Below are 72,089 nucleotides of genomic sequence, written 5' to 3'. Positions count from 1 at the left end.
TATTTCTAATCTGTACAAAATCACTTAGGATGATCATCCACTTTAAGTAAAAATTCACACGCACCCCATCATTGGCTTTGAACTCCACACCCTTTGCAACTTTTTATAGGAGTTATCTCGCTTGCTGAGACAGTAATGGCGAACTCCCCTTCCCACATTTGTTCTTTATGCTGATATAACACCATATCTGATACCATTAACATTTTCACATTGACACGGCTTCCACTTGATTGTCACCCGGTTGAGCAAGCAGGGAAGTTACCACCACCTCCAGGTTAAATACGAGGAAACTGAGGCTCAGAAGGGTCACGAGATCCAGGCTTCCCAAGGCAAGGGGAAGAGCTGGATAAGCTTACATGCATTGCCAGTGCCTTCAGGACAGGGACATCAGGGGTATTGGCTTTTACTCTTTCCCTCACTCTGCCACCTGCTCAACTGCAGGTGGAGAGGGGCAGGACAGACACAGCAAATTCTAGGAAGGATCCTGACATTTAGGGTCCTGGGCTCAAGTCCCGTCTCCCCCCCATTCAGCTGCATGAACGTGGGTGAGACAGTCCACCCACGTGAGCCCGACTTTCCTCCTCTGTAAAAACAGGCAGTGATGATCAAGTCTAAGTCATGAGGCTGTTGGCGAGGCTCTGAAGGCAATTGAGCCAGCATACTCCAAATGCTTGAAACAACGAACTCCACATTTTTAAAGCTGAATGCGCATTACAAAGTACGCCGTGTAAGCAATTCATAAAAGATGAACTACAACGGGGGGTAAGATTAATTTTAAGTTCACCAGTAATTGACGAAATGGAAATCAGTGCAATCATTTGATATCAAATCATTCCCTTTGGGATGACAGAGTTGAGTCTACATCACATTCTCTTTGCTTTCTCTCCATCAGCTGTTTACAGAGGAGGATGAAGCCCAACAAGAAACCAAGCTTTACTGATTTAATGCAATGAGATAACACAGCCCTCAACAGCGAAGGATATTATGCGGTTTCATTGTCCAAATTGGTTGTTTTTTTTTAAGAATCACATTAGTGTCAAAGATGTCCTGAAAGAAATTTTACGATCTCTCAAAAGCAGTTGGACCGCAAAGGTGGTCTCTGTATTTCATGATTTTTAAAAGTTATTCTATTTTATTTTATTTTTAAATTTTATGTGTTCATTTTTGAGAAAGAGAGGGACAGAGAGAGAGAGAGAGCGAGCAGGGGAGGGACAGAAAGACAGGGAGAGAGAATCCCAAGCAGGCTCCACACTGGCAGTTCAGAGCCTGACTTGGGACTTGATCTCACAAACCGTGAGGTCATGATCTGAGCCAAAATCAGAGTCAGACGCTTAACCAACTGAGCCACTCAGGCGCCCCTATTTTATATTTTTTAATTGAAACACGGTTAGCATGCAATATTATATTAGTTAAAGGTCTTCTCTTCAGTGGGCACAATGAAACATTTTGAATTCGTTGCAAAAATTTAAAAATCCAGAAATTCCATACAAAATATGGATATCTAGTATTCTGTGGAAATGCTGGCATTATTGGGCCCATCTGTGACTAGGTGTGAATGACAAGTGCCCTGAATACATGAACTTTCTCATTCACCCCCCTGAGGTCACCCTCACTCGTCTATGCTAACTTCTCTTTCCTTCCACTCTGTGACACCTGCCATAGACCAGCCCTGAATATCTGGCACTCCAGGATTTTCCACACTGGAAATCTGAGAATTATTCCTAGGATATCAAAAATGTTAGGTCACCTTTGGAAAGGAGCCTAAATGTTTCTCAAGTTTGGGAAATAGGAATTCCTTCAGCCTTTTCCCACATCCATATTCCCGAACATCGGCTCATTTGGAATCAATTGTTTGATTTTTCTAAAAGAAAAAAGATTTCCTTCTTTTTCTTTTGTGTGGCAGAAAAAAAAAATCCAGGGTCAATGTCTAATGTGGAGGTCATTTGTTTTAAGGCTATAAATACCCACCCTCCCAGATGTGATATGAATCCACCATTAAGGGTTCTCCTGAAGCATGAAATCTAATTCATTACTGTTTTTAGAAATGATTCCTCTAGGGTATCAGCCCAGAAAAGCTACCGAGCTCTGTATCATTCATAATCCAATTAAAACTCCTTTTCTAATACCAATGGGACTTCAACGGTGGCATTTCAGTTTCAGACACATCAGTGTAGCTGACAGTGTATTTTATTTAATGGGTGGTGTCCTTTGGGGCAGAAATATAAGGTTTCCATGGAGATTCTCAGGCCGCCCAGTGAAATCTCCCTGGTTCTGGGATTTCAGCTAAAACCTAAATTTTATCCTTGCTTTCATCCCCGACAATCGTGTCCTTTCTCCTTCCTTTCCTTCTTTCCTTTCTTCTCCAAACCTTTCTTCAAGGTCTTTTCCTCCTTTCTAAGAGCCATAGTATCCCATGATTAATAACCGTAGATCCTGACTCTATGGGATAAATATATATATATCTTTTGCAAGTAAAAAAAAAATGCACCGGGTCTAGACAGAAGAAGCGAATTTACTGACTCACAAAGCAAGCATCCAGGGAAGTTTGAGCTACAGGTATGGCTGTATCCAGGGCCTCAGAAGGATGTGGTTTCCCTTTTATCATCCTTGGCTTTTTTCTTCTGTTGCGGCCATTCCAAAAAGACACTTTTTTAGTGAAGGCAATACGCATGGTTGCCTCCAGTTCCGGGACCACATCCCTGCAGCTGTATGTCCCGTGGAAACGAAAGTTTGTTTCTTCTCTGGGTTTTTATACATCTTGGGTGAGGAAAGCGTTAGCATAGCAATCCTGAGCCTGCTGGATTGAAAGGCCAGTTTCCAAGGTTGGCTCTCGGATGGCCTCTTGGAACTGGATTTCGGGAGGGTTCCAACTATCCCCTGATCAGAAAGGCTCGCCGTGTCAGAATTATTTAGGCAAAACAATACGGTTTCTGCTGACAACCTGCCTGCCTTCTGAGGGTCTGGGATTTGGGCAGTGCCCAGAAGAAGGTGCCTACGTGAGCAGCACCATTTAAAAACCCTGGGCAGTGAGTCCCTTGTGAGTTTCCCTGGTAGATGACATTTTAGACATGTTGTCACATGTTGCTGGAGGAAGCAGGTGCTTCTGTTGTGACTGGACTGGGCACAGATTCTGGAAGTTTGCACCTGGCTTCCTGCGGACTTCCCCTCCTGCACATTTTCCATTTGTTAATTTTGTTTTGCGGTGTTTGTTTGTTTGTTTTTGCCATAGCAATGAGTTGACTGTATGCTGAGTCCTGTGAGTCGTCCTGGCCAGTTATTGAGGCCAGGGTGGCCTTGGGGACCCTGACGCTGAGCTTCACGCTAACTGCCAACTTGGCCGGTAGGATAGATCCTGGCAGGTCTAACAGGCTCAGCTCGATTTCGGCCTTCACCTTGGCACTTGGCAATCAGTTGAATGCTTTCAACGCCAGAATCTGTATCGTCAAGAAAAAAATGAGAAAGAAACACTGGGCCGATTCATTGTACTTTTTTGAAAATTGAAATCATCCATGCATATATCTAGAAGATTCAAGGTAGCCCAAACAGGCTTACTGTTGAAAAAAAAAGTTGATTTATTTATTTTGAGAGAGAGACCGTGTGTACAAGCGGGTAAGAGGCTGAGAACGAGGGAATCCCAAGCGGGCTCCAGACCGCCACTGCAGGGCCCACATAGACCACCATCTGACCAACTGGGAGGTCACGACCGGAGCTGAAATCGAGAGTCCCAGGCTTAACCAACTGAGCCACCCAGACGCCCCCAGGCTTATATAATGTACATATTTTAAGTATCCCTTATCGTTTATCCATTTCCCTCAACCCAGAGGCAATCACTTTTTACCACTGCTGTATTTTAAGGATTCCTCTCTACAGCTGTCAATTTCATGCTTGTATTTCTACGTCTTGATTCTTTGCTCTTTTGGGACGCCGTCTTCTTTCCTGGTCTCCCTTTCTTCCAAGTCGTGCTATTCCAGGTTTAATTTTTTTTTGCGAGAGCGCCATTCATGTTGTAGGATTTCCTCATTTGTGTGGTGATCCTCGACCACTCCCGACAGAGGGCGGGTAACAGCACAGCAGAGGCCCGGCAGGCATCACGACAGGGTGATCGGCTGGCGGTTTTATCACCGAAACCCTGATGTGGGCCACTTTAGGTGTTCCCTCTTGGGCTGGGCGCGGCTTCGGGGCAGGAACTTCCAGGCTCTTGCCGGGAGGGTCTGGGACAGGCCGCCTGGCTTTTGGCAAAAAGCAGGGAGAGGCCAGGGGATGCCAGCACGTGGTGCACCCTGGACGGTGTGCAGGGAGGGAAGCACACAGGGCGCGAAGCTCTGCTGAACTCAGAGACCCCCCCCCGTCCCTCCCCATGACTGTAGAGTTAGCTCTCCCACTGTCAGCCCCTTCTGTGTGCCTCCTATGTACCTTCTGTGTATCCTTCTATGTATCCTTCTACTACCTTCTTTTCGTTTTGCCCCTTGGGTGTTAATGCCTTAAAAATAAAATCAATATTCTTATCGTGGTGATGTTTGGGAAGGGGGGGGGCGGAATGTTAACTTTCACATTTTACTGAAAGCCAATTCACTGAGTATTAAACATTTTTATCTGAATAATTTAATATTTGTGTAGACAACTTTCTAATGGGTTGCAAACTGCAATCTTTTAATTTATTTTCTACCCCGTATGATTACTACCAGTTTCTTGATTATTCCATTATGATGCATTCTGAGCTTTTAGTGCCTCCTAATTGCCCATAAAATACATAAAAATGCAACATTGAGGGCTCGTGATGACAAATCAATTTTTTCCCTAGCAGGTATAGTGTGTTTATAAAACCACCTTTTGTGGAGAGGGAGGGAAACAAGAACAGGAATGTAAAAGCATGTTAACTTATTTTTTTCCTACCTAGACTTGCCTGATGCATAATTCCTGTGCCCTTCAATGAATGCCCTGACCTCCCCCCAGCCCCGCCCCAAATCCATTTCAGTCAAGGCTCCCTGAAGTCCGTGGAGCAGAGACAAAAGGTCTGAGCACATACATGATGTATTCAGAATGTGCCTTTTTATTCTAAAGACGTATTTCCTGAATGGATTTTATGCCAAGAAATGCTAACTAGACCTAATCTCTAGGTCTTAACATGTTAGCGCTGCGCCATGATTAATGAGCTTGTTAAAACTAAGCAATATTTTCATTTTCTAGATGCCATCAACCCAGCAGGGAAATGAGAGAGGATTTTTGATATTTAGCTCACCCAGTAAGTGAAAGGATTATTGTAGCTTGTAAATTAAAATAATTACTATATACCTCGACTCTCTTCACAGTGTTCTGTTCTGAAGTGTTCCTCCCTTCCTCTCTCCCTCCCTTCCTTCCTCCCTTCCTTCCTTCCTTCTTCCCTCCCTTCTTTCTTTCCTTCCTTCCTTCTTTCCTCCCTCTTCCTTCCTTCCTTCCTTCCTTCCTTCCTTCCTTCCTTCATTTCCTTGCTTCCTTCCTCCCTCCCTCTTCCTTCCTTCCTTCCTTCCTTCCTTCCTTCCTTCCTTATTTCCTTCCTTCCTCCCTTCCTTATTTCCTTCCTTCCTTCCTCCCTTCCTTACTTCTTCCCTTCCTTCCTTCCTCCCTTTGTTCCTTCCTCCCTTCCTTCCTCCCTTCCTTCCTTCCTCCCTCCTTCCTTCCTCCCTTTGTTCCTTCCTCCCTTCCTTACTTCTTCCCTTCCTTCCTTCCTCCCTTCCTTCCTCCCTCCTTCCTTCCTCCCTTCCTTATTTCCTTCCTTCCTCCCTTCCTCCCTTCCTTATTTCCTTCCTTCCTCCCTTCCTCCCTTCCTTATTTCCTTCCTCCCTTCCTCCCTTCCTTATTTCCTTCCTTCCTTCTTCCCTTCCTTATTTCCTTCCTTCCTCCCTTCCTTCCTCCCTTCCTTCCTTCCTCCCTTCTCTCCTTCCTCCCTTCCTTATTTCCTTCCTCCCTTCTTTCCTCCTTTCCTTCCTTCCTCCCTTCCTTTCTTCCTTATTTCCTTCCTTCCTTCCTCCCTTCCTCCCTCCCTTCCTTCCTTAGTCCCTTCCTTCCTTCCTTATTTCCTTCCTTCCTTCCTCCCTTCCTTCCTCCCTTCCTTCCTTCCTTCCTCCCTTTGTTCCTTCCTCCCTTCCTTATTTCCTTCCTTCCTTCCTCCCTTCTTTCCTCCCTTCCTTCCTTCCTCCCTTCCTTTCTTCCTTCTTTCCTTCCTTCCTCCCTTCCTCCCTTCCTCCCTTCCTTATTTCCTTCCTTCCTTCCTCCCTTCCTCCCTTCCTCCCTCCCTTCCTTCCTTAGTCCCTTCCTTCCTTCCTTCCTTCCTTATTTCCTTCCTTCCTTCCTCCCTTCCTTCCTTCCTTCCTTCCTCCCTTCCTTCCTCCCTTCGTTCCTTCCTCCCTTCCTTATTTCCTTCCTCCCTTCCTCCCTTCCTTCCTCCCTTCGTTCCTTCCTCCCTTCCTTATTTCCTTCCTCCCTTCCTCCCTTCCTCCCTTCCTTCCTCCCTTCCTCCCTTCCTTCCTCCCTTCCTTCCTTCCTTCCTCCCTTCCTTCCTCCCTTATTTCCTTCCTTCCTCCCTTCATTCCTTCCTCCCTTCCTTATTTCCTTCCTTCCTTCCTCCCTTCCTTCCTCCCTTCCTTATTTCCTTCCTCCCTTCCTCCCTTCCTTCCTTCCTCCCTTCCTTTCTTCCTTCTTTCCTTCCTTCCTTCCTTCCTCCCTTTGTTCCTTCCTCCCTCCCTTATTTCCTTCCTTCCTCCCTTCCTTCCTTCCTTCTTTCCTTCCTTCCTCCCTTCCTTCCTCCCTTCCTTCCTTCCTTCCTCCCTTCCTTCCTCCCTCCCTTCCTCCCTTATTTCCTTCCTTCCTCCCTTCGTTCCTTCCTCCCTTCCTTATTTCCTTCCTCCCTTCCTCCCTTCCTTCCTCCCTTCGTTCCTTCCTCCCTTCCTTATTTCCTTCCTCCCTTCCTCCCTTCCTCCCTTCCTTTCTCCCTTCCTCCCTTCCTTCCTCCCTTCCTTCCTTCCTTCCTCCCTTCCTTCCTCCCTTATTTCCTTCCTTCCTCCCTTCATTCCTTCCTCCCTTCCTTATTTCCTTCCTTCCTTCCTCCCTTCCTTCCTTCCTTCCTTCCTTCCTCCCTTCCTTATTTCCTTCCTCCCTTCCTCCCTTCCTTCCTTCCTCCCTTCCTTTCTTCCTTCTTTCCTTCCTTCCTTCCTCCCTTTGTTCCTTCCTCCCTCCCTTATTTCCTTCCTTCCTCCCTTCCTTCCTTCCTTCTTTCCTTCCTTCCACCCTTCCTTCCTCCCTTCCTTCCTTCCTCCCTTCCTTCCTCCCTCCCTTCCTCCCTTATTTCCTTCCTTCCTCCCTTCGTTCCTTCCTCCCTTCCTTATTTCCTTCCTTCCTTCCTCCCTTCCTTCCTTCCTCCCTTCCTTCCTCCCTTATTTCCTTCCTTCCTCCCTTCCTTTCTTCCTTCTTTCCTTCCTCCCTTCCTTCCTTCCTTCCCTCTCCCTGGCTCTTTCTCCACATGCATCTCTGCATCTTTTAATGAATAAAGAGGGAGAAGAAACACATGATCAAAGAAAAAAAATATCCAGTTAGCTGCAGTTCATTCAGTCTTGCCCATTATAAACCAGCCACTATTTGAATTTTGTATCCAGTATTTGAAATTCTGAGTCTCACTTTGTTTTACTCTGTGTACTTCATTTTTTCCCCTAAAGTTTCCTGTCCTTTACTGTCTTAAGAGTCACCTGTTAGAATTTACGGGGAAGCCAAACCTTCACATTAAGTTTACAATGATTGCCGTATACCCCCCCTAATGAAAGAGGAGTTAGGAGAAGCTAGAGAAACCCCAAGCACAGGAAACGAGGCTCACCTCCACCAAGGTGCTGGGACAGAAACGCCAGGGTCAGGATGCAGAAGCCACAGCAATGCAGCATCTGGGCCGTCAACAGCTGGCCCGTGTACACGTCCTCAAGCACAGGGACGGGCAGACGTGCTGCCCCTGTGAGTTCACGAGGGTCTCATGAAGGCAGTTGTCAGCTCTGTTCACTCTTCCGGATTTTAGGGACAGCGAGAAATGGTACAAAAGATTAGTATTTTGTAATTTGCAGTGGTGGGGGGGAGAGGAGCCCTTTCTAGTAACTTCAGATTCCAAGTGGCATCTCTCTGGCTCAGGCTTTTTTTGTTTTTTGTGTTTTTTTTGTTGGTTTGTTTTTGAGAGAGAGGGAGGGAGAGAGGGCGAGCGGGCAAGGGACAGGGGGAGAGACAGAATCTTAAACAAGCTCTGGGCTCAGCGCAGAGCCCAACGCAGGGCTCGATCCCCCAACCCTCAGATCATGACCTGAACCGAAATCAAGAGTCGGACCCTCAACTGACTGGGCCACCCAGGAGCGCCTCTGGCTCAGACTCTTAGCGTAATTTCCAACGCACTCCCCGTTGAAAGTCCATCTCTGTAAATGAGTCCTTCAGCTACCGGAATTCTTTTTCATCTGAAACTGTGTTCCGTGAAGACATGAGCCCCTTCATGCCGTCCTTCCAATTGTACTTCCTCTGGTGTCAGCGGAGCTGGGGGAACATCCAGGCACTCACTGGGTGGTGGAGTTGAGACCCGACGCCTGGCTTGGTGTCCTGGCCAAGAGACTGTGGTTTTGTTTCCCTAAGTCAAAATGAAGTTGAGTCCATGGGTCAATTTCCCACCCCTTCTGGATCTTGCTTCCACTTGCTGAGCAACCTGCACTGAATGCGTATGTCCTGCTTGGTGTCTTTATACACTTGACTCACTGGCTGAGTCCCCGGGGGGGAAGGTGGGCGTCCCTGTTGAAATACAGCGCCTTTTATGTCGACTACTGTAGCAGCAAAACCGACTAAATCCACGAAAACCCTTGCACCCATTGTTGTTAAAAACTCCTACTCCAACTCTTTATATGCTCTTTAAGGAGCCAAACGTTATTCCAACCATTTTTGTGGAGGTCCTCCCAAACTGTGCCCCGCTTTCGTGTTCTTTCAGGAGAATATGATGTATACGATGTGTGTGTGCAGGCAGGTGGGGGACTGTGCGTGAGTGTGTTTGTGTGTATGCGTGTGTCACTGAGGACCATCCCTATAAACACTGGCTGTCTGGTTGGGTACACGTGTTGGATGCCTTGATGTCTCGGGAGCAAACGCTCCAATCTGCTGGTTCCTTTATTACATGACCTTGGACAAGCACGCTTTTTGGATCGTTCCCTTCGGTTTTGATGAAGTTGTACCTCCTAATCTCGCTTCCCAGGTGCTGTCACTTTCCATTGCTCTCAAGGTGTTTCCTTGAAACAAAGTTCCTTATGTGCAAATTTGCTTCTTGCAAATGACACGTTTGCCCCGGAACGTTTATTTCCTCTGAGTTCCATGGGGGAAGGACCTCTTTTCCCTCGTTTGTCTGGCACCTGGCAGGTAGCTGGGCTGTGCTGAGGGCCCATTAACATTCCCTGCGCAAGTAACCAATTCCACTGCAATTTTGTGTAAAGTAAGAATAAATGGGCCTGAGAATCCAAATGGCTTTATTTTGCTTACAGTTCATGAGCTTAAACACAAACCTGGTGGGTCGATGTTGGCTCCTAAGAGGCTTTTTTAAAAGGCTCTACAGGGGCGCCTGGGTGGCTCAGTCGATTAAGTGCCTGACTCTTGGTTTCGGCTCAGGTCGTGATCTCATGGTTTGTGGGATCAAGCCCTGCCTCAGGCTCTGTGCTGACAGCGTGGAGCCTGCTTAGGACTCACTCTCCCTCTCTCTCTGTCCCTCCCTGGCTCACTCTTTCTCTCTTTCTCTCTCAAAATAAATAAATAAACATTTTTTTTTATCTAAAAAAAGCTCTTCATTCTGTTGGGGCATGTTTTTTCTCCTCCCAATTTCTACTATTATTGCTATTTTTTTTTTTTTTACCCAGACACCCTCGCTCACATTCACTTCTTCTGGAGAATTCTCAGTTCTCCTTCCTCTTCTCCATCTATGTGGTCCTAGGAACGTTTTTCTTCGTTTGCCTTTGAGAGATTCCTGTTGAGGGATTTCACTTGAATTTTGCTGTGTAGCCAGATTGGGGAGAGAGTCTTCGGGAAATATGACCACTCACTGCCTTCGGTATATTTTTCCTCTCCACTTGACTTTAACTACCTTGCCCTTCTTTAAATTCTTTGAGTGCCTTCCTGTCTTATTTGCAGCTCTTTATGCCCGTTTAAATCTCTCCACATCAACAAAGCCACTTATTTTGTCCTGGTTATTTACAGGCCCAGATGTTCCTTACTGCCTGCAGATTTTTCTACAAGGTAATCCAAGGTCTGGCATTTCCACTGCTCCCCCCTCCCCGGCTCCCCTGTGCATGGTTTCTTCTACAGGAAGCATGAGAAACTCACATTGTGGGGGGACAGTTGACAGGTGGTTTGACCAACCCTTCTCGTTTTATTGGAGACCCTTTCTTTCATGTAGCTCTGTCCTCAAGGAGAATTTACACCCCGGATGCAGTGATGTGCCGTGATGAAAATTCCCATTATTAAAAGGAAGCTTATCTTTCAAGGGTTTTTGTTCAGTCCAAATCTAATGATTTGTTTTGTTCAATGTAATTTTTTTCAGTTTCAGAAATCTCCTAAAAGATTGTAAAGATTGCAAATCCCATGCCCTGTGTAGCTATTTGTCTCTTTTCAAATCTACACTAAGCATCTCACCATATTTTATTTGACAATGAGCTTTACTAGCAACGGAAATGCCTAATGTAGTTCCTCAAAATACACCACTGTTTGTCTTACCCTTTGAGAAATTCACTTCAAAAAACGGGAAACCCAAGGGTTATCATTTTTAAATATTATCCCCTCCTAAATTTTAGTTTTCTAAACCATTTCTTGTTAAAGGAAATGGATTTGCATTGGGTTATGAATTACATGTTTGCTTTCTGCTTGCTTTGGTTTTTTAAATTCTTCGAGAATAAAGGTGACAGAGGTCAGATATGGAAGGAGGTTACTTAAAATATCTTTCCTGGGCATCTCATTCTCTGTTGGCTGACATCCCTAAGACCCGAGGAAGGCGTAAACTAAGATGAGAATAATTATGCAGGACCCGAAAACGTATTTGCTAGAAAAAGTGTCAGGAGGAGGCATGTGTGTCACGGGTGGTGGGCGACGGGGAGGGCTACAGGAGGAGGAAATATTTTACAACTCGGGAGACTATCAATTAGCTCCGAGAGAGGTTAGGGAAAGGAATGACGGGTCTATTCAAGTCAGGTGAAAAGAGAACGCACGTCTAAATTCGCTGCTTGCATTTTTACGTGCGCATCAGTGTCTCTTTAATTGGCTCTTTCTGTTATAGTTCTGCTCCGATTTTGAGATCTGACATCACGTCCACATATTTAGCATCCGTCCTGGATGAGATAAATGTTGGGAAGAGAAAGAGATTTGGACTCTGAAAATTGGGGGGGTTTGCCTTGGTATAGACACGTTAGGTAAGCTACCTACAGGACCTCACTTTTCACACCAAGGAAGTGGTTTATGATCTCCTCCTTGCATAGTCACAGGAATACGGGAATATCGTAGGCATCAAATTATTGGATACGGCAAAATGTGTACGGACAGCACATGCACCCGACCCTAAAACAACACGGATTTGAACTGTGTGGATCCACTGATGCGAAGACTTTGTGGCTGTTAAATACAGTACGGTACATGTATTGCCTCTTTCTTATGATTTTCTTCGTAACATTTTCTTTTCTCTGGCTTACGTCATTGTAAGAACGGGGCAGAGAATACATCCAACACACAAAATCTGTGCTAATTGACAGTGTATGTTATCAGCAAGGCTTCCTGTCAGTAGGCTGTTCACAGCTAAGTTTTGCTGAAGTCAAAAGTTACACGTGGACTTTCGACTGTGCAGGGGAGGGGGGTTGGGGCCCAACTCCTGTGCCTCACAAAGGCCAAGGTCGACTCTAAACGGAAGGCTGCATTTTCACTTACTCACTACCCCTCAGCTGTACATTTTGAAACAGCGCTTCTCCATACGGGACTGTGGAAACCCTTGAGGGTCTCAGGAAACCACAGTAGGGAGACTGAGATCAGAAAAAATTTACGATAAGACGCGAGTTTTCTAGAGGCTCCAGGCTGTGTGGCGACATCACCTGGGATGATTCAGGGGGTGTATCCTAAGGTGTTCGAGAGCAGACAACGTACAGAAAAATTATGCACGTTTTCAGAACTTAACTGTCTATTTTCTTTTTTTTTTTTTAATTTTTTTCAACGTTTTTTATTTATTTTTGGGACAGAGAGAGACAGAGCATGAACGGGGGAGGGGCAGAGAGAGAGGGAGACACAGAATCGGAAGCAGGCTCCAGGCTCCGAGCCGTCAGCCCAGAGCCCGACGCGGGGCTCGAACTCACGGACCGCGAGATCGTGACCTGGCTGAAGTCGGACGCTTAACCGACTGCGCCACCCAGGCGCCCCGGTCTATTTTCGATGCTTCCGCTGGGCTTTGACGACATCACCTCAGCTCCCACTGGCTACAACTTTACAGCCTTGTTTTTATTCAATAAAACGTTACCTCGAGAACACCAAGTTTTCCTAGAGCCTGTGAGGAAACACAACCAGAAGTACGCTGTGGTCTTGCTTGGAAGTGATGTTTTCATTCTTTTCCCAAAAAATTTTATGTGTAAAACTCCCCCCCAAAGTTAGGATTTTGCAATTCCGTATCTTATTCTAAAATATCAGAATAGTCTTCACACAGTAGCTTTGTATATTAAAGGTGAATATGTACACTCCAAAAATGGATATTGGAAACTTGCTGTCTCAACCTAAAGCTGTCATATCTGCCTAAAAATGCTGGAAAGCGTTAAAACTGACTTACGAGAAAGTTCTCTGTGTCATGAAAGGGAATAATCTGCTTAAATCAAGGGGCACCTGGGTGGCTCAGTCGGTTAAGCGTCCGGCTCTTGATTTCAGCTCAGGTCATGATCTTGTGGTTGGTGGGTTTGAGCCCCAAGTCAGCCTCTGAGTCCGCACGGAGCCCAGAGCCTGCTTCAGATTCTGTGTCTCCCTCTCTCTCTGCCCCTCCCCCGCTCATGCTCACGTGTTTTCTCTCTCTCTCAAAAATAAATAAAATCTTTTTAAAAAATTAAAAAAAAAAAACTGCTCAAGACAAACAAACAAAAAAGAAACCTAGCTTGGTCTTTAAATTAGAAATAAAAGTCTGACAAAATGCAGTTGATTCTCGAACCGTTTGGGGGTTGGGGTACCACTCCCCGCACAGTCGAAAATCCATGGATAACTTTTGATTCCCCCCGGAACGTAACTACTTAAAGCCTCCTGTTGAAGCCTTACTGATAATATAGAGTTGATGAACATGTATTTTGTGTTCTATGTATCACATACTGTACTCCTACGATAATGTAAGCTAGAAATATAGAAAATGTTATCTTTAAAAATCTCAAGAAAGAGAACATACATTTACAGTCCTGTCCTGTACGTATCGGGAAAAAATCTGCACGTAAGTGAATCCACACATTTCAAACTCGTGTTGTTCAAGGGTCAGCTGTACGACCCTCCCTTGGCTTCCTAAGTGTTAATTTGTTGTCTTACTCACTAGAATAATAATATGATGTCAGTTAGATTTTGTGATCAACGCCTCAGAGTTCAAAGAAGGAACTGAGCCTTTTTTAACATCGATGTTACATGCTTATTAAAAGCCAAAACTTAATTGGTAGTGTTTTTCAAGTTTGACGAGAGGAAGGACACTGATGTGTCTTAAGGATAAGTCAGTGTATTGCATTTGCTGAACAGGTGCACCCAACAGGTGAAAGGTTATTAACACTTAGCACCCTTGATGTGACCCAATTTCGAGTGCGAAAAAAAAGCGAGTAAAATAAATGACAGAGCTTCAGCTTTCTGTGACTCTGATTGACATTTCAGTTGTTCCTCTAAACTTGCTTTTTTCCCTCTCCATAGAGTATTTTTCATGAAAAATATTCTTAGCAATATCCTGGCCCGGGGCTAGCATATACTGAAATTAGCATCCCCAAAACCTATAATTACAGGGAACTTGTCTTTTGCATCCAAGCAAAACGTGTCATTTGACGGAATCACCTGCCTGTCACATTTTTAATCAAGGTTAATTGTGAATCATGGGTTGTTTTCAAGAAGACAGCCCAAAAGTAACTACTGGGACTCTTTCCAAAGTTGCAATGAATTTATGACACATTTGATATGGACCGACTATTTATTAAAGTCTATGAAATTTGTCAGGACCGCTGGTGAGAAAGGATTTATTGGAACAACTAATATAAAATGTAATGAAATAGATTACGCCTCCTTATGAAACATTAATATCCATTCAATCTGGTTATTACAACTCTGTATTTGGAATCTCCCCTTTGTGGACGCTGTGAATTCACGTTGTTGATGGTGTTTCAAGTCTTTATGTGCAGCCGAACTGCTCACTAAAAAAGCTTCCGAGAACGAGGGATATATCAAGTTCTGGGTAGTGATTGTCTCACAGCGAAAGGTCGCCTTTGGGGAAAAGAGATCAATAGATTTCAACTCTACTTTATGTCTCTGTATATTGATACTTCTTCATCTCCCTCCCTCTCTCTCTCTCTACTCTTGTAGAAGAATAAGAATAAAATAGAAACCTAATGTCTCTCGAGAGAGAGAGAGAGAGAGAGAGAGAGAGAGAGAGGGAGAGAGTGCAAATGAGCACATGCACGAGAGGGGCCAATTTGGGGAGCCCGAGTGTTTCCACCGTATTCTTACTCATCCAGCAGGATTATATAAGGTACTCTTTTTGGCTTAACCAGACAATGGGTACTAAGGACCCCCATTTTCCCCAGGAAGGTGGTGGACGATCACTTGTAAAGATTGTTAATACAAACCACGAGTGTATAGAAGTTTGAAGAGGTAAGAGCTCGATTGTTCCGGAATCAGGGAGATGACTTCTTAGATGGTTATGTGTGTATTTTCAATTTCTATGTCCCCCTAACTTGGGTTAGTAAGGAATGCTCCGTTCTCATAACTAGCCAAGCGATGGGTATGATTTGTCTTAGGTTTCCATCTTCTAGAAGCAGACTCTGAAATGAAGGTTCAAGTGAAAATAGTTTCTTTGGGAGGTGTTGGCACAAAATGCTGTAGGGGAGTGGAGACAGAGAACGGGAATGGAAGAAGGTTATAAAGGATGTGTTGTTGAGCCAGTCAGCACTGTGGGGCGATCGGAGCTTAGTCACAGTGTATAAAGGATCTATTTCCTAAGAATGGGGAAGATCTACGGTCTCAAATGGTGGTGCCATGTTTTCTGAGCACCCCCCTCAAGAGCCGCTAGGAGAATGGTAGAGCTAAGATCCATTCTTCCAAATTATGGCTCAGAAGAACTCAGGACATTTATAAGTAACTTAACACATAGTCATTATTCAGAAATTATTTCTCACCACCTATTACTAGATGACAACCTGAGTAACACTGTGCCTTATTCCATCATTTTAAAAATTGTGAAACCTAGAGAATCGGCTGAGTCCTTCCCAACCCCATAATTGGAAATGCATATTGAATTTATACATTAAACCGCACAGACAGAAGGAGGAGGCAATGTGCTCTGTGAACTCATTCTTAGAAGCCATGATCTCATGTCGCTGCGCCTACTTTAAAAGCACTCCCTGCCAAAAAACCGTATTATAAATAAAATCTGTGTGGGGCGCCTAGGTGGCTTAGTCGGGTAAGCATCCGACTTCGGCTCAGGTCATGATCGTGCGGTTCGTGAGTTCAAGCCCCGCGTTGGGCTCTGTGCTGACAGCTCAGAGCCTGGAGCCTGCTTTGGAATCTGTGTCTCCCTCTCTCTCTCCCCTGCTCATGCTCACGCTCTCTCTCTCTCTCAAAAATAAATAAACATTAAAAGTTTTTCATAATAAATAAATAAATAAATAAATAAATAAACTCTGTGTTCTACAGATAGTTTCACGCTTCCATATATTGCATAACTCTTTCAAAATTTTGGATTATTAATGAATAATCTCATTTGCTTTCCAAGTTTTAAATAGTTATTTATCTTATTTGAGGACAGTGTGATTGGTATTCAGAAACAATTTTAAAGATGACATAGCCTCTTTGCAGTGGGGTTGGGAATGCGATTTATGAAGGCAGCTGTAGCTAGGAAATTGAATTGCCCATCTGTCAACCACCTGTGACTTTAAAAGTAAGGGCAAAAACAATACGTTTAATTAACCGAATTCACACAGTAGGTGTCAGGTAAGTAATTCTTTTAGGCTACTTGTTGCCTAAAGGAAACATAAAGTGAGAAGTGTTCGTATAATCTGTAGATCTGGGCCACGTTGGCCAGTTTCATATCCCAATGTGTGACCCAGGCACAATTTGCACACATGAATAAGCGGTAGTTTAAATTTATAAAACAACCTTCGGAATTATCCATCGGCATTATTCACATAAAAAGAAATGTATCATTCACTTTTTAAAAATGCATACCCTAAACATTTCAACTCTAGCATCTGGGAGTATCTGCTGTATAAGAACCACACTTTAACCCGGAGGGACGCAAGGCAGTGGTCAAAGGACAATCCAACTACCAGACCTGTGTTTGTTATTAAAATAATGGAATACTACTTGGCAATGAGAAAGAATGAAAACCTGCCGTTTGCAACAACGTGGATGGAACTGGGAGGGTATTATGCTAAGTGAAATAAGTCAATCAGAGAAAGACAGATACCATGTTTTCACTCATATGTGGATCTTGAGAAACTTAGCAGAAGACGATGGGGGAGGGAAGGGGGAAAAATAGTTACAAACAGAGCGAGAGGGAGGCAAACCATAAGAGACTCTTCAATACAGAGAACAAACTGCGGGTGGTTGGGGGGGTGGGTTAGAGGGGGAAAATGGGGGATGGGCATTGAGGAGGGCACTTGTGGGGATGAGCACTGGGTGTTGTCTGTAAGCGATGAACCACGGGACTCTACCCCCAAAACCAAGAGCACACTGTCTACGCTGTATGTTAGCCAACTTGACGATAAACTATATTAAAAATTAACAAAAGAGTAGATTTCTTTTTTAAACGTTTCACACTTATTTGTCTACATGGACAACTAATGCCTAATGACTAGTTGTGTTTCCACGATGTTATGGACGGAGGGATAAAATGCCATGCGAGTTACATCAGGGTTTGTTCCTCCTGTGTCTCTATCAGACGTAGACCTCGGGTCCCTTTCAGACCTGCACCTGTTTTCTGAATTCCTTGTTTCTCTTTATGGCTGGTCGTGCTGCGGATGCACTGGATATTTTCCTGAGAACAACCCTGTTTGTCAAGCCAGCTCTAGAGAGCAGCGGGCGAACGGCGCTCTGCCCTCGTGCTTTCCAGCAGGAAAGACATGATACCTCACAGATAAGTAGGAGACATATTAATAAATACAATGTTAATGCATTTGACACAACTTCCTTTTGAACATAAAAGCAATACATGCCTATTAAAGATAATCCGGGAAATACATTGACAATACAAAGAGAATAACAATCTTATTTAATCACAACACCCAGATAAAAACCACTGTTGCTGTTTCGATATACTTTCTATTAGTCACACACACACACACACACACACACACACACACACACACACATTTAAATAAAGAACCTATTTGTGCAATTTAGACCCCTCAACTTTACTTCATGTAAAGTTTCGGTGGTAAGTTCTCAATGTCTTTTGAATTCCAAATGCTAATAAAATAATCCAATGAAATACAAGAAAGCCCACAGTTTCAATTCAATAATGCTTTTTAGAAGATTACTGGCTTATGGCTCTACTGATCAGCATTGTTGCTGGTTCTGGCTTTGCCTGGTACCAAGTTGATTTGTGTGCATGTGTGGGGGACCTCAGCCGTGGAAAATATTTGCTGTGTAAATACGAGCCATTGAGTTACTTGATGGATGGAATCCCAGTGTCTCTTTTTTTTTTTTAATATGAAATTTATTGTCAGACTGGTTTCCATACAACACCCAGTGCTCATCCCAACAGGTGACCTCCTCAATGCCCATCACCCACCCTCCCACCTTCAACCCTCAGTTTGTCCTCAGTTTTAAGAGTCTCTTATGTTCTGGCTCTCTCCCTCTCTAACCTCTTTTTTTTTTTCCCCTCCCCCATGGTCTTCTGTTAAGTTTCACAAGATCCACATAAGGGTGCAAACATATGGTATCTGTCTTTTTCTGGCTGACTTATTTCACTTAGCATCACACTCTCCAGTTCCGTCCACGTTGCTACAAAGGTCAGATTTCATTCTTTCTCATTGCCACGTAGTATTCCATTGTGTACATAAACCACAATTTCCTTATCCATTCATCGGTTGATGGACCAGCGTTTCTTTTTTTTTTTTTTTAATTTTTTTAAACGTTTATTTATTTTTGAGACAGGGAGAGACAGAGCATGAATGGGGGAGGGTCAGAGAGAGAGGGAGACACAGAATCTGAAACAGGCTCCAGGCTCTGAGCTGTCAGCACAGAGCCCGACACGGGGCTCGAACTCACGGACCTCGAGATCATGACCTGAGCCGAAGTTGGCTGCTTAACCGACTGAGCCACCCAGGCGCCCCAAGGACCAGCGTTTCTTACACTGGTACCTCTACTGGACCATGGCGCAAGCACACATGATAAATGTGGAGACGAAGGAGAGGTCCCGTTATGTCAAGGAATGGGGGCGTTCAAGAAGAACCGATGCTGTGGAGAAGAAAAGAAACAATATGATGGGTGGAAACATGAGTGCACGGGGTTTCTGTAGTGCCCTGTGATGGCAGCCTTCGACTACATCAGTCTGCTGCTTGGACCACCTCTCTTGCTTAGTTCCTACTAGGCATTTGAATTAGGTTTTCAGCACACTTAGGGTGGAGACTGTCTTGCTTCTTGTTTTTTTTCTGCATGTAATACAGTGTTCAGTCGAGCATAGGGTGGGCTGATTGGGGTGAACCAGGTTGTGCTAAAAACAAAACAAACAAAAAAACCAAAAACAAACCCAAACTCTCAGTGGCTTGTAAGAATGAGAGTGTTTTCCTGGCATGTTGAATGACTCACATGGATCAGTGGGGTAAGGGACTCTGTCACTGTGCTCACTCAGGGACTCAGGAGAATGAATCTCGATCTAAAGACAAGACTTTATAATCATGGAGGCAGAGGAGAGAGCTCCAGAGTCAAGATCAAGCAAATAAAAGCTTCCACATTCATGTTTTTATCCGCTCAAACAACTCACACGGCCTCACCTAACCACAAGGGAGTCTGTCCGAATGACCCCGCTCTGTTGTCCGAGGGGGAGGGGAGATGGGTATCGGAAGAGTGTCCCGTTCATCTAGTTCTGCCTCAGCACTCAACAAACACCTGCCAGATGAACAAACTGAACACATATCGAGTGGTGTCTTTGAACTTGACACGTGTATTCAAAGAACATTTATTAATTACATTCTCTGTGCCAGACAGGACAGTGGGCACCAGGGCAGGGGCGTCAGACTGCACGGGGAAACACTCAAAGAGGGGGAAATTCTGTTAGATTACCCGCTTACACACGAGTTCTGTCACTCACCACTTTGTATTGAATCCTGCAACTTTCAATTCCAGGAGATGGCCTCGTTTTGGAAATGTGGAATCAGTATGTGGAACAATAATTTTCATCAGATGCAAACTTTTGTTTAGGGAGACACAATTGGGGGTCTTTCCTGTTCATCACTGACAGTTAAGATATGTCAATAGCGTCTTTCAGGACGGCCATTTTCTGCACCATCAGTGTGATGAAAAACTCTGTTGTCACAGGCATTGTTTTAAAGCCCAGGACCCGCTTCATACTCACTAATTCAGAACGTCCACAGGCGGGCACTTGTGTGTCGAAATACTCTCCTGTACAATGAAAGCATCATAGAGAAAGAACACACGTTTAGCTAATAGTATGTCCTCTGTGCGTAACACGGAAAAAGTCCAGAATAAATATTTGCGGTAGATTAACACGCACTGATAGTTAAGAACCTGGGAAAAACGAGGCATCCTACAAGGATGTAAGCAAATGCCACTTCATAAGGGATCCTGCTGACCTGTAAGGATGGATACAGAAGATGATTTTCTTTGGATCCTTTCCTCCAACCTCCACATGGATGGAGAAGGGCGGTTGTGAGTAGATGGGTCCTCAAGAAATGTGGGATGTTCTCCTCACTTCAAGAACATGAAAGATGCCCCTGTGGATGGGGTAAGAAACCTCCAGACGTAGTGTCCCAGAAGCCCCTTGTCCCAGGTTTGTGGTGGGCACAGGAGCACAGGAGGCCGACAGAAACTCGACATACCTTCCAACTGGCTCCCTGCATTCCGGTCCAGCTCCTAGTGGCCAAAGTAAGTCCATGGTGAGCAGACTTGTCCCTTGTGACTTGGGGACGAGGACTATGTGCAAACAACCTTCCATAGGAATGGCATCATCATCATTATCACGGCCACCATCACTTCCTGTCACAATTATTTATCACTATCATTAGGAATCCTAATCCTTCTCGCCATCTGAACACGCTTCATCATCTGCTTTCTGCTTCCTTCATGCCCCCACCCCCAAATCCAACCACACTAAATCATTACTGACTCTAATTGACATAAAGAATGGGCTTTTGCCTCTTTTTATAATGCATCACACAATGTGACAATACGGCTGGCATACAGACAGCCCCAGAAGTATTTGATGAATGAGTGGATCAACGCTGGTCTTAGAGCCTTCAAAGGCAGTACAAAAAATACCCTGCTTTGTATTTACGTGATTGAGTGTGTGTATTTGGAACATGTGTGTTAGATACTCATGCATGAATATCATGTATACAGACAGGCGTGTGCTTAATTGTACACATACAGGTCCTGTGTGCACATATATTTGAGCGCATGTACTCACAGCTGTTAAAATGCTTTCAGCCGTTGTGTATTATTAGTGTATTGGTGATGAACTCGTGTGACTTTAGTTTGTCCGGTGGTTTATGAAGGTTGAGCCAGGACCCTGGGAGAAAAGCCGAGGAAAAGAAAGTTCATAGTGTTGATGGCGGTGATGATGATGGGGAACCTGCTGGGCAGTGAAATCTGTGCAGAACTTCCAGGTGCAAATCGGGGTGTTACACAGGTGAGAGGGAGACGTGACCCCTGATGCCTGCAAAAGGGGGCAAACCACCTTCCGCTGTCCTAACAACGTCTACAGACCAACCTGTTGCCAAGGGCGCTTCGGCAGGACTATAAAACCACAGCAGGAAAAACAGAATAAAAGGAAATAATGGAAAGCTAGTTACTAAACAAAAACACTTCTCATCATTAATTATCCTGTGTGATCAACTCCTCTGATTTTGCATTAACTTCTTGGATTAACTACTGCCTACAACCCTTCTGTGCTCTTGAGAGTTTCTAAATTTCCTCTTCTTTTTCAAGAACAGTAACTTTAGGGACACCTGGGTGGCTCAGCCAGTGAAGCATCCGACTCTTGACTTTGGCTCAGGTCACGATCTCGCGGTTCGTAAGTTTGAGCCACACATTGGGCTCTGCGCTGACAGTGCAGAGCCTGCTTGCGATTCTCTCTCTCCTCCTCTTTCTCTCCTCTACTCCAGTTGCACTCTCCTCTCTCAAAATAAATAAAATTGAAAAATAACAATAACCTTCACTAAAAAAATCGTTAATAAAAAAGAACAGTAACTCTAATGATGTCTCTGGATCTGATAGACAAAAATTTTACAAGAATTGTGTAGAATCATAATTTCCTTTCTCAAAATCTCCATAGGCGCTCTCCTCTTTTATTGTTGCTGTTGTTGTTAAAAATAAAAATAAAAGACATGCTCTTAGTTCAAGTCGATAGTGCTTATATTTCTTTTTTAAAATTTTTTTGAATGTTTATTTATTTTTGAGAGAGAGAGAGAGAGAGAGAAAGAGCATGAGCGGGAGAGGGGCAGAGAGAGAGGGAGACCCAGAATCGGAAGCAGGCTCCAGGCTCCGAGGCATCAGCACAGAGCCCGATGCAGGGCTCGAACTCACAAGCCGTGAGATCATGACCTGAGCCGAAGTCGGACGCTCAACCGGCTGAGCCACCCAGACCCCCCATAGTGTTTATATTTCTTATTAGAACTTTCCCAAATAGTACAAAAAAGATGACGGACATGGAAAAATCAAACCTTCTAAGAACTTATCCATCAGCGGCTTTGTTAGAGAATCATCATTGGGGAAGATAACGTACAAATGACAGAAAGGCAATCACGGTTTAATGGGTATAAATTGCAGCCCCCTGCTTATCGGTGTCTGTTGCCCAGTTTATTAAAACCCAAACTCTGCTGCTCAGCCCATGTGACCATCTGATCGGCACACGAGCACCAGACCACTGCAAATGACAACACATTCCCCAGATGTAGAGGATCTGGAGAACCCATTGGGTAATCGATGACTGGTTTTTAAACAGGGAGGCATATGCCAAAGGTGTTGGACTGGCTTGTGGAAATAGGATGGCTTGGAGAGACAGAGCCGCCCGAGTTACAGGGTTGAGATCTGGGCACGGTTTTGCTCCGGTAAGTAGGGCATATAGCAAGCCATGTGCCGGTCATGCTGTAAATGTATATCTACCCTCCAAATTCAGGCCTAGAACTCATCCATAGGAAGTCAGAAACGTCAGCTGATTTCTTACGTCCCTACATTACACTTTTCTGAGTTTGTACCTTTTTTGTAAAAGCGATGTTATTTTGGAAATGCTATTTGGAACCAAACGATTTAGAAATTGAGGACTACGTAAGTGTTCTAAAGACCATAGATGGACATTTACTTGTAATTTTTTTAATGTTTATTTATTCTTGAGAGACAGACAGACAGGCTGAGAGTGGGGTGGGGGGACAGAGAGAGAAAGGGAGACACAGAATCCGAAGCAGGCTCCAAGCTCTGGGCTGTCAGCACAGAGCCCCATGTGGGGCTTGAACCCATCAACCGTGAGATCATGACCTGAGCCAAAGTTGGATGCTTAACAGACTGAGCCACCCAGGTGCCCCGATGACCATTGACTTTTAGATGTATTGCTACATGGGAAGATTCTCCAATTACTCATAGATTTTTTTTTTCCTTTGGAGAGGTAGTATTATTTTTTTCTAAGATTTTAAAGTAAGCTCTACACCCAATGTGGGGCTCGAACCCACAACCCTGAAATCAAAAGGCACATGCTCCACTAACTGAGCCCACCAGGTGCCCCTGGGAAAGTAAGATTTTAATAATAAAAACAACTTTTTTCTAATCTTCACTGTCTATGTTTTCCTAAAACTTGTTATGTATTAAAATGCTTTTTTGGGGGCGCCTGGGTGGCTCAGTCGGTTGAGCGGCAGACTTCAGCTCAGGTCACGATCTCACGATCCATGAGTTCGAGCCCCGTGTTGGGCTCTGTGCTGACAGCTCGGAGCCTGGAGCCTGTTTCGGATTCTGTATCTCCCTCTCTCTCTGACCCTCCCCCGTTCATGTTCTGTCTGTCTCTGTCTCAAAAATAAATAAACGTTGAAAAAAAAATTTTAAATGCTTTTTTAATTTTAAAAATATTCAACAATATGTTTTCTAAAGGAGAGAGAGACGCAAATTTGCATGGAGGAAGTGTAGGTTTGTCAGGGAGCAATGAGATACTCACTCGGGAGTCTTCCTCTCTGTCGTGTTCCATTCAGATTGAAAATGATGGTTTTCATGGCTACAATTAGCTCCCAACAATTTTATATTCACCCTTGCTGGGGCTCAGACCTCCCTCACGTTTTTAATTCCTTTGAGGGAACTAAACAGATTTTGCTTTGCCCATAATACGGAACGTTGGAAAAAGCACTGCTCTCAAAACCAAAGGCAGACGAACTAAAAACCACAGCTTACGTCTAACCTACCACCGAGCTGAGCTTGCTGGGCTGTTTTGCATCCTGAAGCCCATCGAGGGCCAGGGAGCCTCGGACGGCACGGACTGTTCCAGATGTGCAGAGCACCAGGGAAGGGATGACCGCCCAGAACTGGGTAGGGCACATTTCAAGAAGCTGCTAACGGCTGGGAGCGGGCAGCGTGAGGTTATGGAACCTCCAGCCGTCCTGGACTTAAGGAGGAGTTGCATGCACCTGCAGAGTGTTCCCTGAGCCCCGCACCCCTCCCCCACCCCCAACTTCTGCTCATGAGAAAGGCAGGAGTGAAAACGGAGAAAGGCTGTGTTGGTGGCACAGGTGAGCAGAGGCAGCTTTGGTGGGAAAAGCACGATCCCGTACACCTGTCCCTCTGCCCCCATGGGGCCCTTTCCTCTATGACTCAAAGCTTTGAGGCTACCTGCCTGGCCGGCAACATGCTTGAGTTTGCCCCTTGCGGAAGACTTTGGGGCAAGGGAGGGTTGTGTATGGCGGTCTTGGAAGGCAAATCCAGAAAGCACGCTGTGGCAGAGAAACGTGCCCCTCCCGAGCTTCCAGAATCCCTCCGTGGAAGGTAAGGCAGTCACTAATGGCGAGGGTGATCAGCCGGTTTGGGTTCCAGATCCGAGTCGGCTCTGCACGGTTTACTCCAAGCCCGCATTCCGTATCACGACGATTCCAAAGCCACCGTGTGCTCTGAACGCTCACACATTTTTGCCCCTAATAACAGTAATCACTTAGGTCTGACAGTGTATTATGGCAAACTTTTTACCTAACCAAGTGTGAAAGAGAAAATCATTATGTGTCTGCTGATTGTTGTCATATACTATTTTATTTATCAACAACACTTCCTCCATGAATGATTTAATACGAAGAGGCATAAAATATGCATGTGTTTGGAAATCCAATTATTCAGCTGAAAAGCTCTCTCTTACTACGGCTTCCTTTTCTCGGCTGCTCTCCAGTTTCCCTTTGAACGTCCGGAAGGGTGATGTTTGCACCTGGCTCTTTCTGGAGGTCAGATGGGTCACCTGCCATGTCGCTCTGAGAAAACGGGAGCTATTCGTTCAGGATCCAGTAGGAAATCTAACTCAGGAGAATCACAAAATCGGGCTTAAACTGTGTTTAAAGTCATGGTTTAAAGCTGTTTAGAATACACCAGCGATGTATTGAACATGTATTAGGTTCCAGACTCAGTGGCGAACAACCTGAACAAAGCCCAGCCTCCCATCAACTTAACATCCGGGTGAGGAATACAGTCGATGAACAGACTGCTGAATAGCAAGCAAGGTCATGAACATTGTGGTGGGAGGCACAGGGTGTCCCAGGACAGTATAGCAGGGGCACGGGTCAGATGTGAGGGCTTAGGAAAGGCTTCCTCAGAAGTTTAGGTCCACGCTGAGGAATAAACTGATTGAAGTGGGTCCAGCAAAGGAAGTCAAGGGAAGTCAAGGGAAGTCAAGGGAAGTCTTCAGGCAGGGGGAGCAGCAGGTGCTGCCCTAAATGCCAGTCCACACGCCTCCCATGCACGCACCGCCCAGCCCTGTGTGCATGTCTGTACCTCCCCTCCTGTCCGGCTGCTAAAGGAGACCTGAGGGCGGAGGGAGTAATGCCCCCCCTCCAAGAAACCATCAGTCAATCAGTATTTAACAACCCCTCTGCTTAAAAAAAAAAATGTAATGTTTATCTATATTTGACAGAGGGAGGCAGAGTGGGACCAGGGAAGGGACAGAGAGAGGGAGACACAGAATCCGAAGCAGGCTCCAGGCTCCGAGCTGCCAGCACAGAGCCCGACGCAGGGATCGAACCCACAAGCAGTGAGATCATGACCTGAGCGGAAGTCGGATGCTCAACCTAGTGAGCCACGCAGCTGCCCCTAACCCCTTCAGCCCTGAATCTTGTGTGGCTCCACGACTGCTGCGGTGTACGTGACCGTGTGGCAACGTGCCATTTCCGAGCCCAGCTTGCCAGGGTTCGCCTGCTTCTGTTTTCCTTCTTGAACTTTGCCTCCAGCGTGAGAGTGAGCCCGGGCCAGCCTGCTCAGGACGAGAGACCATGACGGGGCTCGGCCAGTCTTCCCAGCTGAGTTCGTCTGAAATTTCCCTACAGCCAACTGGAGGAAGAGAAACCCCAAACCCACAAAAACTCACTAAGCTTAAACCCGTCAAGGTCAGCACAACTGCCTGGTGTATGCATTGTCCTCTGAATAACAGTAAGTGTTCATTGTTTGTGGTTGTTGAATGTGGGGGTTACTTATTACACAGCATTACCATGGCAACAGCTAGCGGATACAAAACATGGCATGATTATGTGGGCGTATTTTTAGGTTTGGAGAGTGAGTTCATTATGCAATACACAGCTTTTGACCACCTTTCTGCTATCTGCACCATCCCTCACGGCCCTCTCCCTGGCCCTTCGGTCCCTAGTAAATAGATTCCCATTTATCCTTTAGCCAATAGGGAAAAAGTGGTTGGGGGTTTCATAGTTGACAACTGGTTTAAACACCAGAATGACTAACGATGTATTAGAGACTTAAAAATACTCTCCAATGTGATTCGTTCTGATTTCAGTTGTTCACCACATAAGAGTCTCCTGTATCCGTTTAGCAAAGGTCAACCTTCACCCACTTGAGGACAAGGCAGGGAGTACGTTGGACAGACATGGAGTGTCCCACAAAAGTGTATCTTAGTTCCAAAGACCCTGACCTGTTAGTTAAAACCGAGTGTACATAGGCATCCTTCACTAGCAGAACGCTGTGGATGTCCAAACTTCCTAAACTTTTTTTCTCTACATGTGTTCAATATTCCAGACTTTCTTGGCTCCATTGGCTTAAAGGAAACGCCTCACCTTTGAACCCCTCTAACCTTCAAATGTCTCCACTGTTCTGTTTTGTTTTGTTTTCTTTTCTTTTTCTTTTTTTTTTTTACATTTATTTATTTTTGGGAGACAGAGAAACAGAGCACACGTGAGGGGGGCAGAGAGAGAAGGAGACAGAATCCCATGTAGGCGCCAGGCTCTGAGCTGTCAGCACAGAGCCCGACGCGGGGCTCGAACTCACGGACCGCGGGATCGTGACCTGAGTTGAAGTCGGACGCTTAACCACCCAGGAGCCCCATCCATTGTTCTTTTTTGGTTACTCAGGTAGCAGCTCGGAGCAGAGACACTTATCACCCGCTGGGACAGATGCAGCCGTTAGACTTCCTTAGTGAAAATGCTGACTCCACATTTGCATCCTTGCGGGGACGATCTGAATCCAGACAGCGCAAAAACCCCTCTCCTGATTCCACTCCACTGCACCTTTCAAACTGGTAACATCAATTAAATTGAACTTCCTGCCTGAACTGCTGTTTGGATCTTATTTTCTCCTTTCGGAGAAACTCCGCTTCCCTTGACTGTAAGCGATGGGCTCGCCAACCCACCCCAAACACACGGACCCTTGGGATCGATCACACGTTGCAAGTTGGTCCTGTCTGGTTTTCTCACCTGTGTGATTCTGAAATACCTTCTCTGGTGAAGAAGGAGGCTGGAGATGACTTCACTGTGGTCCCCTTAGAAAAGCCAGAGATGGGACAGGATTGTGACCTACATGCTCACCACGGCTCCTCGCTGAGGGACTGGAAGGGGAGACCACAGAAACCATTTGGCTCTATTTTGATTTCTCTCCTCTTCGATTATTCGCACACATCCCAGGGGCAGACAGACTGGCTGCCGATTCTCCGGGAGAGTCCAGGAGAAGTGATAATAACCTCCCTTCTCCTAGGACGACTCTGGAAGAAAATGACTTGGATTCTAGATTATTCATCCCAGAATAAAAGAGCCCTTCGTTTCAAATTAGGTGCACAGAATTCCTTTCAAGAGGATAAATCTGAGTTTGTCATTAACATCTTCATCAACGTCTATTTTCTTTTTTTCCTTCAACAGACCCTTATTTCTCTCTGAACACTCCATGCCTTCTGTGGGACGCTGGAATCGGGGGTGAATCTGGTGTGGTTCCTGCTCTCAAGGATCTACGAAGCTTCCAGTGTGCTCTATTTCTGATGTCAGCTTTCATTGGATTTTCTCGTGGTGCCCAAAAACATCCGTGTTTCTTTCAAGAAAAAGGAGACAATTCACATTTAATGATTCTATATCCTTCGGTGGGAGGAAGGTCACAAATGGGTGTGGGAAGGTCACAAATCCTTGCGCTCCTGAACTCACTTGTGACTTGTTTTGACCGATGTAACGCGAACCACAAATGACAGTCGTCACTTGCACCACGAAGCTGTAAGAGTCAGCATGCTCTTTGCCATGTTCTCTTTTTCCATTGGCACGACGACCAGCAATGGTCCTGGGAGGCGATGCTTCACCAGCCGGGTCCCCAGCAAGGAGTGGAGAAAAGCCACAGCCCATTCCCAATGAATATGCAGAATGTGTAGGAATTAAGCATTTGACTACAGCAGGCATAGATACTCTGATAATCCTCACTGACGTAACATGATAGCGACCCCCAGGAGAGAGCACAGTTTACATCGTGTTTTATTACCTTGTATATACGTCTAAAGCTCCTGATCGCCCTGTCCTCTGAATGTCTTCCCTCTGACATGACATTGGTAACTCCACATTTCTATGATTATGTATTTATCGTTCCTTAAACGTAAATCTGTGATACTGGGTGTGGGTAGAATGTCGCCGTGCGGGGGCCACAGGTGGATGGGCAGAGAGATGAAAAGGTGCACGGATCAGACACCCTGTCCCCACAGGTCCCATGCGCACACCTCACCCTGATGGGCCAACCATAAATTCGAATTGAATTTTCATAAGTAAGAAAAGCTGCTTAGGGATTCACGAGGGTGAGCTCACCCCAGGGAAGGGAAAACAGCCGTGTTCTTCCTTCCTGGCACATGGCCTGCTGACCCTGGAAACTTACTTGGGATTGATGAATATTTATGAAAACTACCATTTCAATTAAAAGATAAATGCTCCGGGCTCAATTAATTGGGCTGAAGGAAAAAAATAAAATAAAAGACTCGCTTGGGTTCCAGATAACAAATGAGGGCAGAGGTTGTCTTTGTTCAGAGCCCCAGAAAACAGCTTGGGAGTTAGAAATTTAGGGAAGGGGCACACCCCGAAAGCATTTCTAAACCAACTGACTTTGAAAACACACCTGCCGTCTTGACTCGTTGACCTGAATCTCTGGGGGGTGGGACTGGGTTTTAAGGCAAAGCTATAAAAGTTGGAAGCTGTGTTACCAAAAGCCACGTCCCATGGGCACCCAGGGCACCACCTCTGCTTCTGTCCAGTCCCCCCAAACCTGGGGAGGCGCCGGGAGCCTCCGCCTGACCCCTGTTATCATTGCCATTCAGTGCAGAGAGCGACACGGGTGGGACCCAGCCCACAGTGACCCACGAATCTCTTCCAAACTCCCGGTGTTGTTGGGGAGACAGGCTGGTGAGTATCTAGGAAGTCACTAACCAGGTTGTTTAAGAAGACTTGCTTCTTGGGGCGCCTGGGGGCTCAGTTAAGCATCTGACTCCAGCTCAGGTTATGATCTCGGGGTTTGTGAGATCGAGCCCCACGTCGGGCTCTGGGCTGACAGCTCAGACCCTGGAACCTGCTTCAGATTCTGTGTCTCCCCGTCTCTCTGCCTGCTTGTGTGCTCTCTCTCAAAATAAATGCAGAAGAAGAAGGAGAAGCAGCAGCCTTGCTTCTCTGTGATTGATTGTCCCTGTTGTCTTTATTTTAAACGTGCTTTCATGGTGCCCACGGTGAGTCCTATAAATAAGTGAAACAGAGCGGACAGAGAGGCACCAGGGTGCAGAGCTCAGGATGTTTGATTTGTGTTTCACAGTAAATGAAATCAGTTCCCGTTTAGGGCAAACCAGGGCGGGCGCCGCCCCCCCCCCCCCCCCCCCCGCCCCGGGAGTAGGGGCCGAGCTTCTAAAGAAGGAAGTTCCCTGCGCGACGCTCACTTAGCATTGCGAGGGCTCCGGGCCTCCTCTCTGCTCTGCTTTTCACGGTCCCCAGATATCGGCCCCCAAGACTGTTCACAAGCGCGGGGAGGACAGAGTAAAGATAACCCTTCTGACGACTTGATTGCAGGAAGCTCAGTGTCCGTGTGAGGGAAGCCATTTGGCTATGAGTAAGAGGAAACATATTAATTGCTGATTTTGCATTTCAATTGTTTTAAAAGCAAAGAGGAACAATAAATAATCCTTGAGAGAGGTCCTTCAAAGCTGCTGCAGAAAATATACAGAAATGTTGTGCATCTGGTTAATATTTGCTCTAAAAGGCTGCTTCTGAGAGGCCTGAAGGTATTAAGTCCCCAAGAGATCTCTCCGCACAGCACCACCAAGGGTCATCCTGATGGGACCTCGGTCTCGGTTGCCGTGGACCCTACGTCTCCGGGGCCCTGACTCAGAGCGGGGCCCGTCTGCCACCCTGGGTTCTCGGCCCCCCCCTCCGCACCTCACTGTGCCCCTTTTCCTGATCCACATGGCATCACAGCCAGGCGGGGGCAGCTGGCTGGGGGAGCAGAGCCGTGAGTCTGTAGGTACAGGCTCCCGGGTTTTCCAGTGTCCACAGATCAGTCTTAGAAAGATGGGACACAGTCTGTAAATAACATGGTAAAAATTAACACTGAACCTTCTCTTCCATGAAATCATTCAAAGGCAACAAAGAGAACAACTAACCAAAGTGCAATTTTCTCTTTTCTATGAAACTGTTAGAATGTTCATGTCACGTAAGGGAAGCAATGCCAGCCACATCAGTGCTGGCGAAACGCAGACAAAAGAAGAGGAAAGAACAATGACGGATCTATCGATCGAAGGGGGAGCCAGGGGAAATAAAGATTTTGCATATCAAGTCCCACCTGGCAAACCAAACTACTCAGAGCCCTTTTGGTTCATAACAGGGACAGGAGATAGGCCAGGATGGATTTCCTGGAAATGGTTTCATTCCAAAAAGCAGAAGAGACAGGCCAGGGGAAAATGTTTTTCCAGATAAGCCCTATTGGCAAACACAGCTGCCGAGTTTCCAGAAGGTCACAGAGAAGGTTGTCCAGTGTACCCTCGGAGGATAGAAGGTGCCTTTAGCAATATAAAAAGTATCCTTAAGGCATCTTCTTACTTGTAGAAAGAATTAGCAAGAGTGGAAGGCCTCAGTGTGACGTCAAGCTGCTTGGCCTGGAGATTCGCAGGTGCCGTTGGACTCACACAAGCAGCCATGTACTCTGGACGCCCTTGTTTGCTGTGTCCACACGAAACATTCCGTGCCTTCACTTGAAGTGAAGGAAAACACAGCAGAAAGAGAGAGACAAGGAGCGCTTTTCTGAGTTTCGAGTTTTGCAATTCATGGCCCTCATGGGGACCAGAACGTGCTCATGGGTGACTACAGAATGCTTAGGCGACTTCATAAATTGACAGTGCACACACACACACACAGGCACACACACACACACACACACATTCACGATCCTCCTCAAAGATTAAACCCCCTCTAATAGGTTAGGTGGGACAGGGAACACGTCATACACTACAGGTGTAGGGCCCTGAAAATCGAGACCCTTTGTACTGTCCTGCTGACTGCTCAACAGGAGACACCGGCAACATCACAAACACTCAGCACATTTTAAAGCAGATGATAGGAAGAGACGTCATCTGGCCTGTCTCTTCCGCTTCTCGGAATGAAACCATTTCCAGGAAATCCACGACCTGGTGTCTCCCGTCCCTGTAATTAACAAAAAGGGCCTGCTTTTCCTGTTTGAGCCCAAAGAAATGGCACAACCCCAGCTTAGAATATAACTTATGATCTTCCCGGGAGCCAGGCGTGGGGGAGCAGTGTGGAGCCCCGTCTGCTGCCCCGGAGAGAGGCTGGCCGTGACATCTGGGACCTGCGTCTGGGACCAGGCGGGGGCTCCGCGGTGGCCCTGCACGGGCCGCCACAGCATGCCAGCTACCAGCCCAGACGGCCATGCGGACGTCTCTTCAAGGCCGTGCCCCCAGTACCCAGGGATGAACTGGCCCCTGCCCCAGAATTTAGAGAAGCGAAGGAACCCCCAAGAGTCTGAGATGTACAGCAAGGAGGCTTAACACAGAAATTGGGTTCATTTACGGAACATCCTTTTGGTGCCTTTTGAATTTATGGCCTGAAACCTTGGGTACGCTTTCTACGCAGACCTGTGAGGTCTGACCCGTGCCTCCCACTGTCTCTGCAGGAACCGAGCGTGACCTCTTTACAAGCTTCACGAGAGCACACGCGGGCAAATCTGTAAAAGCGCTCCGATAAATAAGAAGGACCTGTGCCCTGCAGCCCTCTTACTCTGCATGTTTTTGTGACGGTACAGCCTTTCCTATCGCTATGCGTGTTAATAAGAGTCAAGGAGACAGGTTACCCTTGCTTTCCCCATGCCGGAAAGCCTGCTATTATGTCGGGAGTGAATGTTGCTGGCAGCTCTCTTCAGTGGAGACCCCAGCCCGCCGCACGCCATTCCCAGAAGGAGGAAAAGCACGGCTACCGACGGATGGTTGCACTGTTGAACGGGTCAGCTCTGCGTGAAAATTAAAGAACATTGGAGGGACACCTTCAGAGCTGCAGGAGAGGCAAAGCGAGTGATGGGGAAAAACGCACGTTTGTGTTGTCTTTTAGATACGTGTCAGTCCGCGTCCCTAGGAAATCACACTCGGGCCCACTGGGAGAAAGTCAAGACACAGACTGGGGCGCCCTGGGACCCAGGTCTTGGACACGGTGTTGACGTTACAGAATAAAGTCAGGGCCGCATGTGAATGGTCACAGACTGATGGCAGACACAGCCTCCCGTTACAACATGGTGTTCACCATAAGCGAAAGGGCATCTGGCCGTCTACAGCTCCTCATTAAATGGCCAACGAATCCTTCCAGCCTCTGCCTCCAGCTCTAATTTTTAGCCAAGCTGGAGAACACAGTTGTGCGGGAGCTGAAGACAGTGCAGGAGAGGGGAGGCAGGCTGGGGTGAGGACAGAAAGGAGGTTGCTAGATTTTACACGTGCATCCTCTTTGAAATGTAAATGGGAATGCCGCTAGGTCTGGTAAATACCAAATCGATACAGTAGAAACGAGTGGCTGCTATAGAAAATTCCAGCTCGGTAGTCATTCCCGAGAGACCCATTCCCTTTCTTAAATGGGGAGTTTAGAAAGTATGACGATGTACCGTCACCCAATAAACCACCTGCCTCGTGTGTCCAGAGAGACCAAAAGGAAGCTGCAGTTGGGAAATCATTTCTCACCATGTGGTTTAACGTAGTTTAATGTTGGAGTGGGGGCCGCCTAGAAGCGCACCCCCTCCCCGGCCACATTCCACCAGAGGCACATGACCCCACGGTGGGGGAGGAACACCAAAGAGGTGTTGCAGTTTCATTTATCGAGTAGGGCAAGCAATTTATCCTAGATTTATGGAACCTGGGAACACACGGCATCAGTCTCCACGCTTATGATCTTTCCACTGTGTTTCCTATCTTCGAAAACACCAAGACGCCAGGAATTCTGAGTCTTGGGACCCAGAATACTAACCACGTGCAGCATGCAATGAAGCACAAGCTAAGTGCTCCAGTCACGAGCACCTGTTAGTTTAGAGAGTAGCCATGATAGCAGATATCGTGGAATTTAAAACTTTATCGGCGATCTAAAAAGCAACAGTACCAACTGAGCCTCCTTCCAAGGCGGACCAAGAGAATGCCGTTCTATCCGAACTCAGCAGAAATCCATCGATTGCTGAGAAGAGTTCTCGCCTGGATCGATCCCTCCTCCTCATTCACTGACAAGATCCTGGGCCTCAGTTGGACGCGCTCGCTCCGACACGAAACAGCACCAGTTCTGTCTTCTGAGTATGTTCGTCACGTCATCAAAGTGGCCGAGGAAAGCAGCGCTGAGTTAAAAGAAACACTAAATTGCCTCCTTCCTGCTTATGGAAAAATCGATTTATCTTGAGGTCACACGTGATTTTCGTCCTGTTATACTGCAAAACGCATTTCTGAGAGTCCGTTTAGTGTTATGGGATGGCGTGTGCAATATTAAAACGTGGCCAGGCTGTGAGCGCCCAGCCAGGAGCCCAGCCATCGACGTGGTTCTCATGCGTGCTTCTTCCCTGCACGACAGCGAGGGAGCCTGCCTCTGGTTAGGGGACCAGGTGGGAGGAAGGGTCATGGTAGCATCAGTCTTTTTTTTTTTTAATGTCTATTTATTTTTGAGAGAGAGAGAGACACAGGGAGACAGAGCATGAGCGGGACAGGAGCAGAGAGAGAGCGGGAGACACAGAATCCGAAGCAGGCTCCAGGCTGCGAGCTGTCGGCACAGAGCCTGACGCGAGGCTCGAACCCACGAACTGCAAGAGGTCATGACCGGAGCTGAAGTCAGACGCTCAACTGACTGAGGCACCACGGCGCCCCACACTAGCATCAGTCTTAAATTCCTCCTGGAGCTGAGGCATCAGTGGACATTGGAAAGACATGCATGGTCCTGGATGGACAGCGTCATTACCGTTTCTGGATGCAGAGAGCACTGCGCCTCACGGGTGGTCATGTCAGCTGGCTCGCCCGCGCAGGCAGGTTTAGACATGAAGTCCACTTTGCAAACATCAGGAACAGGTCTGTGGCCTTGGGTTAGGTGGGTTTCTGAGCATACTCGGAAGCAAAGCCCTTGCTTACCTCTGTGCACAAAGAAAAGAGACAGTTCACCCAGAACAGTTCAGTACAGATCAGTTCCTAAACCAAACCCCAAATCTAGAGATTTACATTGGCAGCGACAGGCTATATTTGGCCCCCGAATATGTTCCTCAATCCCTTTGTTTCTCGCAGGGCTGAGTCTGCTCGATGTTAAAAAAAAATGTTCACTTAATTGTCAGTATTTGAAACATGGGAGTGGGGTGGGGATGCCATAGCACATTCTGGGTGTCTGCCTTCTCTTGGGAAGCAAAAAGACACTCTTTGTCCGCAGTGGCTTTAAGAAAGAACAAGGAAGTGGTGCCTGGGTGGCTCAGTGGGTGAAGCGGCCGACTTCGGCTCAGGTCATGATCTCAAGGTTTGTGAGTTTGAGCCCCGCGTCGGGCTCTGTGCTGACAGCTCGGAGCCTGGAGCCTGCTTCGGATTCTGTGTCTCCCTCCCTCTCTGACCCTCCCCCGTTCATGCTCTGTCTTTCTCTGTCTCAACAATAAATAAACATTAAAAAAAACATTTAAGAAAGAACAAGAGAGCATCTTGTACCTTTGGACGGGGCTTGGGCTCCTCAAAATCCTAGTCTCCCCAGCGTCTGTAATTCCGGCCAATTTGATAGTCCCACCTGGCCCTGGTAGGAATGTAAATTTCTCACACCCAAATTAAATAAAAATAAAATAAAATAAAATACTCACATATATATTTTTTCATACATCCTTCTTACATAAGCCATTCTCTTTATTCAATTTATTTTATTTATTCAATATGAAGTGACCACACCTCTTTCTATTGAATATTTGTTTTTATGTTATTTTAATTTTTTTATTTTAATTTTTTTAACTTTATTTTTTTAGGAAAGACAGAGACAGAGCATGAGCAGGGGAGGGGCAGAGAGAGAGGGCAACGCAGAATCCGAAGCAGGTTGCAGGGTCTGAGCTGTCAGTACAGAGCCCGACGTGGGGCTCGAACCCACAAACCGTGAGATCATGACCTGGACCGAAGTCAGACAGACGCCCAACCCACTGAGCCACCCAGCCACCCTTGTTATTTTAATGTTTGACATTTATGTTGAAGTACAGTTGTCATTGCTGAACACTCTGCATGACTAAGTGTGATACATCTGGGCTCGGGCTCCCCTGAATTTGATCGTCACCAGGTGTGTGACCTTGGGCAAGTCACGGACTCTGTGAGCCTCAGTGTCTTCAGCTGTACAAGGGGACAATGATGGGACCTGCCTCTTTGGGTCCTGGGAGTTTAAATGAGATACACAGGACGTAAATGGGAAACCCGGTCCTGGGCCTGGCATACAGAATCCTCTCTGCTGGCATTGCTGTCCCTGCTACCGGCCCATTACCAGTGATTCTGTTCTAAAACAAGGGTTTCAGAATAAAGATCCAGCCCACCATTGCCCATCACTCAGCCTTCCCTTCTGCCTTCACGCAGCCCAGAGACAGAGACGGTCTGAGTTAGCCACACCTCAAATTTGCCACCGTGATGTTCCCTCCTGTCACCTGGGCTGTTAACCACGTGGGTCCACGAGTCAGGTGAGAACAGCTGCTGATGATTCCCCCGGGAGCCGGGGCAGGCCTGGCGGGAGGAAAGAGTTTTGACACAACGGCATAAAATGGAGCATTTTTTTAAGTTTCCCGGGAATGACGTGTTTGGGGGTGGCTCAGTTGGTTAAATGTCTGTCTTTGGCTCAGGATCTCGAGGTTGGTGGGTTCAAACCCCACATCAGGCTCTGTGCTGACAGCTCAGAGCCTGGAGCCTGCTTCGGATTCTGTGTCTCCCTCTCTCTCTGCCCCTCCCTGCTCCTACTCGGTCTCTGTCTCTCTCAAAAATAAAGATAAAAAATTTTTTTTAAAGTTTCCCAGGAATTAAAGCAGAGAAAAGGAAAAGAGAGGCTCCCTAGGTAGCCTCCATTGGTATAATTTTCTCCTTTTTGTATCTGATAATAACCACCTTGCCCTGTGTCCTACTGATTGGTCTCATAATAGCACAAATGGAATAATTTATTCACTCATTCACGCATGCATTTTTATCTTGAGAACCTGCTTTTTAGATACTGGGTTTGTTGAGACGAAGACGACAGAGACACTGTCCATCCTCAGGAACGTTCGGTCTAGTGGTTTGGAGACTGCAAAAAGCGACTAATGAAAGCATTTCAGACTCTGACAAAATGTTATTACAAACACAGATCTGGGACAGTAGTCGCAGGTTATAAAAGGGTCTCAAGGAAGGAAACCTGCAGCGTGAGACTGAGCCAGCCATGGGAAGGTCCGGAAGAGTAGCTCTAAGCAGACGGAACAGCGAGTGTGAGGGCCATGAGGTTCTAACGAGGGACATTCACAGATCAGACAGGCCTCCACAGAGTGTGGCAAGCATGGACTCTCCCTGATCCAGCAATTCGATGAGACAGGCGTTACTTTTCATCCCCATTTTATGGATGAAACAATCAAGGCAGGAATACACATTCTTCTCATGCACACCTGGAACATGCACCAGATCAACCGCATTCCGGGCCATGAAACACAGAGGCACCAATTCTAAAGAATGGCAATCATACAATGTCTGCTCAGAAGCCACAATGCAACTACACAGAAATCAATGACAAAAGGTAGTTGGCAAATCCCCAAATTAGAGAGATTAAACAACGCGCTTCCAAATAATACCTGGGTCGAAGAAGACATCTCAGGAGAAATTAAAAACTATTTTGAGCTTAATGAAAATAAAACCATCAGCATGTGCAGGATCGAGCAAAAGCAGAGATAGAGGGGACCGGATAGCATTGAATGCTTATGTTAGGAAAGAAAGGAAGATCGAAGAACAGCGATCTATGTTTTCCACCTTAGGAAACTAGAAAGAGAAGAGCAAGTTAAACCCAAAGTAAGCAGAAGAAAAAGAAGTAATGTGAATTAGAAAAGAAACCAATGAGTGGCGCCTGGGTGGCTTAGTTGGTTGAGCGTCTGACTGTTGGTTTTGGCTCAGGTCGTGGCCTCACAGTTCATGGGTTCGAGCCCCACATCGGGCTCTGCACTCACATGCAGAGCCTGCTTGGGATTCTCCCTCCCTCTCTCTCTCTCTGCCCCTCCCCCTCTTGTGCTGTCTCTGTCTCTTTCAAAATAAATAAATAAATTTTTTAAAAAAAGAACAGAAATCGGTGAAATAAAAACTAGGAAACCACTAGAGAAAATCATTGAAACCAAAAATTGGTTCTCTGAAAAGATCAATAAAATCAACCAGCCTCTAGCCAGGCTAAGGGAAAAGGCACAAATCACTGATACCAGAGAATGAAAGAACATCACTACAGACCACATGGCAATTAAAAGGATTGTAAAGGAATGCTGTGAACAATAGCTAGCCAGTTGGGTAACCTGGATGAAATGGACCAATTCCCAGTAAAACACAATTTGCCCAAATTCACATAAGATGAAATAGATCATTAATAGGCTTATATCTGTTAAGGAAATTGAATCAGGGGTGCCTAGGTGACTCAGTTGGGTAAGCGTCCAACTCTGGATTTTGGCTCAGGTCATGATCTCGTGGTTCACAAGTTCAAGCCACATATCGGGCTCTGTGCTGACAGTGTGGAGCCTGCTTGGGATTCTCTCTCTCCCTCTCTCTGTGCCCCTCCCCTGCTTTCTCTCTCTCTGTCTCTCTCTCAAAAATAAATAGATATATAGATAAATAAATAAATAAATAAATAAACTAAAAAAAGAAATTGAATCAAAATTTATAACCTCCCAAAACAGAAAGCTCCAGGCCCGGAAGCAATGTAAATAAACTGTGGTCCATCCAGACAATGGAATATTATTCGCCATGAAAAAGAAATGAGCTATCAAGCCATGAAAAGACAGAAAACGGAAATGCATATTCCTAAGGGAAAGAAGCCAATTGGGAAAGACTGCATAGGTGCCAGTCGAACCACATGGCAGCCGGGATAAGGTAAAACTATGCAGACAGTAAAAAGGTTTCCAGGGATGGAGGGAGGGAAGGATGAATGGGCAGAACACAGAGAATTTTTAGGGCCTGGAAATACCCATCCGTAATGATGAATACATGTCATTACACATTGTCCAGACTCAGAATGTGCAAACCAGGAGTGAACCCCCTAAAACAAACCAAGGATTTGGGGGGATGATGTCATGTTCATGTAGGTTTATCAGTTATAATGAATGTATCACCTGGTGGGGGATGATGATGATGATGGGGGAGGCTGTGCACGTGTGGAGGCAGAATATAATGAGAAATCTCTTTACTTTCCCTTCAATTCTGCTATAAACCTAAAATTCTAAAGAAGAAAGGAAGGAAGGGAGGAAGAAAGAAAGGCAGGGGAAAGAAAGAAAGAAAGAAAGAAAGAAAGAAAGAAAGAAAGAAAGAGAAAGGGGGAAGGAAGGAAGAAAGAAAGAATGAAAGAGGGGAAGGAAGGAAGGAAGAAGGAAAAGGAGGGAGGGAGGGAGGAAAGGAAGGAAAGAAGAAAGAAAGAAAGAAAGAAAGAAAGAAAGAAAGAAAGAAAGAGAAAGGGGGAAGAAGGAAGGAAGGAAGGAAGGAAGGAAGACAGAAAGATAGAAAGAAGGAAAGAAAGGAAGAAAGAAAGAAAGAGAAGGAGGGAGGGAAGGAAGGAAAGAAGAACAAGAGAAAGAAAGAAAGAAAGAAACGAAGAAAGAAAGAAAGAAAGAAAGAAAGAAAGAAAGAAAGAAAGAAAGAAGGAAAGAAGGAAGGGGGAAGAAGGAAGGAAGGAAGGAAGGAAGAAACTGAGACATGGAGAGGTTAACAACTTCCCCATAAGTGTGGGAAGTAGGAGTTCAGCTGAGATTCTGAGTCTTCCTTCCAGAACCTGGATGCTCCCTGACCTATCTGGGCAGGTCGCCCTCCATGTAGCCACCCACCGGTGTGCTCCCAAGCAAGTGTCCCCAGATGACGGACACATGGTCAGGGCTGCCCCTCCCTCGTCCACCTGAGACCGTCTTGCTCAACATGTGGCCTCCCCATGAAACCCAGCAGTTACAATCTCCACTACCATAAACTGGGAGAGCCGAGCCGAGTGGGGAATTGATCGATGGTGGATGCAGAATCCAAAAGAAGATGATTCTCACATTTATGCAAGAAAATCCCAAGGTGGTAAGCAGGGGCTCTTTCTGCTTTTCCACTCAGTATTTTCGTATGTTCCTCCCCAACTTTCGTGCGGGGAGACTGCCGAGACCTTTAAAGATGAATAATGTACTGTATTGATAGCAACTGCTTTCTCCCTAAACCACAGGAAGGCTCAAATGTAAAAAGAGCTGTTGAATCTTTTATTTTTCCCACGACTTTGAAAAGCAGTTCACACAAGCCACTCGGGTTGTGCGTAAATTATCCCCGTCCCTGTTTGGGCGTTGGGTCTGGAGAAGAGAAAACCGGGCGCTCTGCACTCGTCACCCATTAACAAGCTCATTCTAGCTGTGATACAAAGAACTCTGTTGGTGGATTAATTGAAAGTATTGCTGAGTGAGCTGGAGGAAGTCCGCTAATGACTTTGGAAAAGCACTCAAAACAATGACTAGCGGTTAACGAAACTAAACAGGATAATAAACACTGCTGCTGATGTTCTCATGGGGAAAGTCACAAGCCGGAGCAGCCCCTGTCTCAGCGTACAGAGGACGGGGGGCAGATGGCCGGGACAGTACAACGGCATCTACCTCTGCCTCACCCCTGATCCAAGGATGTGGTCTCCAGGGTCCCCAGGTGAAGCACGGGGTGTGCGTCCAGCACCCCCGGCAAGTGGCTCTCTGAATTCTAATCCTTGACACCCTCCCGTCTTGCAGGGCTGGAAACAAGCCATGCTTCCCAGCACTGCCTTCCAGAGAAGAGGCCCCACCCTCTTCCGAAGAATTGCAAGCACAGAGCACACGTTGGTCTTATATCTAGCATTTCTTATAAAGTGAACAATTATCCGTATGCTTAGTAGCCGTTTTATGTGCTTTCTGATAAGTATATCTTTGAACACGGTACCAAGTGGACATTAATATCGGTCCACATGTATTTCTAACGACCTCTGTCCTTACGGCCGAGGCAGTGCAGATACAAACGCTTTATTTTGGCCATGACGGCAGGTGATGGTTGTGAAATACACATCCAAGCTCATTTTAGAAACTACGTGAAGACGATAGGATCAGTCAGTTCTCTGTCCTAGACCCTTCGCTCCCGGGTCCTGCAGCTGCTATTTCCACGGTGCATAAACTCGTCTGGGACAGAGCTGATATTCGTCAACGTTGTGGGGCGCTGACTTAGGGGAGGTAATTAAAATCCACAGATCAAACACAGGGATAGAATGCTGTTCTATTCTCGTGTCAAATATTCTTCAAAGCGTCATCAGAAAGTTTGTTTTCTTAGGAAAGCTACCTTCTCTGCCTTTCCTCCTTCCCTTTATGTCATGAAATAACATGCCCGATAAAGATGTTCAGACACTTCAGCACTGATGAGTCTAGACTCGGATCCCGTAATAAGAGGAGCTTTGAACAAGTTTCTGTACCTGACTCTCGGATTTTTTGTTGTTGTTATTCACTCTGTTTTTGCTTTCCTTCCAGAAACAAGATCTTGCAGGGGCGTCCAAACATCACAAGTATATTTTGTTACAGAGATTCTGACCTACACTGGATATACTGGAAGTGTGAGGATAATTCAGTTTCTTTCTTTTTTGTTTTTTAACATTTATTTATTCTTGAGAGACAGAGAGAGGCAGAGCATGAGCAGGGGAGGGGGAGAGACAGAGAGAGACACAGAATCTGAAGCAGGCTCCAGGCTCTGAGCTGTTTGTCAGCACAGAGCCCGACGCGGGGCTCGAACTCACGAACTGCGAGACCGTGACCTGAGCTGAAGTCGGACGCTCGACCGACTGAGCCACCCAGGAGCCCCAGGATAATTCAGTTTCTAAAGAGACCCAATTGTTGGGTCTTGCTGAGTATATTTAATAAAGGTAATTATGCTATGTGAATTTATTGTGGCTTGATAATTACTGGATGAGAGACATTTTCAAAAAGATGATTTTTTCACGGCGGCTGGGACACTCAGTGCCCTCCACACACCTGTACCCCTGCACATGCTGTTTCCTCCCAGGACACCCTTCCCTATCTTTAATTTTGAGAGCACTGTGCGCTTCCCCCTCTCCCCCCTACTTTATGGCACGCTCATTGAAGATTCCAGCTTGACATGGAGTCTTTCCATCCTCTGTGCTATGGGATAAGTTTGCAGAGACTTCTTCACGGCGACTCCTTTACCTGGTATTATCATCATCTGCTTCCTCTCTCCCAGGTAGTAACTCTATAGGCATGACTTTGTACCACTGTTTACTGAGCTGTGATATAATGAATTACCGATGCACGATTTAAATGTATGAGCGACTGAAACTAAGAGATACGTCTTTTAATGTGTCTGAGGACACGGTATGCACAATTTTATACATAGTGTTGCTTCTCAGGTAGTTAAATCGGTAGCAAATGGCAGGGCTTCTCGCGCGGTCTAATGGGTGCAGGTATGGTGCACCATGAATATTTCATACCTTAAAGTATGCTTCCGCTCTAGGAAATTATCAACTACGATTTAAGATGGATATTTGCTTGTTAGACCCTCCATGTGAATTATGGTGCTGATGCCCTGGGAGGAGAACTTGTTCTTTCTGGAGCTTCTATCCGTCTTTGAAATGGGCACACGTCACCCCTTCAAGTGATATTTATAAGTCACCTGTTCGCTGATTGTAACCCCTAGAAGATTCCACAAATAATTTTTCTGTTGTGAAAATGGTAGCATACACAGCGGGGTGGGGGTGGGGGAACCGGGGCTTTCGATCAGCGTGTTATATAACAGATGGATCTTTTCTGGTGTCTCAGCGTCTACCCCCGCTCATCCTTTCGAGGCAGGTTGGAGGCATAAACGATGGACAGGGCGGGCAGGTGAAACATATCTTCCCGCCATGCTTTACAGACTGAAGTAATTTCAAGCTCCATTAAATAATGATTCATCTTTGCCTGGTGATGTACACATTATTCTGGCTTAATACATTTGTTTCTGTGAGCTGATATGCTTCAAAAATCATGTGCACAAGGGCTGGTCAGGACATTCTAGTTATTGTGAGGGTTTTAAAGCTGTTGAAAAATGTGTTGGTGGCTAAGAGTGATGTAATCCTGATATTTTAACTCTAAGCAGGGTGCTGAGCCATGACAGTATTTAATTATCTAGCTGTTGTAAGGCAAATGTTCTGCGATCTGTGCTGTATTTTTACAGAATGACACTCAGCGGAAGAGGCCAGGACTGGTGTCATTCAAGCTGCCCCCTGCCTTCCCTGAGCATCTCTAGCAGTGCACCTGCTACAGATATAAAAGGGACCCATTTAAATGTTTCAGGAAGTCATGATCTCACAGTTCATGGGTTCGAGCCCCACGTTGGGATCTGTGCTGACAGCTTTGAGCCTGGAGCCTGCTTTGGATTCTGTGTCTCCCTCTCTCTCTGCCCCTGCCCTCTCTCTCTCTCTCTCTCTCTCTTTCTCTCTCTCAAAAATAAATAAGCATTGAAAATTTTAGAGAGGTAGCTCAAGGTCAGAGAAGTTCTAAAGATGCCTGACCCTTTAGGAGAAATTAATTCCATTTTGAGCACATCTAATCATGGAAGTCCGAGCAAAACTACTTTAATTTTATTGCCTTCCTTAAGCTCGTAGTTGTTTTTCAGCCAACGTACACTCCTCAGTAGATATTCTCTATGAAAAGAAAGAAGCAAGAACTGAGGGTCTAACATGTAGCTTCATAAAGTTATAGGCTCTCTTCAAGTCCATGGGTAAATACTTTTTTTTTATAAGCATAACTACACGAATCGGGCATCTTCCAAGGGCTAGGCGGGTGTCTCAGGATATTGCACATTTCTCAACAGAAAGTTACTGCAGCCAACGCTGAGAGAGGATGTGCTTTGTGCCAAGCACGGCCCTATGAAATACGCATGAGTCTTTTCTTTAATTCTTACAACAATCCACAAGGTGGGTGGCCCTTGTTTTCGTTTCCTATTGCCACTGAAACAAATCACCACCAACAAGACGCGTAAGACGACACAAATTTCTTATCTCACAGTTTTGTACACAGATGTCACCTGGGTGTAACCAAGGTTTTGGCAGGGCTGGGTTCCTTGAAACTCTGGGGATGAACCCGCTTTGAAGCTCATTGAGGGGGTGTTGGTGGAATCGAGCTCCTCGAGGCTGTGAGGTCCCATTTCCTTGACAGCTGTCTTTGGGGGTGTTCCTGAACTTCTAGATCTGCCCACATTTCTGGGGCCGGGTGGTAGTGAGGAGGAGGGGAAGCTTTCCCTTCTCCCGCCTGGGTTCTCGGACTGGTTTTTTCATGATTATGTATTTATTTTGAGGGAAAGAGATAGAGAGAAACAGAGACAGAGAGAAAGCATGTGTGAGCAGAGGAGGGGCAGAGAGAGAGGGGAAGAGAATCCCAAGCAGACTCCACACTCAGCAAAGAGACCAATGCAGGGCTCCATTCCCTGACCCTGGGATCATGACCTGAGCTGAGATCAAGACTTAGATGCTGAACCGAATGAGTCACCCAGGTGCCCCAGAAACAGTAATCTGTGAAGAATTAATGAGACAGAGAAATTTGAGCTTGGGGTAGTAAATCAGTGAAGTCACGAAGTTAGTTTATTCCACTTTCTGCGTCGTAATTTCCCTATTTCTGGTGATAAGAATGCTTTCTTATCAGGGCGCCTGGGTGGCTTGGTTGGTTAAGCGCCTGACTCTTGGTTTCGGCTCAGGTCATGATCTCGTGGCTTCATGGGTTCGAGCCCCACATCGGGCCTTGTGCTGGTAGCGTGGAGTGGAGCCTGCTTGGGATTCTCTCTCTCCCTCTCTCCTCTTCTCCCCACTTCATGCCGTCTCTGTCTCACTCAAAATAAGTAAATAAACCGGGGCGCCTGGGGGCTCAGTCGGTTAAGCGTCCGACTTCAACTCAGGTCATGATCTCGCAGTCTGTGAGTTCGAGCCCCGCGTCGGGCTCTGTGCTGACAGCTCGGAGCCTGGATCCCGCTTCGGATTCTGTGTCTCCCTCTTTCTCTGCCCCTACCCCTGCTCATGCTCTGTCTCTCTGTGTCTCAAAAATAAAATAAAAACATTTAAAAAAATTAAAAATAAATAAATAAACTTGAAAAAAAAAAAGCATGGCATCTACCCTGCTGGTACAGGGCGAGGGCCCGGGAGATTTATTTCCTGCTCTCAGGAAGACAGAGCACAGTCAGAGCGTCCTGTTTCTTAAGTAACTTTAGTTGAAGGTAATCAATACACCAACGCTGGCATATCTGGGGGTGGCATACTTCGTGCCCCTTTACGGGGTTCATGGCACGGCCTTCCGTCATCTCTAGGGCAGCTCCAGACCTGCTCACACTTGCCATCTCTCTACTCCCCACTCTGTGGCATCTCGCCTCTCTGCCTTCCTGCTCTGCGTCTAGCCCAAGGCCTCCCCCCGGAGGAGGATCCTCGCTTGGAAGGGCTCATTGATTATATCCCTCACACCCAGATAATCCAAGATAGCCTCCCCATCTCAAGAACCATCAACTTTGCTGCATCTGCGCAACCCCCTTCGCTGGGGAACACAGCACATTTCACGGGGCGCGGGTATCTCTCCTGGTTGTTTTTCTGCCCTCTGCACCACTCAGTCTCCCAGCTGGAAGATGAAGGGCCCAGACTCCAAGACGTTCATCTGCCCGACAAAGAGGAACTGATGGATGGTCGCACCGGGAGTAATTCAAGCCCCTCTTCACCTCCGCTCCCACACACCTGTAACCTGCAGCCCATGGTTTATTTCGTGCCACCCTTCTGCCAATTCATGTTCCCTCCCAAACCTATCTGCCACTTGTGAAAATCCATCAGTCACGAAGCGTACGGATATACGGGCAGCCGGGAGAACGTCTTCGAGTATTTCGTCACATCGGCACGGTATTATTTTCCGACCCCTGTTTCCATCATCTTAACCCATCCGCGGAATTTCTTTTCTAATTAGCGTTTGGCCCATCTGCCCACGGAAAGCACTTAATCCAGCTCGCAGACGCTGGTGTTAAATGAAGGCAGCGCTGACGTTAACCTCACCAGCTGTGTTTGCTCAACGTGTGTGTCGAAAGGTAGCTCTGACTTCCGTGGTCTTACTCTTCACAGGAGTGGAGCCACTTTTCTGATCCAGTAAAAAACTCTGCTACCTGAGGCCACGGGGAGGATGGGGTTGGGCACGTTGTAGGCAACAAGAACAGGGGCCACAGCCAGACCAGCTGGGTCCAAATCCAGATCCCGTCGCTTATTCGATGGGGCTTTGACAAAGCTACCTAATCCCCCTTGAGCTGATTTGATCCATCCGTATAATGGGTGCGGTACATACAGTTGGTTTGAGAATTAGCAGGCTTTCGACACACAGCAGTTATGGCAAAAGTCCCATAGAGGTGTTTTTACTTCAGACAGGGTGGGATTATTTTTATAATATTGCTTTTTCCCCAACTCTAATCACATACCCTACGGATTATTACTTAGCCTTCTAATCATGACTCAGTATAACGATTATAGACCTTCCTTTTGAGGCTGTGAAAAAACACGGAGGCAGACGTGGGCTTTATTGAGGTCAGTTGATATCTGTTCCAATAACAAGAGGCCAAAACTGATGCTGTCTTGAGTTCTTGTTTCTTCTCTGTGTGAATGTGCGTGCGTGTGAATGTTCGTCTTGTTTTATTTTATTGTCTCTATTAGCTATCACAGCACCTGTCTGTGGTTTAATTCTATTTCCTAATTTGCTGTTTCTTATCTGTGTGGGTTTAGGCACCAAATAATGAGCCTCAAGGTATTAAATGCAAAGTCATTCCTTTGAGGCTCTTTAGCATCCATCGGTATACAAATGAACTTCACAGGCGTGAGCGGCCGTTTTCACTGCACTGAGTTTTTTTTTGTTTTTTTTTTTTTTGCTTGTGCTCTGATTTGGGCACGTGTTCTCACACTCGAAAATTGAAGGGAGAGAGGAGATCTGGGAGGATTTTCCCCTGAATCTGCATATACGGATCTTCCTATGCTTAAAATGGAGTTACGTTCCAAAATATCGAAGTCAACAACGCATTTGACCCTGCCCTAGGGAACACCGCAGCCTGGCCCGGCCCACCTTAGACGTGCTCCGAACATGGACAGGAGCCTCTGGTTGGGCACAGTCATCCACCACAGAGCGTATTTTATTAGGAGGTGTTGACCATCGCGGGTAATTGACCGAATCCCGTACTGAGAGCGACAAACGGGACACCGTGTGGGTGCAGGGGGCTGTCCATGTACCACCTGTAGATCCCCGGGACCGTGTTTCTGATTGGAAGCTGGGGTCGCTGCCCAGTATGGCGGGAGAGGATGGGGCCTCAGATCGCTGGCCCGGGACGGGATCCAGATTCAAAATTGCAAGTATGGTGTTTCTACTGAATGTGTATTGCTTTTGCATCGTCATAAAGTAAAAAAAAAAAAAAAAAAATACAAGTTGCACCATGGTGAGTCAGGACCATCTGTACTGGAAACATTTTCACCATCAACTGCTCTTGATATGCTAATGTTCCCTTCACAGCGTGCAATCCCGGGTTGCTGTGCAAACACACTGCACTTCTCAAGTCCCCCTCCCCCGATGCCAACCCCTTCCCCCCAATTTGGACAGTGTTGAGCAGCATTTACCAAGTTACAGCATGTTCAGAGATCTCATTAACTTCATTGATTCTATTTAAAGTATGACTGATTTATTGACACTTACGTGAGTTAACTAATTAGCCCATAACCGGAGGCCAGGATCCAAATGGAAGAGAAATTATTTCCAGATAGCAGACGGCACAGACTAAAATGTGTCTCAGAGACCCCAAAGCTGAAGAGTGTTAAAGATCCTGGGGTTTAATAATCCGGTTTATCAGTCTCACCTTACGTGAATCCTTTGCAAGCACTCTAAACCAAGATGATAAATAAATTTTAAAAATTATGGAGTACTTTTTTTCAGCAGGTATGCCCTCAGTTCTAAAATTTCCATTATGTTTTTCTCTGAGATTCCATGTCTATAGAACTATTCTAGACCCATTTGTCAAATATATTAATCATGATTCTTAAATCCATATGTAAACACTAAAATATTGCTTTTTTAAATTTATTTACTTTATTAAATGCTGACCATTTACATAAAACAAGTTAGAACTCTGGGCAATGTCGTATTCTTCCACAGCGGTTTTATTTTATTTTATTTTATTTTATTTTATTTTATTTTATTTTATTATTTATTTAGTTATTTAATATATGAAATTTATTGTCAAATTGGTTTCCATACAACACCCAGTGCACATCCCAAAAGATGCCCTCTTCAATGCCCATCACCTACCCTTCCCTCCATCCCACCCCCCATCAACCCTCAGTTTGTTCTCAGTTTTTAAGAGTCTCTTATGCTTTGGCTCTCTCCCACTCTAACCTCTTTTTAGCAGTTTGGTTTTATTTTAGCTGTGGACCGCAGTCAGATCGGAAGTCGTCAACCTTTATCCAACCATCAATTGAGCAGATCTGAGGTTGCATTTTGGTCTTTCAAAGGCTTTGTTTCTGGTTCACTCTTAACCCTAAGTCATAGCCATGTAGTGCTTCCGGTGGAAAACCTGTGTTTTGCATTAAAGCCCAACTTCTTGGTAGGTTGCGACACTGCCTTTTGGCCATTTTTGGCCAATCAGAGCTCAGCTTCTCAGTCCCTAAGAGACAGCTTTCTGCTTATCTTCTTAGCACATCACCCGAGCAAACAGTGGCTCAGCTCTGGCTCACATCCTGTCTTTCCTTCTTTATGAGCCTGAAATTTTGGCTGCCTTGATAACTCTGACCTCTAATATTTGTCTCCCAAGCTCGTAAGATGTCCAGAAGCTCTACTTGGCTGCCACTTTGGGGTCTGTTTTCTGCTTGGCTCCTCAGGGTGCTGTCCCATCAGTTTCAGGGGGCAAACATACCTCAAAGAGAAAAGTGGCCTAGAAGGTTGAAATTCCGTCAGTGGGTTTTCTTTCTCTACGAGACCTCGATTGACTCTCGACTGTCTTGGTAGCTTTCTGACACCTTCCAACAGACTTTTTTCAATCCCGCTTTCCTAGCTGGGTTCAGTGGTGGGTGTAGTTACCTGCCACCTTGTCCACCCCTTGGTGAAATAAATGTTCTCTCCCAGACATTCTGTCTCGTTCGATCTCTAGTCCATTGACTTATTTTTATCTCCTCCCTCCCCCCACCCCGCCACATTTTTCCAGTTGAGCTAGACCAACGGTTGAGTCGTCAAGCCTCCCAGAAAGTAATCCTGAGAAGGAGCCTCACAATCTGTACCAGACGCACACCTGACAAGGAAACAGATTCTTTCCCCATTTTTAGCCGACTTCGGTCAGCGCGCTTGGAGCTTTATGCTTCATTGGGCTCCCTTCAGCGAGTCTACATGGAGCTAATTTTCCATTTGATTTTAAGGCAGTAAAACCCATCAAATAGCTTTTACATCTCTAAAGGGAGGATTCTCATTCATAGTCGCAGGAAAGATCTCAGTGGAATCAAAGTGGCACCCAAGCCTGGGCGCAAAGGACAGTGGGAAAGGAAACTGCTAACAGTGATTGACTTTATCAGGCTGTTTTTCTCAACCGACAGCATTTCTGGAACCTGGGGAAATGCCATGTTAGTTTTCGAAGGCTTATTTCGGATAAAATGGTGCAGGAAGGAAAAAAAACCCCAATTTACAAGATTGTGTATCTTACTAGTCACATGGCACTGAACAATCTCTGTCTTTGAGCGCGTGTGACCATGACTTCACTTTGTAAAAGGAGATCGGCGTGCTGTTTTCCCATCATGCTCGGTGTATTCTTCCAAAGCCAGAGCCCAGAGAATGTGCCAATAATGTCCAATAGAGGGATCGACTATGTTTCCCATCCAGAGACACTGTTTACAAACTATGGTCCTAGATGCATTCGTGTGCTCTTGTAATGTCTTTTGCAGAGCTCCATTCGGTCCTTGTTGCAGTCATCACTAAAATCATACCTGTGTCTTAGCTCCTCTTTTCTGGAGATGTGACACTTGTGTCCTGCCTAGTCAGAGAGACAATGGTTCCATCTGTCCATTCTAGCATTTTGAAGCCTCGTTAACTATCCCAGAAAAGACCATCCTTCTCCATTTCACTGGTGGAAAGATCAAGATCAATTTTCAAAAACACCTTATTAAAGCAATGATAGGTTTAAATAGGAGGTGAGGGACGCCCGGGGCGGGGGCTCAGTCGGTTGAGCGTCTAACTTTGGCTCAGGTCATAATCTCACAGTTCACGCGGTGGAGACAGCTTGGAGCCTGGAGCCTGCTTCAGATTCTGTGTCTCCCTCTCTCTCTGCCCTTCCCCCACTCATGCTCTGTCTCTCTCAAAAATACATAAACATTAAAAAAAACAAAAGTTGTCTCTAAAAAATTTTTTTTAAATAAATAGATGAAACCAGAAGTTGGACAGAAAAATCAACACAGGATGACAAATTTACCAAAATAACATGTGATTCAAAATGCTTGTTATCGGAATGCCCAGCTCTCCAGCACTTTCCCCCCCACACACAGTGCCCCCATCCAGAGCCATCTGTGCCTTGCACTGTCCCTGCTCATGAAGACTGCAGTCGTCCGGTGTCGACTCTGGAGGTAGCTCTATCATTCACTGTGTCCTTTCTGAACTTGACAGCAAAGGAGAAAATATGGGTTCTCCCCCTGGATGGATTATCAGCCTCCACTCTGCAGCTGATAACTCAGGATTTCTGATGCTCAAGTGAGGTTTCCCGTGGCAGCTGCTCCAAAGTGATGGATGAAACACACCTGAGGACCCGGGCTGCAAGCGTCCCCTGTGCCCGCCCCCACTCACTACCTGCCTTCCTTCTCGCATCTCGGAACTTCTGCACCTCCACTGAATGTGTGTACGTGTGTTTCCATGGCAACTGCATCAGGAAATCGGGGTGGGGGGCAAGGGGTTCAGGGTACATCTGTTTGTGATGAATTTACCCACATCGCTGAAATGTGGGAGCACAAGTGTTTGAGCTTGCAAAAAAAAAAAAAAAAAAAAAAAAAAAAAACCAATAGCTTCCTTTCCTTTAAAAGGAAACTTCCAGAGACTTTGCTTGTTGGTCCCAGGGAAACCAATCCGGTAAACATCTGTTCAGCCAGTCTTAAGACTCATCGTGTGAAGTCTGAGGTAGAGGGTATGAGATGCACAAGTAAGTTAAGGAATTTAAAGTTTTTAGGATACAATATGATGTGATTGTTGGGAAAGCCTCAAAGAGCGATTGCACGCACAGTGAAGAAAACTTCTTCCCCCAAGGAAGCCACGGCTGGCACTCCGGCGGCCTTCTAGACCCGGATTAACAGTTCGAGCGAGGAGCAGGTGACCACCAGCCCCGGTCACGCGGGGTCATGCCGAGGACAGTAGACACATTTGTGGCCGGCCTTCCCTCTGCCCAGAGAACTTTCTTCTCTCACTGCTTGTTTTCATTCAAGTCTCTACTGAAATGTTGCTTCCACGGAAAGGACTTCCCCGACCACCCCAAGTAGCAAGCAGCCACCCCTCCAGCCTCCTGTCGTCTCCACCTTTCCCTGCTCGGTGTCCCTTCCAAGCACGATCATGTCATCTGTGCTGAGATATGGACCCTGCACTACTTTGCAAGGATAGTGGGCTGGTGTGCAACATACAGGCAGTAGCATCCGTGACCCTGGGCCCAAATCTTGTCCACAAAATAGTGTGGGAGTCATTCTTTTTTCTTTAACTTTTTTTTAAAGGTTTAGTTATTTTTGAAGGCGAGAGAGACAGAGTGTGAGCAGGGGAGGGGCAGAGAGAGAGGCGGACACAGAATCCCAAGCAGGCTCCAGGCTCTGAACCATCAGCACAGAGCCCGACGCGGGGCTCAAACCCACGAACCGTGAGATCATGACCTGAGCCGAAGTTGGACGCTCATCTGACTGAGCCACCCAGGCGCCCAGGGAATCATTCTTCACAGAATGAAAATCTGAGGTCTGGAGCAGTGAAAGCTGAGACGAGGACATCAGGTTCTCCGAGAGGAAAAACAACAGACTTGTTGGTGGTTATGCTCTATCTCCAAGGATACGTGGATGCCGGGGGAGGAGTCACCCTAATGATGCAAATATGTCGCCGAGTTACCTTAAATTGCGTGTCTCTCTATTGAAAATGGTATCAGAGATTTTGGGAAATCCATATCCCCATGACCTCTCTGTGTCTGTCTCTTTGCCTCAGTCTACCTACCCCTACCCCATCTCTCTCTCTGTCTCTCTCTCACACACACACACACACACACACCCTCACCTAACCATGCATTTGCATGTTGTCTGGTGTGGTGCAGTCATTGGATTGAACAGAGCAGTTGAGGAAACCCCACTGGCTCTCGCTCAGTCCCCAGCACCCCGCCCGTCCATTCTCTGGTTTATAAGCACCATTCTCTGGTTTATAAGCAAAAGGTGTGAAAGGGCTAGGGAGGCAGATAATACGATCGCTGATCTTACCAAAATCCATTTGTGGACCCTTCTGAGTAACAGTGAAATGGTGCCTTGGTTAGAAAACCTGGTGACATCTTGCTGGTCGGGGACAGTCTCTTTCTCTAGAGACCTTCCCCGACAGCTCCGAGGGGGACACTGGCTGGGGAAATCTGAGAAAATGAGCAGGTCTTGGTGAATCCTAAATCTCCAGGCTCAACCAAAATACTCCCACCGGTGAGCAAATTGGGTCTGGCAAACCCTCAGTGACTGAGAAAGGGTGGGTTCCTCACCTGCAAACGGGGGAGACTGTGTGTCACTAAAATGGGGAACAGACTTAGCTGACTCAGTTGCCTTTATTTTACATTATTAGCCAGTGCCTGAATCAGATCTTGCTTGGTTGCAGTCTGTGGGCCTTTGGGTTTGCTGCAGAGGACAGTGGGGACGCCTGGATGTGTCTGTTTCTGTGGGGCTCTGCCCAGCTCTCAGAACTGCTATTCATCCTCTGAGCTGCGGGGCACGGTTAGAACTAACATGCAGAGGGAATCTTAACTCTACTCTGTCTGAAAATACATCGTCCCAGATCCCCCAACACCCACTCCTGTGAATGTGCTCGGCACCAGGAGGAAACGTGGCCGCAACGTGGCTCAGGGGGCAGGGGCACTGAGCTGGGGACCCGCCCAGTGGGCCACATGTCCAGAACCCTGTGCCCATTTTCCATCCCACGAGCACCCTAGCGGGTCCTAACCACCTCGCGGATTTCAGGTTTGTGGGAATGAGGTGTGGGAGACAGTAGCGTGGCTGGGATTCTGCCGGCCACAGGATTGCAGACACCCAGCCTATCCCCCTCCCTCCTCCAGGGCTTCTGTTCCCAGTCATGGCCTCCACTGCTACGCCCTGCCTGTCTGCCCACTGGTGGGGAACCCGGGACAGCGGCCACGTCCCCCTTTTGTATCTGCAAGAGAACACAGATTGGGGGGGGGGGGCATTTCAGTCATTTATTTATTATAAGAGTTCCTTGCAATCAAAGAGAGCGGAGCACACACGAATGAAACAGAAGGTGTGTGCGATGTCCCCCTCTGCTTCTGAGTGGCTGGGGTGTAGGCACACTCTGGGGGCCCCTTAGGCTCAAGCCCTGTCCTCAGCACCGCGAATGCCTGCCTCCCATCAGCCCGCACTCCCGGGCATCAGTCTGAGCGAGACGCTGCCTCTAACACAAAAGGGGCTTCTATCAGAGAAACGGAGGCGCTTGTTAATGAAGAGACTAGAAACAGAGCCATAATGAGCTACTGTATCATAACGGAGTGCAAATCACACTGTCCCTGCTATTTACAACTTTCACATGGCACCGGGCGCCCTCATTATGTCCGTGCAATTACTCTATTCAGTGGACTTTTCAGTAAGGGGCTCTCACCACGGCCAGACCCATTTGGAAGCTTCTGTTTCGCATGGAAGTTAGAACCTGCTATAAACATTGAGGCACTGTGTATTTATGAGACAGAGTTGTGGCTCGTGGCTCTAAGGATGAACCAATTTGTGGGGATGTGAAGCTCTAAGTAGAGAGAAAACTCTTAATGTTGTGGTCTGCCTGTGTGGTAGGCGGACGAGCACACTGCATTACACTCACTATACCTGTCTGGTCAGCATAAGCCTTCCCCGAGAAAGTGCAGTCTGGCCAATAACCTGCAGCTGTGAGCTTTACAAGCTTTGCAAATCCTTGGGACAGCGTTCGGTATATCGTAAGCATATGGCACAGGTTCCTGTTAAGGACACTCAATAGTATCCTTTTGTACAGCATGCTCACTATGGTTAATAATAAATACTGTGTTGCATATTTGAAATTTGCTAAGAGGGAGGATATAAAAAGTTCTCATCACAAGAAAAAAAGTAATTGTGACTATGTGAGGTGATGGATGTTCAGTATACTTATGTGGTGATGGTTTCCCAACATCCACAGATGTTGAATCCTTAGGTTGTACCTGGGAAGATAGTATAATGTGGTATGTCAATTATACCTTAATAAAAAAGTACAGTAAAACCTTGGTTTGCAAGCATAATTCATTCTGGAAACATGTTTGTAATCCAAAGCATTTGTATGTCAAAGTGAATTTCCCCATGAGAAATAATGGAAACTCAGATGATTCGTTTCACAACCCAAAAATATTCATATAAAAATGATTACAATACTGTAATATAACACAAAATAATAAAGAAAATACAAAGCATAGAGAAAAATAAACAAATTAACCTGAACTTACTTTTGAAAACTTTCGTGGCTGGTGTGAGGGAGAGGAGAGTGGAGGGTTATTGTGTAGGACGACTTTCACAATCACCAATGGAACCACTGCTATCTACTGGCTCCATGGAACCTTTTTCTGCATGGGGCCATTGAATACGCTCACACAGATGTTGACTTTATTAATAAACTCTTGTCATATTCTGTATTTAATGTAACTGGCAATAAGGTGGCAGAGGAACGGGTCTATATCCGCAGGCAGCCTGACCTGGAATGAAGCAAAGCATTTCTAAGCTCACTCTTAGATGGAAAAACAAAGGACTGTCCACAGGTGCTTTGAAGTGACAGAAAATACACCAGTGCCAGTTTTGGGCACCTTCCAAAGTTCTGAAAAATCACTGATTTCTGCCAGACACTGTGGCCTGAGACTGAGCATCTGAGCACGGGAGATGATCACCCACAATCCCGCAGAGAGAGAGAGAGAGAGGGAGAGAGAGGGAGACAGGAAACAACCAGTGGCTCATTTGTGATCCTGTGACATTCGGTGTCACGTACGACTCGTATTGCAAGACATCGCTCGTTTATCGAGTTAGGAGTTATTAGGAATGTTTGCCCATCTTGTAGAACACGCACAGAACAAGTCACTTGCAATCCACGGTTTTACTGTATTCTTTTAAGGACTTTTAAATATCGGTTGAGGACACCTTAAAATTTAGCATTGCTTGCTATCACCAAGTTTCTGGTAAACATTCAAAACTCTGCAAAAATTTAATTTGGGATAAGCGAATACTGTGCTTTCTCCCCTTAAATTAACACATCAGGCTTTTATATCCAACCTGTTTCCATTGAACTCAACAAATCTTATAATTAGATGATTTTTCTCCAAACTGCCCAAGGCCCTTATTCTGACAGACAGAGCCCACCTTCCGGGGGGAGCTAAACTCAATAGCTGCCCAGACAAAGCAAATCTTGGTTTTGTCCAAAAGCTGAGTTCGGCCACCAGCCTTACAGAAAACCAAAGTATTGGCTGAAGGAAGTAACATGAGGTTTTAGTGTCATAAGAGTGAACGTGAAGCTTCCAGCCACTGTAACAAAGGTAAGAACAGGAGGCTTTCACATGAGATTAACCTGCACAGAACGTTCTGAGCCTGGAAGCCTCCGGCTGCCTGGGCCTGGACTCACTGTGAAGGCCAGGGTGTGGGCAGTGGCCCCCTGTTCTGGCCAGGTCCCCGGCCAGCTCAGACGTGAGCACACCTGTAGGCGACTGAGGCACCAGGTGGGCTGGCTGAGCCCCAGTCCCTGCTGTGTCCCACGGCCCGGCCCCGGTCCCTACTGCATCCCATGAAGAGCAGGGGCTCCGGGCCCACGTCGGGAGCAGAGGGCTTCTGTCAAACAAAGCCTGTGAGCCCAGTGTCGGTGCCCCAAGACTTACAGCCTCCTGGCATTTCCTGTCGCTTCTTTCTTGCAGCCTGGTCTCTGCTGTGGACACTGGGGCAGGCTGGCGGCCTCGGGGTGGGTCTCAAAGGAGCTGGACGGTCTGCAGCACAACCAGAAGACAGAGCCCCGCCTCAAGAGTGATGCACCACAAGTCAGCGCAAGGTCCTCCCCAGGGACACGCTGAGCATGAGCTGTCACAGCCAGAGACAGAGGAGGGGCGTGTGTGGGGTGGGTGGGTGTGTGTGTACACGTGTGTGTGCATGTGCGTGTGGATGTGTGTGAGTGTGGGGGGCGGGGTCTTTGAGGAGGTGGGAGAAAAGGATGAGAGAATTTTTAGGGATCCCCTAAAGGAATCATTACATCTCATCTCTGCGGGAAAAACAGCCCGCGAGCACCTATGTACAGCTTAAACACACTCCATTCGGAAACTTTCAGGTTTTTTTAGGGCACAAATTTAGGCATTTTATCCCACTGGCTTTGAGTGTCAGGTGCTGCTCCAGGAACGATGATCATTCCCATTTGACAGACAAGAAAACTGAGGTGCAGGGATGCTGAGACCCTGCCAGAGTTCACGGGTGGGCAGCAGGAGGGCTGGGATTCAGACCCGGGCAGTGTGACCCCGAGCCCAAACTGTCCGCTGCTCCCACTCAGGGTCCTGCTGTTCTGTCCCACAGCCGGGTGCCCTGGAAGAGCCCCGTCTTGCCTCTGAACCTCAATTTGCTCTTACTTAGAGTGGGATGAGACCATTTCATGGTGAATGTCATCGAGATAAGAAGCAGGCTTACGAGCTGTCGTGCCCCGGACACTATGGGCTAACCATCCGAGTCATGCCCCGCTCAGCAGCCCTGTATGCCCAACCCCACCTGGGCCACCCGGTCCCCCTGCACCTCCACAGACTACCCACGAGGGGAGCTGCCCCCTCCCTCAGCCCCCTGCACCACATACACCCCTCCGTTCCCTCCCTCCTGCCACCCCTCCCACCTGAAACGTTCCCTCTGGGGATCCAGGCACAGTCCATTCTTCACGGACACCACGGATGACGTCATGTCCACCGACTCTTACGGCTTCAAACTGCAATGGCGCAGACGGTCTACACTGCAGTCATGCCCCTTGAGACCTGTCTACACTCTCTGTATGCTTGTGTCTTGTCTTGCCAACCAAACTGCAAGCTGTCCAAGCGGCAACTAGGAGACTTTTGCAACATCTCAGGTGCCCAGCGTGGAGCCGGCTTCTCAATGGGTCACGAAAGGGATGTGCTGAACTTTGATCGATCTGACCCTGCCACTCACGGATGTCCCACCTCCTGGACTGCTGCTGGTGACCGTTGTATCCCAAAGCCAGTCTATTATTATAAATAATTCACGTCTTATTCTGTCACCAACTCACTACTCACGTAGCGGCCACTCTCCAACCAGAGTGTTGCGGGTGGAGGGCTTTGGGGGCCAACCCAGGCGCCCATGTGGGCTGCGCATTTGCCCCCCGATAACAAGCGTATGTTTTTCCACACGCTAACTGCAAGCTTTCCCCTCCATGGGTTCGCACTCAGTCCAAGGAGACGCATCTCTGAGAAAGTATTTTTTAAATAAATATTGAGGTTACTATGAATGCCGTTGAAAACTCAGGAGAATATGAACCCCGTATCCCCGCTCAGAATTATGCCCTGTCTCTGAAAACTGGCATATGCAATTACAAATCCTCAGCAGGCCGTTCAGCCGTGAAAGGAGGGATGTACCGGCTCTTGAAAATTATCTTTCGGCCTCAACAGCGCTTAGAATCCAGTTTTTACTGGCGGGGGTATCTGTCCGTGGCTCTTTCATGGTGGGCAGAGAGGAGCAATCACATGTATCGACCTCGCTGACTTCCTGCCTGTTCACGGTTACAAGAGACGTACGGGAAACACATTTTCTGCTTCAGACCAAGTGAAAAACACAGGAAAACAGAAGCGCCTAATAAGTCCCAACCTTACACAGCATTGCTGAATATATGGGGGAATCGTGCACAGGGACGTGTGTGGGGAGCCTCAAGAATTTTCTTCCCGTGAAATGTTGTTCATCAGAAACACCTTACCCTCCTAATGGAAACAAGAGGAGCGTCCACCTGGGAAATGTTGTTTTATTTACTACGTAACCAATAAGCGTTTCTCTTTTTTTGGTTTGTTTTCCCCTTCCTTTTAAAGCAATTACTGTGAAAAATGTCCAGCACACAAAAACCCATGAAGAATAAAAGACACAGGTGTATCACAATATTTAGCCCCCAGAAAATAAAAGTATAAATAGAGGTAAAGCCCACTGTATACTTTTTCCAAATTTCCGTCTGTTCCTTCCCCCTCCAGAGGTAAAATCTGTCCTAAATTTGCTATTTCCTTGTGCTTTTAGTTAATAGTACAGAGCAAAGTTACCAAAATATAGGTAATAAAGAATCACCTTGGAGGGGCGCCTGGGTGGCTCAGGTGGTTGGACACCCAACTTTGTCTCAGGTCATGATCTCGCAGTCCATGGTTTGAGCTCTGCATCGGGCTCTGTGCTGATAGCTCGGACCCTGGAACCTGCTTTGAATTCTGTGTCTCCCTCTGTCTCTTCCCCTTCCCTGCTCTTGCTCTGTCTCTCTCAAAAATAAATAAACACTAAAAAAAAATTAAAAAAAAAAGAATCGCCTTGGAAAGACATTGATCATAGACTTTGCCCCAGCACCTTAGCTCTCTGAGTCTTTAGAAGCTCCCCTCAGACCTGGTTCTGGGTTCCTGATCCTCAGCTTATGAGAAATAAAGAGAAATAGAGTGTCCCCTCCCCGCAGCCAGTCACTTTGCAACGGTGTCCACCAGGGGCGCCGAAGACGAAGTTGGACAAGCAGTGAGCATCCCCACAACCAGGGAAAGAAAATGACCAATCGTGCAATCTTAACATAGTCATGTCTACAGAGCAGTGCTCTGTGTGGTCATTCAAGGTTTAACTCTGCTTTCGGTTTCTGGGAAAGCTTGTGAACTCCCATCCTCAACCCAGGGCCATCAGAAAGCCTTTTTCTTTTCAGTATGACAGAGAGTCTCTCGATAACATTAGCAAGGCAGGGGTTTACGGACTAGCCGCGAGGGTGTTCGCGTACCTGAAAGGTCGGCCGCGACGGGAGACCACACTCGACGGGCTGCAGGTTCGAGTCTGATCACAGGTGTTTCAATTCTTGCCTGACCTCGTTCAAGTCTTTGGGTTCCAGGGGAAGACATCCCAGGGACGGATGCCTCTCTCCCTTGGCCTTTCCAACCAAGATCACATCCGACATGGGAAGAGTTTCATCTCCAAGAGAAAACCCGGTCCCTGTTAACAGAAGAAAGAACAGATATTGGCTGGTTTAGGAGTCCAGACGTCAGTCAGTGAGTGGATGTCAGGCATGATGAAGCAACGGTATTTTTGACATCTCCTTTATGCCCAGAATAAACGTAGATAGTGATATTCATAGTAACGGGTGAAGGTGGTCAAAAGGTACAGATTTCTCGCTACGAGGGAGTAAGTCCCAGGGTGTAATGCACAGCATGGTGAGTGTAATTAACAACACTGGACACATTGCATATTTGAAACTTGCTAAGAGAGTGGATCTTAAACACTCTCACCACAAGAAATCAATGTGTATCTATGTGAGGTGATGGATGGTAACTAAACCCTGTGATCATTTTGCCACTATTCTTAGAAGGAATCATTACGAAGTCCCCCTAAAATGGATACAATGTTATACATCAATTACATCTCCATTTTTTTAAATAACACATTTAAAATTTTTTAATGTCTATTTATTCTTGATGAGAGAGAGAGAGAGAGAGAGAAAGCATGAGCAGGGGAGGGGCAGAGAGAGAGGGAGACTCAGAATCCGAAGCAGGCTCCAAGGTCCGAGCCGTCAGCACAGAGCCTGACGCGGGGCTCGAAACCACGAACCGTGAGATCATGACCTGGGCTGAAGCCAGATGCCCAACCCACTGAGCCACCCAGGCACCCCTAAATAACAAATTTTTAAAAAATAGCATAAGATGCTTGGAGAACACACACGTAGTAATAACTAATGATTGTTAAGCATTTGCTCTATGCTGTGTCTGTTATAAGCGCTTAACATGTACGGACTCTCTTAACTCCACGACCACACTACATGGTAAATAGCTACTTTTAGCCTCACCTTTAAGATGAAGAAAGACAGAGAAGGCACACGGCAAGTGAGCAGAGCCAGAACTAAGTCCCGGGAATCTCGCTAGAATCTGAGGTTCTGTACCTCTACCTTGGACGGCATTTTGAGACGCAGAGATGAGTCAAAGAGCTCAACTGGTATAAAAACACCAACCACAGAACTCTATTTTTGTGTCTTTTTTTTTTTTTTTTTTTTTTTAGGCAGGCTCCACACCCTGGGGAGCATGAGCAAGGGAGGGGCAGAGCGAGAGGGAGACACAGAACCCGAAGCAGGCTCCGGGCTCCGAGCCGTCAGCACAGAGCCCGACGCGGGGCTCGAACTCACGGACCACGAGATCATGACCTGAGCCGAAGTCGGACGCTCAACCGACTGAGCCTCCCAGGCGCCCCTAGAATTGGCATTTTTAAAAATCTCCACTGGGGCGCCTGGGTGGCTCAGTCGGTTAAGCGTCCGACTTCGGCTCAGGTCATGATCTCGCGGTCCGTGAGTTCGAGCCCCGCGTCGGGCTCTGTGCTGACGGCTCAGAGCCTGGAGCCTGCTTCCGATTCTGTGTCTCCCTCTCTCTCTGACCCTCCCCCGTTCATGCTCTGTCTCTCTCTGTCTCAAAAATAAATAAACATTAAAAAAAATTTAAAAAAAAATCTCCACAAATAAAAATCAACTTCTTTGAAAGCATCTCCTTTCCTCTCCCTCGTCTTCTTTGTATTCAATGTTTGAGCTACAAACAACAAACACACTTAGTGAAAATTAATTTAAACTCATCTGTGCTTAGGCCAGGACGCTGATCGCTGACAAAGAGGCCAGTGTTAAGTGACAGTAAGGAGTATTTTTCATTCTCTTTTGGGAGAGAAATCTCAGCCACATCGTTCTTACTGTCCCATACCTTGTTCAAAACCCTCTGCCACGTCTTCCGTGGGTGTATGGACAAACAATCCATACAGTGAGATATGGTTCAGGAAAAAGAAACGAGCTATCAAGCCACAAAGAGACGCAGAGGAACCTAAAGTGCGTATTACTAAGTGAAAAAAGCCAGTCTGAAGGGGCTACACACCGTATGCTTCCCGAGACAGGACGTTCTGGAAAAGGCACTGCTAGGAAGACAGTAAAAGGGTCAGTGGTGTCCGGGGGCCGGGGGTGAAGGAGGGGATAAACGGATGAATGACAGAGCATTTTTACTGCAGTGACGCTATTCTGTACGACCCTATGGAGGACACGTGTCCTTACGCGCTTGTCAAAACCCACGCAATGGGCAATGCGGGGAGACAACTCTGATGTCCTCCGTGGACTTTAGTGGACATCTCTGTATCAGTCCTTTGCTCACCAGTTGTCACAGACCCGCCACACCCATGTCAGATGCTAGCGACGGGGAGGCTGTGTGGTCGGGGGGGGGGGGGGGACTGTGTATGGAAACTCTCTACTTCCTGCCCAGTTTTTCCATAAACCTAAAACTGCTCTAAAAATAGTCTATTAATTAAAAAAAAAAAACAAAACTAAGCTGAAAACAATAAGTGCTATATTTGCAGCCCTGCATTCCAGAGTCAGTCATAACAATATAATTAAATCTTTTCAAACCCTCTGGATTCATCTCTCAAGTTCACGTTACACCACTCAAAATATTTTTGCTGATTTTCTGCAGCAGCATTGGCGAAAGCCAACAGAATGAAGTGCCTCCTTGTCTTTTAGGTAACAGAACACATTTGCATACCTGAAGCGCTCCTGGGAATCCCAGCAAATAGACCCAGAAATCACTTGGGGTAGAAGGACTGGAAGAAAGTGTGTTCTTTCCAGGCATCTTCAATGTTCTCAAGCTTCACTGGATCCTAGTTCCGGAACGACCTGGTGCCATGACGGGCTGTCGTTGACATAAACACCTTGCCTTCTTTGGTTCATTCCTGCTTTGGAACCCCATCATTTTTCACGTGGCGACAAAGCTACTCGAAGTAATTGTTCTAGGATCTATTTCCAGTAAAGTATAATTTATCCGAAGCAGAGAGGCACTGTGAACTCTGGCAGGAGACCCTTTTGCAAAGTTGCAAGGTCGGAAATAAGCAAGTGCGTCAATCAGGGAAGTGGTCCCCTCTGCTGGGAAAATGCAGTCCTTTATTGCACAGAACGGTGTCCCTAACTCTGGCTAAGCATCAACATCATCTTGGAGCATTTCCTGAAAATCGGTTTCTGCGGGGGGGGGGTCTGCTTGGGTCCATGTAAATCTGCAAGGAGCTGACATCATCCAAGTTTGAAAGCCACCAGATGCCCCCCCTCTCCCGCCGCCCCAGCTCTCCAGCTGCCTTTATCCCTTGATTTGGTGGCATTTGGTCACTCTGATACTGGCCAAAATACACACGCTGAGGGATTTTTTCTCCCCTAAAGCCATATTTCCCCCAGGAAAGAGGAGGCATCTTATATCAGAGCTCTCCCAGTCTCTAGTATCGCTGACTTCTCAGACATTTGATTTTGAGGGACAACAGCAAAAAATAATGTTTGGAGAAAATACGTTCAACCCGAGATGGCTTGAATTAATGCCAGGTTTGGATGCTTATAGATCCTGGAGCTTGAGGCTGAGCAGGGAGAGGAAGATGAGTGGTAGGGGGGAGAAGAGGGTGGAGGAAAGGGAGACAGAAGGGAAGGAGGAAGTGAAGGCAGGGGAATAAAGACGGTGGAGGGAGGGACAGACAGAGGAACTGAGATTCTACAGATTTCGTAGCCATTCCTGCATGTGATCGTTGATTGTTATCAGCAGCCTTTCCTTTTTTCTTTTATTTTTCTTCCCTTATTTTTTTCAACAGCCTTTAAGAAAAGATCATTGAGAGGAAGAAATACTGTCACTGATGCCCCCCAGGCAATAAAACATGTGTGCTCGTGTCATACAAATACGAGTGTGCTGCATGGACCACTCGTCCAGGAGCAACTCACGCACCGATGTGAAATGTTTTGAACAGTCTAGCAAAATGTGAAAACCATGGTGATCCGGAAAACCACCTTAGACCAGTGCTCTGGACAGATGGACCGTGATGCCAAGTATATGGATGGTGAATTTAAATAGAGCGCTCCGGGAAAGATGGGAGTGGAGAGAGCAATACCCCTAAATTGCTAATTTAAAAGAGGTACATATGATTCAGTCACTACTTTAAATATTGACTTTCTTGGGGCGCCTGGGTGGGTCAGTCGGTGAAGTGCCCAACTTCGGCTCAGGTCATGATCTCACGGTTCATGGGTTCGAGCCCCGCGTCGGGCTCCGTGCTGACAGCTATTTAGGCTGAAATGGACAAAACAGAGACTATTTCAAGAATGCAGAGCCCAGGTGGACAGGTTCTGACATGCATTTCTATTTGCCACCCTTGCCCCGGGTGCAACCTGCTATTTCTTGGGAACTACAGGGGCCATCCCCTTCCCTACCACCCGGGGGACTTTTCAAATTGCCTCTGGCTGTCCAGAGGGAAGACTTTATGCATTTTTAAGCATGTAGAATGTTGATATATCAATTATACCTCAGTAAACCTGTTAAAATAAATGAAAGAGAAAAGTCAACTCTCCGTGACGCATCTGAATATTAGAAGTCGATTCACCAGAAACACGTAGGAAGCTTACTTTTGTCGAGTACAATGCAATTGTCAAGACTAACCAGCAATCCGCACGTTTCTTTTTTTTTTTAACATTTGTTTATTATTGAGAGACAGAGTATGAGCGGGGGAGGGGCAGAGAGAGGATGAGACACGGAATCCGAAACAGGATCCAGGCTCCGAGCTGTCAGCACAGAGCCCGACGTGGGGCTCGAACCCACGAACTGTGAGATCATGACCTGAGCCGAAGTCAGACGCTTCACCGACTGAGCCACCCAGGCGCCCCGCAATCCACACGTTTCTAAGAACTTTCCATGGATTCATGGATTCATGGTCATGTGAGCTAGAATCAGGCCGGGTGGCAGGCCCTCTGCTCCCAGATGTAACGTACTTATTTGCAGTATGGACTGTTCTTGAGTCATCCCCCAGAACCGTGACAGGGCGTATTTGGGGATTTTGCTGAGGCAGATCTTGGTGTCGGCTGCTGGGGAGCCCAAGTGCAGGAGTACATCCCCTGGCAGTGGTCCAGCCTGACCCCATGCTCACCCGGCTGCCTTTCATTCTCAGGATTCATGGGAAATAATCCTTGTGCTAAGCACGCTAAAATAAACTACTGTTTCATGGGAAATAATCCTTGTGTTAAGCATGCTAAAATAAACCACTGTTTCTTTTTGTAAAACGGCCATCAATTCAGGGAGACAGATTCAACCAAAGTTAGAAAGATTACGACTTAAGTGCCAGGACCTACTCAGGAGGCATCCCGCTGAGAGGTCATTCGGGATAGAGCCACGAACCTGTGCACATATTTTCATGCCTCCTGGAAGGGTCTCCTGTTGTGCCAGCCTGTGCTTCCTGAGCACCTGTTACGTGTCAGGACGCAGACACGTGCCAGACGGTGGACATTCGCGGGAGAGTAGACACTCTTTGCCATCTCGCTGCCAAATCAGGAGGTGGGGGATATAAAAACAGGAAGACAAAGAATAACTTTTAACAGGGGCGTCGGCAGAAGGCCAAAGAGTAAACCAATCTCGAAGGGCCAGAAGATTCATTGCTGGAATGGATCTGGAAGTGTCATTTGGAAAACGAGCAGGAATTCTACAGGCAGATGAGGGGGGGACAGGGACAAGGGATGTGCGGCTGAGCTCAGAACGTAAGCAAAGGTCCAAAAAAGCCTATCCTATCCTGTTCCTGGGAGAACAGTCTGGTGTGCCCCAGGACACTTTGCCTTTCGGATACCTCGGTAAACTTGGGGTGTGCTACCAACTCCCACTGGCCTCGTGCACCCCATTCTATCACGAGTAAACCAAGCATGGGAGCGAAGAGTCTGTGTCTTACTCCAGCATAGTGTTTAATGACAAGGTCTAAAGCTGTTATGTCATAAGCCCTAAAGCGCCCATGAAGGGCTCCCCCACATTAGTTTCCCTCCGCTTCCCTGCTCCGGAACTCAGAATGGGGTTCGTGCTGCATGACTTTGAGCAAAAGAAACTGGGAAGTAGAATTGCAACCTTTAAAATGAACTTCATGAGAGAATTTTCTATTTTGACGCAGGAAAATGTCGATTCTGCTGCCCGCCCCTGTCTGTATGAAGTCAAAGTCACTTTGTAATTTATTTTTGTGAAATTCTCAGAAAAGTCCGAAGGGAGTTTCCAGGTTTTCAGGTTTTTCTAGACTCAGTTAAGAGTGGAGCAGGTTCACGTCAGAGTGATTACTTGACCCACAAAGATCTCCCTGGAGGCCACCTCTGTACCCTCCCCCTCCCCCGCCGCCCCCCGTGTGCTGTCCAGGCTCTCTGAGCCAAAAGTGCAGACATTCGACCCATGGAAGACCCATCAGGTTCTATCCTCACGGAATCTCAAGCTCGGAATGAAGGCTTCCGGCATGAAATGTGGGTGGGGCCAAGTCACAGGGACAGTTGCAGGACGGAGAAGGGACGCGTGAAGTTTTGTCGTTGCCAATACTCGATGAAATTGACCACCTGTGTTGTAACGGTCCCTATTACTTTCCTTGTTCATTGGGCCTGTTACCAAAACTTTCCAAATTCTCAAAAGCAGGGTAAGTGACTTTGTTCCTTCCACGCAGGCTCGGTCCCTACAAGAAATGACCCTGCTGGGCCCCCAAGCCGGGTGCTGGACAACCCAGTAGCTCCTTTATAGACTTTCTCCAGGAGGGAGTTTAGCAGACTGGTTGCACAGCCTCTCCTGACCCAGATGAACCTCCCAGTCTAAGTCTAAGTCCGCGGGAGTCTCCTGGCTGCTTTGTCCCACACAGGAGGGGCGTGAGTCCCCCAGACCCAAACGCGACCCCGATTCCCTTCAGATCGTCTTCCGTGAAAGAGACGATGACACCAGTGAAGTTTAAAGTTGCCACGTGAGGGTGGCCATCTTTTCAAATAAATGTGCATCTTTCTCATCCACCACAGTCAGCCGGGGCTGCATTTGGTCGGGATGGTGGGGAGGGCGTGACAGTGTGTGTAGATCACGCTGGCGTTGCCTTCTTGTGCCTCTGAACCTGGTCCTTGTTTGCACTTTACCTTCCTCCTCCCCGCCGGACCCTCCCCGGGCCGGGTTGGGGGATGCCATCATTCAGCAGTGACGGATGGACGGATGGAAACAAGGACAGAGAGCGTGAGTCCATCCAGGCGTCGCTTGTGTGTCAGACTTCCTTGTGCGCTTCCTCATCGAGGTGGAAGCTTCTCCAGTAATTAGCTGCTGATTCCTAGAAAGCAGCGTGCCTGAGAAATCTTTTCTCTCGGGATCAGGAGCTGAGAGGAAGACAGTGTCGCCTTTTTATGACACCTGGCCCATGTGCAGATTGAATCTATTTTTCCTCGGAAAAGCCACCTGAACTCCAAGTCTGGGGATGTCTAGAGAATTGCATCCATCACTGCCCCCAAAGATGCTTTCCTGAGTCCACAAATGAGCATCCCTGGTGGAGGAGACAGTGGCCCTTTGCGGACACCGTGTCCAGGGGGCAGATTCCACATTTAACAAGAATAAATGACCATTTCCCCTTACCCGGGTTTAAAAATAGGTCGGGAAACTAGGTAAAGAAGTTCAGAAGTCCCACATGTCTCTGTGCCTTGAATTTCAAGAGTGTGCAGTGGGCCAGTTTGCCTCACACACGGAGGTTGTGGGCCGGAAGGTGATTAGTTCCCCCTCCCTCCCGGTTCACTTTGCTGCAGACAGGTGAACTTTTGTATAAAAATCTCAAAATAGCATGTCCATTTCTACCAACATTCTGCAATAGGAAAAGCGATTTTGAAGCTCTGGGCAGAAAAACACAGTTATTGTGCTCAAACTCCTTCATTTGCCGTCTGATGGCAGAAGGCAAGAATTGGGGGCTGTGACGTGTCGATCCGTTTTGCCCTGTCCTTTCTATCAATGCTGCTGACCGACAAGCCTCCAGCCTAAAAGAATTCCATTCAGACACCTTGCGTCAGGGTCCCAGTTTTCAGGAAAAAAAAAAACAAAAAAAAGAGTGACCTCAAGGATCACAAAGAAAAGCCCAAAGCCAAAGCCACAGATGACCCTTGATTTTCCACTGGCCACACAATGGGACTCAGTTTAACAGCATGAGCTGGGATTTTATAAAAGCTATAACCAGCTATAATAAATTTCCCAGGATGCTTGGAAAGTGATATTGATAAATCCAGCCACGGTATTAATTAACCTCATTCTAGTAATGAAAAAAATGTACTTCGGTTTCAAATAACTTCCAATAGGAAGAACGCAATATAATGAAAGTATAATTTACATCCCTGGTTCACGGATGAAATAAATTGCAATGCTGGCATTTGGTTGTGGAACCAGAATTAAGACTCCTTCTCTAGGACTCATTGGGACCAAATTGGTATCTAGACCAGGCAATGGGTCCAGGTGGGTTTTCTGAGTTTTGGAATACATCTGCATGAATTCTTTCAGAGGCTCTTACACAATACTCTAGCAGTTAATTATTTGCTCTGGAAACCAGAAAATAATCATTTATCTAATTTTAAAAAAATTTTTTAAATGTTTACTTATTTTTGAGACAGACTGAGACAGAGCATGGACGGGGGAGGGTCAGAGAGAGGGAGACACAGAATCCGAAACAGGCTCCAGGCTCTGAGCTGTCAGCACAGAGCCCGACGCGGGACTCGAACTCACGGACCGCGAGATCATGACCTGAGCCGAAGTCGGACACTAAACCGACTGAGCCACCCAGGCGCTCCTTATCTTATTTCTTAAATGACGTATTTCAACCATGGTAGATCAATATAACCACTTAATTAAATTGTGTCAAATTATTCATCCACAGCCACAATAAACTGGCATATAAGTAATATGGTTTGAAATCAATATTATTTCTTCTAAATAGACCATATAGGGAAGGACATTTGCAGAAAAGAAAAAAAAAGACATTTCAAGCTAAAAATTTTCTTTTGTTTTATTTTTTTTAAAGTGACTACCTTTATACAGATTGTCGTGGCCTCAGATCAATGATTCTCAAATGCTTTCTTACAAATTTTCTTACTTTCTTATACAAATAAGAGCTTTCAAATTCTTTTTGAATGAATACAAAACAAAGATACATTCATTGTGGAAAATTTAGGAAAAAAATAACTTGCAATCAAAACAACCAGATACCCGCCAAGAATAACCGTTTTATTGTATGTTCTTACCTCTTTATAAATGTGTAAATTTTATTTTTATAAATGTGTACATTTCTTTATCACGTTGTATGTGTAAAACTATAGCCTGTTCTTTCCACTTAACAAGAAATCATTAATACGTTCAATGTATTAAGTACTTCTCTACAAGTGTCTGTTTTATTGCCTTCATCGAATTCTATCATAGATGGATTCTATTTTTTAAACTTTTTTAACATTTATTTATTTTTTTTTAATTTATTTTTTTTAACATTTATTTATTTTTGAGAGACAGAGACAGAGAGTGAGCAGGGGAGGGGCAGAGAGAGAGGGAGACACAGAATCTGAAACAGGCTCCAGGCTCTGAGCTGTCGGCACAGAGCCCGATGCGGGGCTCGAACCCACGAATGGTGAGATCATGACGTTTGTCAAAGTTGGACGCCTAACCGACTGAGCCACGCAGGCGCCCCACATGGATTCTATTTTTTGGGCTGAGTCCCCTAATATTGAAACTTTAGAGTACTTCCTGCCTTCAGTATTATGTATGTTTCTTTGATGATTCCATCATTCACAATATCTTTGAACGTTACACCCTAGGATACTTTCCGGAAGTGGAATGACTGGGTTTTGCACACATTTGCCTTCCAAACGTACCGTTCAGGGCATTTCTCCACATCCACTCATTTTCCCCTGGGAGGACTTGTCCTCCTGGAATCGTCCCCTTGGTTTGTAGATTAGCAACACCTGGAAAACGCAGGCTTGTTGCAAACTAGGTCAAGCTAATGTCTCCATGCAGAGGGATTCTCTTTCTCCCAGGATGGGCTCCAAGTTGTCTCGTTTGCAGACCGGGGCTCCTGCTGGCGGGTGGGGAACCTCCAGGACATGCATCGAGTAGGACATTGTTGGCAGGGAGAAAGCTCCCCAGTCTGTCCCAAGCCAGCCTGATCATGTATGCACGCAAAATGTGCACTCCACAGATACATCAAGAAGGCAAGAAGCAAACGAGCAAACAAACAAAAGCGAAATGTAAGCAGCAAGCACAATACTGAATTGAGGTCAAACCAATTAACCCACCGTCCAGTTGTTTGGTTTGTGTGTGTGTGTACCTGGCTTCTTTTGCAAAACATCGTGGCACATGTCGCTGCAGCTGATTGATTCTGGTTGCTGCGGAGTGTCCCTGAGTATGATTATACCCCAACTTGGTTATCCGTTCTGTCCCCAGTGATCATTTTACTGTTCTCCATATCATTCGCACAAATGCTACCTTAGAATCTGCTGCGGCCAGACAGCTTCCTAGGTTCTAAGAATAGTACGCTGACCTGGGCAGAGGAAGCTCACATTGTTTAGAGGAGACAGGCATAAATGAGTAATAACTTTGGGGAAAGATAGGTCCTCCGTGGAAAATAAGGCAGGTGAGGGGAAGGAATGGGATGTGCTGGGTAGGACGTATGATGAGAGGTCGCCGTGCATACCTCCAAAGAGGGGGTGTCTGAGTTGAGTTCCAAATGGAGACCAGGCGACCAGCTAAATAAGGTAGAGTGCCAGATCCTTCCATAAAAAGAGAATGATGAGCCCAGAGGCCCTGAGCTGGGAGCAAACCCAGCCCGTCTGAGGTTCAGAAAGGAAGGCAGTGAGGCTAGAACATAGTGGAAAAGGAGAGAAGGGTGCATGATGGATTTAAGAGGTTGTGGGACCAAGTGATGCAGGCTCCCCAAGGCCATGATGAAGAGCAGGGTTTTATTCTAAGGGGAGGGGGAGGCCATCTGGTTGCTTTTGAGCAAAGGGGTGACATAATCTTATAGACTATGGAATTCTTTTTTTTAAGTTTATTTATTTTGCGAGAGAGAGAGAGAGAGCATGTGTGTGCAAGTGAGACAGGAGCAGGGAGAGAGGGAGAGGGAGATTCTTAAGCAGGTTCCACACTCAGCACAGAGCCCGATGCAGGGCTCCAACTCATGAACCATGAGATCATGACGCGAGCCAGCATCAAGAGTCGGAGGCTTATCCAACTGAGCCATCCAGGCGCCCATAGACTATGGAGTTCTGACTCATTCTCTGTACTGTCATCTTAACCATGGTTACAAATAAATGACAAAAGAAGTAGGAACGCAAGAGAATACACAGGTTTTATTAGGGAATAGGAATTGCAATTTAAATAACATAAGCTCATTTCAAGAAACCGCTTTTCTAGCTTAGCAGGGAGACTGAACACAAATTAAATTCACTCAGGGAAGTGCTGGGAAAATGTACAAAACCCCGTCTCTCTCTAGAACATTCACTTCCCAAATGGGCCACCCCTTGTAGCTCAGAGGCGGGGGGTACATGAGTCTAAGGTCACACTTACTGTTACGATATTTACACCCTTGCCAAGCTACCAAGTGCATTTCCGTGAGATGAGAACAGACTTCTGAGTTTCCTTTTGTTTTAAAGGGAGAGGAAGAAGTCTTGTTTAAAATAGAAACCATCCAGGTCAATCGATTGCTTTAAAGATGAGTTATAGACACAGATCTTACAAGAAACAATTATTCACCTCTAGGCGAAGTGGATGCAGTTTTCCTTGTAGCTAAATTCCAAAAATGCTGTTCCAGGCGTTCTGTCTTGTCTAATTCTGAACATCTAACCCTGTTACCTGTGAATTTCTTCCTACGATCACACCTGCACTTTGTAATTTTCCCCAATTTGGCACTTTTTTGTCTTTATTAACAAGCTGTACTAGAACTCATTTTTATTCTTTCTGGGGGCATACAAAGATTTATTTAGGACTAATTGGTTTTTTTTTTTTTAGGATTCTGGGTTTTTTTAAATTTTTTAAATGTTTATTTTTGAGAGAGACAGAGCACAAGTGGGGGAGGGGCAGAGAGAGAGGGAGACACAGAATCCGAAGCAGGCTCCACGCTCTGAGCCATCAGCACAGAGCCCGATGCGGGGCTCGAACTCATGAACTGTGAGATCGTCACCTGAGCCGAAGTTGGATGCTTAACTGACTGAGCATCCAGGTGTCCCAGGATTCTGCTTTGTTTTTTTTTATAAATCAATAAGGAGGTCATGTAGGAAACTACTTGTCTGACTGGAGTGCACATGAATTTATTCACTTATTATCCATTCAGTAAATAAGGTCGAGGCTTTTTTATGGTCTCCACACTGACCTGGCCAATAAGGTTACAGAGATAAATTAGAGAAACCCAATTCTTGCCCTTAGGAAACTTAGCAGTGAAGGAAAACAAGAGACGGTGTGATCATTACAGCTGTTACGAGTGCCGTGCGGAGGAAGCAGAGGTCCTCTAAGCCCACGCCGGAAGGTAAGCCAGGTGCCTTCCTTACAAGAGGGCACTCCCACTTGGAAACCCAGGTCCCTTGCTGCTAGAACCAACAGTTTCATGCGATGTGTTAAAAATGCATTTACGTATTTTACTCATCCTGCTTATTTTGCCTGGCTAGTCCTTTTAACCCCCGGTGTTAAACATACAGAAGGAATGTTAAAGACTTTTCAAAGAAAACGCAAGTTTCATCTGTGCACCCTGATGCCACGTATCATGCTAAGCACGATCGACGAACATCCTGAAAACAGTAAGCTGTATGCACCTGCCGGGAGGAAGGAGACGTCAGCTAGGAAACACAGAGAAAGAAGTGTGTGCGTGTGTGCGTGTGCGTGTGTGCGTGTGTTCTACAGCGAGTTGTTACTTCCTTTTATTTTTTACAAATCAAATGCAGGTGGGAGCTTCCTCTGGAGGAAGTAATAGAGAGTGGTTTGCATGAAAAAGTAATTAAAATGATCAAACAAATACACGAAGCAGTGCAAAATCCGTCAAGTGTAGGGGGACCTTGGTGGCTCAGTCCGGGAGGCATCCGACTTTTGGTTTCGGCTCAGTTCATGATCTCACGGTTCGTGAGTTCGAGCCCCTCGTTGGGCTCTGTGCTGACGGTGTGGAGCCTGCTTGGGATTCTCTCTCCCTCTCTCCCTGCCTCTCCCCTATTCTGTCTCTCTTTCTCTCTCTCTCTCTCAAAATAAATAAACTTAATAAAATAAAACAAAATGAAATATATTAGGGGTATGCAAA

Source organism: Panthera leo, chromosome D3, assembly GCF_018350215.1.
Source record: "Panthera leo isolate Ple1 chromosome D3, P.leo_Ple1_pat1.1, whole genome shotgun sequence".
Lineage (NCBI taxonomy): Eukaryota > Metazoa > Chordata > Mammalia > Carnivora > Felidae > Panthera > Panthera leo.
The sequence above is the reverse complement of the archived record's forward strand: the minus strand, read 5'-3'. Positions refer to the sequence as shown.